At 31.6% G+C, this 72,089-nt stretch overlaps 3 protein-coding genes and 1 long non-coding RNA gene across 5 annotated transcripts; all 4 read right to left on the bottom strand.

Annotated features, from left to right (window-relative positions):
* Positions 1–15,262: 15,262 nt before the first annotated feature.
* On the bottom strand, positions 15,263–20,844 carry LOC120200335 (GDSL esterase/lipase At5g03610-like). Its single transcript, XM_039201207.1, has 5 exons — positions 20,679–20,844; positions 20,350–20,562; positions 17,970–18,241; positions 16,211–16,517; positions 15,263–15,588 (listed from the first exon to the last, which is right to left on the bottom strand). The coding sequence occupies exons 1-5, from the start codon at positions 20,746–20,748 to the stop codon at positions 15,371–15,373; spliced, it is 1,080 nt and encodes a 359-aa protein (XP_039057138.1). The 5' UTR covers positions 20,749–20,844; the 3' UTR covers positions 15,263–15,370.
* Positions 20,845–23,698: 2,854 nt separating this feature from the next.
* On the bottom strand, positions 23,699–24,703 carry LOC120200339. Its single transcript, XR_005523526.1, has 2 exons — positions 24,643–24,703; positions 23,699–23,805 (listed from the first exon to the last, which is right to left on the bottom strand). It is a non-coding gene; the product is annotated as an uncharacterized LOC120200339 (long non-coding RNA).
* A 2,632-nt stretch (positions 24,704–27,335) lies between these two features.
* On the bottom strand, positions 27,336–38,699 carry LOC120200380 (uncharacterized protein At5g03900, chloroplastic-like). Of its 2 annotated transcripts, XM_039201256.1 has the most exons (14): positions 38,679–38,699; positions 33,063–33,484; positions 32,296–32,403; positions 32,092–32,192; positions 31,911–31,994; positions 31,444–31,519; positions 31,281–31,346; positions 31,058–31,147; positions 30,082–30,147; positions 29,614–29,756; positions 29,426–29,512; positions 29,279–29,342; positions 28,341–28,484; positions 27,336–27,827 (listed from the first exon to the last, which is right to left on the bottom strand). In XM_039201256.1, exons 2-14 carry the CDS (start codon positions 33,447–33,449, stop codon positions 27,684–27,686), a joined length of 1,560 nt encoding a protein of 519 aa, XP_039057187.1. In that variant the 5' UTR covers positions 33,450–33,484; positions 38,679–38,699; the 3' UTR covers positions 27,336–27,683. The 2 variants fall into 2 exon arrangements, with proteins under 2 accessions (XP_039057187.1, XP_039057188.1); XM_039201257.1 differs by lacking the exon at positions 38,679–38,699 and having other exon boundaries at positions 33,063–33,523.
* Positions 38,700–54,237: 15,538 nt separating this feature from the next.
* Positions 54,238–55,001, bottom strand: LOC120200322. The gene is made up of 2 exons (XM_039201195.1): positions 54,525–55,001; positions 54,238–54,408 (listed from the first exon to the last, which is right to left on the bottom strand). The coding sequence occupies exons 1-2, from the start codon at positions 54,999–55,001 to the stop codon at positions 54,238–54,240; spliced, it is 648 nt and encodes a 215-aa protein (XP_039057126.1).
* Between the last annotated feature and the right edge of the window lie 17,088 nt (positions 55,002–72,089).

The raw sequence follows: 72,089 nt of genomic DNA, 5'->3' as shown, positions 1-72,089 counted from the left end.
ATGTTTTGAATAAGTTATATGTTATAAAGTTTTAAATTACTCACTATTTTATACAAGTAAATGTTTTGAAAAGTCAATGTGACACATCGGACTCGTATTCGGTTTTTAATACGGGTTGGGGGGTGTTACATTTAATGGTATCAGAGCTAAGGTTTAGTCGATTCTATGTTTAAACTGAAGTCAAATGAGGTTTAAAAATATGTACATGCCAACTAAAAGTGAAAATTTCTGATCTGATAGTGTAAGGAGTATGTTGTCTTGCTAATAGAATAAGATTTGTATGATATAGTAGGAATTGATTATAGAAATTGTCAAAGTAAAGTAAATCGATAGCTGACAAATCTGATGGTGATAGTAATTCACCTGCCCTGGCCAGGCAGGATGAAGAGCGGAAACCTCAGAAAGTGTCTTATAAGATTAAAGGTTGATTTCAGAAAGTTGAAATCATTTTAGAATAGTGATAGAAGATCTTTATTATTTTGAATCGGAAAAGCAATATGGATTAGTTTTGTTAGTATATGGATAAGATAGAATATGGTGAACAAGTATCACCATAAGAACGTTAAAAATATCAAATGATGTGGTGAGTACTTATAGAAGAGCTCAAGAAATAAGTGTATCAGTGGCAAGAGTATAAGATATAGAAAGCTAGAGTTTAAGAGTGAAAACAAAGAATAATGTTGTACATAAGAAAAAGTGTGAATATGATAAGAGATTGCATTTTAGAAGGAAAAAGTTAGCGTTGGCTAACAAGAATATGTGATGGGATGTAGGAAGTATAAGATTGTAAGATATTGTCAGGATATGATAACCAAATATGAAATGGATCTGGATACAGTTGTATATTTGAGTAAAGCTGAGGATTGATAAGAAGAGTTTGAGAATGTGTATATCGATAATTAGTTTATAAGACAAAGGAAGTCATAATGTTGAGTTTGAACAACGGAAATTTCAGGATGTATGAGAATAGAGGTAAAAATTGACAAGTTAAGTAAACGAATTTTGATGTAATTTCGATTGGAAAGGATATATATGATTGGTTGACTAGGGCTTGTGCCCTAGACTGAGCAGATGTTATTGACTAAATATCAAAGTAAAAGTGATAAAGTTATGAGATTGGAGGAAAATATAAAGTGGAGTTAATCAAGTATGATATGAATCTAGATGTGGTTATGCATTTTGATTATACAGATATGATGTAGGCAAGGAGATAAGTATTGGTATGTTTTAAAATGGGGGCTTTAAAGAAGGAAATACAAGTATAAGAAATGATAAAGAATGAAGTTCTGTATAAGAAATGGGTTATCAAAGTTATGAGGATGCATTGAAGATTGATACACAGAGATAAGTATAGGTGATAGGACAAGAGTATATGAATATGAAAGGAAATATATGATTTGTGTATAAGGAATAAATAAAGGAATAATGGAATAAAGAAATGAATGGATCGAATTAAAGGATCAGATACGATAAAGGTTATATGGAAGTGTAATGATAATTTGATATAGAAGTAAGAAAAGTGTGCAAGGTGATGTGAAAGATTCTTTAAAGTGTATGTTGAATCGTATTTAAAGAAGATTAAGGTCGTTTCTGGTTAAATGATTATGTAAAATGAATTTGGTTATTATAAGGTAGTTAAAGATGGATTTATGATGTGAGTGATGAAAATGAATGTTACTGCTATATATGAGTGACATTATGGATTTTAGAAATGTCAAAGGAAAATGCAGAATTGAAGGAGATAAAAGACATAAATGGATTGAGGTTATGGGTTACTGTGTATATGAAGTGACATTATATAAATGTATAAAGGAAATAGATAATTGAAGAAATAAAGGAAAGAAAGATTAAGTAAAGGAAGTAGCATGAGAACATTAGAAGATATGTTCTTATTGATATGTTCAATGAAAATTCGAGGACGAATTTTCTTTAAAGGGGGGAGATTTGTAACATCCTCAATACCGGGTTAGTGATCAAATTGTAAAGTTTTAGAATTTAGTGACTAGAGTAGAACCATGGATTAGTTCAATGATTTATTTGGAAATAAATCATAAAAGTTGTAAGTAATTATTAGATGAATTGAAGGGCAAAAGGGTAATTTGACAAAGAAGAATTTTTATTTTCCTTATAAGATAAGGAAACCACGTGGGAAGAGAGAAAGGTTCCAGAGTTCTCTTTCTCTTCTTCCTTCTAATACGTGAAGGCTTGACTCAATGTGAGTTTCTTTGTTGTTGATTAATTATTGATTTTAAGGTTGGGTTATGATCATTAGATGATAATTAAGCTTAAGGAAAGCTTAATTTGTTCTAAAACAACAAGATGAAAGATATAGAAGAGATTAAAGAAAATGAGTTTTTAGATGAATTTTTGGAAATTAGTTGATAAGTGAAATTTGAGAAGGAATTTGACTTGTCATCACTAAGAATAAGAGATATATGAAGTTAGAAAGGATTAATAACACAGTTGAAAGTTTAGCAAGATTCTTAAATTTTAAGAATCATGATGAGATATGGAAGATAAAGATGGTTTATATGGATATAAGTTGGTTTAAATAATGGTAATTGAGTTTAATGACATGATAGGGGCTTAAAATAGAAGAATTGAGTGAATTGTTGATGGTTTTCGGGCTTAAAATGCAAATTCTGGGCAAGGTGTATCGATGCACATTCAATGTGTATCGATGCACTCTTTAAAGAAGAAACATCGAATGTAATTAGTACATCGATGCATAAGGTGTGCATCTATGCACCCCCTTAAAATGAAAACATCGAAGGTGATTGGTGTATCTATGCAAAGGTAGTGCATCGATGCATATGTTAAAGAATGCATCGATGCACTGTAGAATGTATCGATGTACTTTAAGGGGAAATTGAAATATACATTTCTTTTGGTCTAAGAAATGATAAATTAGAATATATCAATGGGATACTGATATGTATCAATGTATGAGATGTGGTGACATTATTGTATATGTTACATGATTTTATGTGTTAACATGCTTTTTTATGTAATGATATAAGAAGTATGTGCTATGTGATGTATATATATGAACATATGTGAAACTGAACTATATGATTGCATGAGAAAGATATGAGTCATATGACATGATATAAGTGAACATGGGAAAACAAATTATAAGATATGAACTATGTGATAATATGAAAATAAGCTATGTGACTACATGTATATGTGAAAGAAGCTATGAGCTTATATGACATATGATATGAAAGTGTATATGTGGAATGATATAAATGAAAATGCCCATGTTATATGATACGAGAGCTATAGGTATAGTTGGCATGCCAAGAGTCAAGGGTTCTACGTGGTCGTTCGGGACATATATGTATCATTTGGAATATTTACAGGGTCTTTTGAGATAGATTTGATCCACTGGAATATGTATATAGTTCTTAAAAAGTGGTCATTCGGGACAAATACAGTACATAGGTCCTTCGGGACAAAATTTCATAGCCCCTAGTGGGACCCCTTACGAGCTGTGGTGACAACATAGTGCACAACCTCAATAGAGTCACATATCTACAGTTCTCACAGGTGTACATGGGCTAATAAGAGATAACATTGAATATAATAATATATGTGATATATATATATATATATATATATGTTTTGAGATATTAATTATATGATATGATTTATGTGTGTGTTAATGATTATTGTATATGTTATAAGATATATTATATGAACATAATAGATCATATAAACAAGAGAATAGAAATATGAATGGTAATAATATGATAATGATAGGAAAGAAGATAATTATATGCATGTGTGGATTTGATATATGAATGTATATATGTTTGAGTATGATGTGATAGCAGTAATTGTTCACGCATGATTACAAGTTATAGTTTACATTATATATTTATTGTCTCACTAAGTCATAGACTTAACGTGTAAGTGATTTACACGTAGGTTTCAAGAAGAGTGAAGAGCAATGTGGAACAAGACATATCAGTTCTCCTTACTGAAAGTCAGATCAGAAGAGATGTGAATAATATGTATTTTTATATATAAAGTTCTAGTTGGCATGTATTGAAAAGAATATATTGTATAAGCTCTGAATAGTTTTGTAAACGTTTTGAATAAGTTATATGTTATAAAGTTTTAAATTACTCACTATTTTATACAAGTAAATGTTTTGAAAAGTCAATGTGACACCTCGGACTCGTATTCGATTTTTAATACGGGTTGGGGGTGTTACATTTAATGGTATCAGAGCTAAGGTTTAGTCGATTCTAGGCTTAAATTGAAGTCAAATGAGGTTTAAAAATGTGTACTTGCCAACTAAAAGTGAAAATTTCTGATCTGATAGTCTAAGGAGTATGATGTCTTGCAAATAGAATACGATTTGTATGATATAGTAGGAATTGATTATAGAAATTGTCAAAGTAAAGTAAATCGATAGCTGACAAATCTGATGGTGATAGCAATTCACCTGCCCTGGCCAGGCAGGATGAAGAGCGGAAACCTCAGAAAGTGTCTTATAAGATTAAAGGTTGATTTCAGAAAGTTGAAATCATTTTAGAATAGTGATAGAAGATCTTTATTGTTTTGAATCGAAAAAGTGATATGGATTAGTTTTGTTAGTATATGGATAAGATAGAATATGGTGAACAAGTATCACCATAAGAACGTTAAAAATATCAAATGATGTGGTGAGTACTTATAGAAGAGCTCAAGAAATAAGTGCATCAGTGACAAGAGTATAAGATATAGAAAGCCAGAGTTTATGAGTTGAAACAAAGAATAATATTGTACACAAGCAAAAGTGTGGATATGATAAGAGATTGCATTTTAGAAGGAAAAAGTTAGCGTTGGCTAACAAGAATATGTGATGGGAATGTACTGGAAGTATAAGATTGTAAGATATTGTCAGGATATGATAACCAAATATGAAATGGATCTAGATACAGTTGTATATTTGAGTAAAACTGAGGATTGATAAGAAGAGTTTGAGAATGTGTATATTGATAATTAGTTTATAAGACAAAGGAAGTCATAATGTTGAGTTTGAACAATGGAAATTTCAGGATGTGTGAGAATAGAGGTGAAAATGACAAGTTAAGTAAACGAATTTTGATGTATTTCGATTGGAAAGGATTTATATGATTGGTTGACTAGGGCTTGTGCCCTAGATTGAACAGATGTCATTGACTAACTATCAAAGTAAAAGTGATAAAGTTATGAGATTGGAGGAAAAGATAAAGTGGAGTTAATCAAGTATGATATGGATCTAGATGTGGTAATGTATTTTGATTATACAGATATGATGTAGGCAAGGAGATAAGTATTGGTATGTTTTAAAAATGAGGCTTTAAAGAAGGAAATACAAGTATAAGAAATGATAAAGAATGAAGTTCTGTAGAAATAGGTTATCAAATTTATGAGGATGCATTGAAGATTGGTACACAGAGATAAGTATAGGTGATAGGACAAGAGTATATGAATATGAAAGGAAATATATGATTTGTGTATAAGGAATAAATAAAGGAATAATGGAATAAAGAAATGAAATGGATCGAATTAAAGGATCAGATACGATAAAGGTTATATGGAAGTGTAAATGATAATTTTGATATAGAAGTAAGAAAAGTGTGCAAGGTGATGTGAAAAGATTCTTTAAAGTGTATGTTGAATCGTATTTAAAGAAGATTTAAGGTCGTGTTCTTGGTTAAATGATTATGTAAAATGAATTTGGTTATTATAAGGTAGTTAAAGATGGATTTATGATGTTGAGTGATGAAAATGAATGTTACTGTCTATATAATGAGTGACATTATATGGATTTTAGAAATGTCAAAGGAAAATGCAGAATTGAAGGAGATAAAAGACATAAATGGATTGAGGTTATGGGTTACTGTGTATATGATAAGTGACATTATATAAATGTATAAAGGAAATAGATAATTGAAGAAATAAAGGAAAGAAAGATTAAGTAAAGGAAGTAGCATGAGAACATTAGAAGATATGTTCTTATTGATATGTTCAATGAAAATTCGAGGACGAATTTTCTTTAAAGGGGGGAGATTTGTAACATCCTCAATACCGGGTTAGTGATCAAATTGTAAAGTTTTAGAATTTAGTGACTAGAGTAGAACCATGGATTAGTTCAATGATTTATTTGGAAATAAATCATAAAAGTTGTAAGTAATTATTAGATGAATTGAAGGGCAAAAGGGTAATTTGACAAAGAAGAATTTTTATTTTCCTTATAAGATAAGGAAACCACGTGGGAAGAGAGAAAGGTTCCAGAGTTCTCTTCTCTTCTTCCTTCTTAATACGTGAAGGCTTGACTCAATGTGAGTTTCTTTGTTTGTTGATTAATTATTGATTTTAAGGTTGGGTTATGATCATTAGATGATAATTAAGCTTAAGGAAAGCTTAATTTGTTCTAAAACAACAAGATGAAAGATATAGAAGAGATTAAAGAAAATGAGTTTTTAGATGAATTTTTGGAAATTAGTTGATAAGTGAAATTTGAGAAGGAATTTGACTTGTCATCACTAAGAATAAGAGATATATGAAGTTAGAAAGGATTAATAACACAGTTGAAAGTTTAGCAAGATTCTTAAATTTTAAGAATCATGATGAGATATGGAAGATAAAGATGGTTTATATGGATATAAGTTGGTTTAAATAATGGTAATTGAGTTTAATGACATGATAGGGGCTTAAAATAGAAGAATTGAGTGAATAGTTGATGGTTTTCGGGCTTAAAATGCAAATTCTGGGCAAGGTGTATCGATGCACATTCAATGTGTATCGATGCACTCTTTAAAGAAGAAACATCGAATGTAATTAGTACATCGATGCATAAGGTGTGCATCTATGCACCCCCTTAAAATGAAAACATCGAAGGTGATTGGTGTATCTATGCAAAGGTAGTGCATCGATGCATATGTTAAAGAATGCATCGATGCACTGTAGAATGTATCGATGTACTTTAAGGGGAAATTGAAATATACATTTCTTTTGGTCTAAGAAATGATAAATTAGAATATATCAATGGGATACTGATATGTATCAATGTATGATTATATAGATATAGAGCACGAAAAAGTTCTGGAACGATTATCAAGTTAAGATTCGATCGAAAGAAAGGAAATCATAAAAGTGGATTGGAACTTAGTGAGGCCCAGGTGAGTGCATATTATTTAGTATATGATGTTTAATGGGAAATAAGACTTGCGACAAGTTTATTTCCAATAGTAAAATGCATAAATTCCTAGATAGAAGTATGTTTTTGTTATGGTTCATATGTGTGCATGAGTCGATGTGGTGACATATTATTGTATATGTTACATGATTTTATGTGTTAACATGCTTTTTTATGTAATGATATAAGAAGTATGTGCTATGTGATGTATATATATGAACATATGTGAAACTGAACTATATGATTGCATGAGAAAGATATGAGTCATATGACATGATATAAGTGAACATGGGAAAACAAATTATAAGATATGAACTATGTGATAATATGAAAATAAGCTATGTGACTACATGTATATGTGAAAGAAGCTATGAGCTTATATGACATATGATATGAAAGTGTATATGTGGAATGATATAAATGAAAATGCCCATGTTATATGATACGAGAGCTATAGGTATAGTTGGCATGCCAAGAGTCAAGGGTTCTACGTGGTCGTTCGGGACATATATGTATCATTTGGAATATTTACAGGGTCTTTTGAGATAGATTTGATCCACTGGAATATGTATATAGTTCTTAAAAAGTGGTCATTCGGGACAAATACAGTACATAGGTCCTTCGGGACAAAATTTCATAGCCCCTAGTGGGACCCCTTACGAGCTGTGGTGACAACATAGTGCACAACCTCAATAGAGTCACATATCTACAGTTCTCACAGGTGTACATGGGCTAATAAGAGATAACATTGAATATAATATATGTGATATATATATATATATATATATATGTTTTGAGATATTAATTATATGATATGATTTATGTGTGTGTTAATGATTATTGTATATGTTATAAGATATATTATATGAACATAATAGATCATATAAACAAGAGAATAGAAATATGAATGGTAATAATATGATAATGATAGGAAAGAAGATAATTATATGCATGTGTGGATTTGATATATGAATGTATATATGTTTGAGTATGATGTGATAGCAGTAATTGTTCACGCATGATTACAAGTTATAGTTTACATTATATATTTATTGTCTCACTAAGTCATAGACTTAACGTGTAAGTGATTTACACGTAGGTTTCAAGAAGAGTGAAGAGCAATGTGGAACAAGACATATCAGTTCTCCTTACTGAAAGTCAGATCAGAAGAGATGTGAATAATATGTATTTTTATATATAAAGTTCTAGTTGGCATGTATTGAAAAGAATATATTGTATAAGCTCTGAATAGTTTTGTAAACGTTTTGAATAAGTTATATGTTATAAAGTTTTAAATTACTCACTATTTTATACAAGTAAATGTTTTGAAAAGTCAATGTGACACCTCGGACTCGTATTCGATTTTTAATACGGGTTGGGGGTGTTACATTTAATGGTATCAGAGCTAAGGTTTAGTCGATTCTAGGCTTAAATTGAAGTCAAATGAGGTTTAAAAATGTGTACTTGCCAACTAAAAGTGAAAATTTCTGATCTGATAGTCTAAGGAGTATGATGTCTTGCAAATAGAATACGATTTGTATGATATAGTAGGAATTGATTATAGAAATTGTCAAAGTAAAGTAAATCGATAGCTGACAAATCTGATGGTGATAGCAATTCACCTGCCCTGGCCAGGCAGGATGAAGAGCGGAAACCTCAGAAAGTGTCTTATAAGATTAAAGGTTGATTTCAGAAAGTTGAAATCATTTTAGAATAGTGATAGAAGATCTTTATTGTTTTGAATCGAAAAAGTGATATGGATTAGTTTTGTTAGTATATGGATAAGATAGAATATGGTGAACAAGTATCACCATAAGAACGTTAAAAATATCAAATGATGTGGTGAGTACTTATAGAAGAGCTCAAGAAATAAGTGCATCAGTGACAAGAGTATAAGATATAGAAAGCCAGAGTTTATGAGTTGAAACAAAGAATAATATTGTACACAAGCAAAAGTGTGGATATGATAAGAGATTGCATTTTAGAAGGAAAAAGTTAGCGTTGGCTAACAAGAATATGTGATGGGAATGTACTGGAAGTATAAGATTGTAAGATATTGTCAGGATATGATAACCAAATATGAAATGGATCTAGATACAGTTGTATATTTGAGTAAAACTGAGGATTGATAAGAAGAGTTTGAGAATGTGTATATTGATAATTAGTTTATAAGACAAAGGAAGTCATAATGTTGAGTTTGAACAATGGAAATTTCAGGATGTGTGAGAATAGAGGTGAAAATGACAAGTTAAGTAAACGAATTTTGATGTATTTCGATTGGAAAGGATTTATATGATTGGTTGACTAGGGCTTGTGCCCTAGATTGAACAGATGTCATTGACTAACTATCAAAGTAAAAGTGATAAAGTTATGAGATTGGAGGAAAAGATAAAGTGGAGTTAATCAAGTATGATATGGATCTAGATGTGGTAATGTATTTTGATTATACAGATATGATGTAGGCAAGGAGATAAGTATTGGTATGTTTTAAAAATGAGGCTTTAAAGAAGGAAATACAAGTATAAGAAATGATAAAGAATGAAGTTCTGTAGAAATAGGTTATCAAATTTATGAGGATGCATTGAAGATTGGTACACAGAGATAAGTATAGGTGATAGGACAAGAGTATATGAATATGAAAGGAAATATATGATTTGTGTATAAGGAATAAATAAAGGAATAATGGAATAAAGAAATGAAATGGATTGAATTAAAGGATCAGATACGATAAAGGTTATATGGAAGTGTAAATGATAATTTTGATATAGAAGTAAGAAAAGTGTGCAAGGTGATGTGAAAAGATTCTTTAAAGTGTATGTTGAATCGTATTTAAAGAAGATTTAAGGTCGTGTTCTTGGTTAAATGATTATGTAAAACGAATTTGGTTATTATAAGGTAGTTAGAGATGGATTTATGATGTTGAGTGATGAAAATGAATGTTACTGTCTATATAATGAGTGACATTATATGGATTTTAGAAATGTCAAAGGAAAATGCAGAATTGAATGAGATAAAAGACATAAATGGATTGAGGTTATGGGTTACTGTGTATATGATAAGTGACAGTAGATAAATGTATAAAGGAAATAGACAATTGAAGAAATAAAGAAAGGAAAGATTAAGTAAAGGAAGTAGCATGAGAACATTAGAAGATATGTTCTTATTGATATGTTCAGTGAAAATTCGAGGACGAATTTTCTTTAAAGGAGGGGAGATTTGTAACATCCTCAATACCGGGTTAGTGATCAAATTGTAAAGTTTCAGAATTTAGTGACTAGAGTAGAACCATGGATTAGTTCAATGATTTATTTGGTAATATATCATAAAAGTTGTTAGTAATTATTAGATGAATTGAAGGGCAAAAGGGTAATTTGACAAGGAAGATTTTTTATTTTCCTTATAAGATAAGGAAACCACGTGGAAAGAGAGAAAGGTTCCGGAGTTCTCTTCTCTTCTTCCTTCTTAATACGTGAAGGCTTGACTCAATGTGAGTTTCTTTGTTTGTTGATTAATTATTGATTTTAAGGTTGAGTTATGATCATTAGATGATAATTAAGCTTAAGAAAAGCTTAATTTGTTCTAAAACAACAAGATGAAAGATATAGAATAGATTAAATAAAATGAGTTTTTAGATGAATTTCTGGAAAGGAGTTGATAAGTGAAATTTGAGAAGGAATTTGACTTGTCATCACTAAGAATAAGAGATATATGAAGTTAGAAAGGATTAATAACACAGTTGAAAGTTTAGCAAGATTCTTAAATTTTAAGAATCATGATGAGATGGTTTATATGGATATAAGTTGGTTTAAGTAATGGTAATTGAATTTAATGACATGATAGGGGCTTAAAATAGAAGAATTGAGTGAAAAGTTGATGATTTTCGGGCTTAAAATGCAAATTCTGGGCAAGGTGTATCGATGCACATTCAATATGTATCGATGCACTCTTTAAAGAAGAAACATCGAATGTAATTAGTGCATCGATGCATAAGGAGTGCATCTATGCACCCCCTTAAAATGAAAATATCGAAGGTGATTGGTGTATCGATGCAAGGGTAGTGCATCGATGCACATGTTAAAGAATGCATCGATGCACTGTAGAATGTATCGATGCACTCCAAGGGGAAATTGAAATAGACATTTCTTTTGGTCTAAGAAATGATAGATTAGAATATATCAATGGGATACTGATATGTATCAATGTATGATTATATAGATATCGAGCACAAAAAAGTTCCGGAACGATTATCAAGTTAAGATTCGATCGAAAGAAAGGACATCATAAAAGTGGATTGGAACTTAGTGAGGACCAGGTGAGTGCATATTATTTAGTATATGATGTTTAATGGGAAATAAGACTTGCGATAAGTCTATTTCCAATAGTAAAATGCATAAATTCCTAGATAGAAGTATGTTTTTTCTATGGTTCAAATGTGTGCATGAGTCGATGTGGTGACATATTATTGTATATGTTGCATGATTATATGTGTTAACATGCTTTTGTATGTAATGATATAAGAAGTATGTGCTATGTGATGTATATATATGAACATATGTGAAACTGAACTATATGATTGCATGAGAAAGATATGAGCCATATAACATGATATATGTGAACATTGGAAAACAAATTATAAGATATGAACTATGTGATAATATGAAAAGAAGCTATGTGACTACATGTATATGTGAAAGAAGCTATGAGCTTATATGACATATGATATGAAAGTGTATATGTGGAATGATATAAGTGAAAATGCCCATGTTATATGATACGAGAGCTATAGGTATAGTTGGCATGCCAAGAGTCTAGGGTTTTACGTGGTCTTTCGGGACATATATGTATCCTTTGGAACATTTACAGGGTCTTTTGAGACAGATTTGATCAACTGGAATATGTATATGGTTCTTAAGGAGTGGTCTTTTGGGACAAATACAGTACTTAGGTCCTTCGAGACAAAATTTCATAGCCCCTAGTGGGACCCCTTACGAGCTGTGGTGACAGCATAGTGCACAACCTCAATAGACTCACATATCTACAGTTCTCACAGGTGTACATGGGCTAATAAGAGATAACATTGAATACAATATATGTGATATATATATATATATATGTTTTGTGATATTAATTATATGATATGATATATGTGTGTGTTAATGATTATTGTATATGTTATAAGATATATGATATGAACATAATAAATCATATAAACAAGAGAATATAAATATGAATGGTAATAATATGATAATGATAGGAAAGAAGATAATTATATGCATGTGTGGATTTGATATATGAATGGATATATGTTTGGGTATGATGTGATAGCAATAATTGTTCATGCATGATTACAAGTTATAGTTTACATTATATATTTATTGTCTCACTAAGTCATAGACTTAGCGTGTAAGTGATTTACACGTAGGTTTCAAGAAGAGTGAAGAGCAATGTGGAACAAGACATGTCAGTTCTCCTTACTGAAAGTCAGATCAGAAGAGATGTGAATAATATGTATTTTTATATATAAAGTTCTAGTTGACATGTATTCAAGAGAATATATTGTATAAGTTCTGAATAGTTTTGTAAGCGTTTTGAATAAGTTATATGTTATAAAGTTTTAAATTACTCACTATTTTATACAAGTAAATGTTTTGAAAAGTCAATATGACACCTCGGACTCGTATTCGGTTTTTAATACGGGGTGGGGGTGTTACACTTCCAGCGTTACGCCTTCACATCCTGTTCAATCACAATATGGGCACCAACATGCCGTTTTTGTTCCATCTAGCATTTCATCGCCAACTAATGGTAGGTTTGATTCATCTTTTAATCAAGAGAATCCCGTAGATGTGAATGGCCTCAAGACCGCCTTATATGTAGTGCCTTACCCTTGGTTCTTCCCCCTTCCTGATAACCGGAGTGGACTGCATCCTCTGCCTTCTTGTGGCCTAAAAGATATTGAAGATGAAATTCTGTGAGTAACTGTTGTAATACTGGGTGTTCTTCGAAACCTGTCGTAAAAGAGGAGAAATATAATTCCTCTTTAGCTGTAGAAGTTGGAAAGAGGGTCCTAATAAGCTGGATTGTACTCCAGCCGGGCTTCGTGTTGATGGAGGTGGTCGGTGTATGTTCCGCATTAAAGAAGAGGTCTTTGTTCCTAAACCTCTGTGTTCTGCAGGGACTTCATTTATTTCTCAACTGGGGAATAAAGGAGATCATGATGTCAAAATATGATAATTTGAAATTTAGTGTACTGATTGCAGTTGAATCTACTTTCTTCTTTTATTCATTATGTAGACAATGTTCGTTTTATGTTCTGGTATCCAATCTCGACATTTCTCCTTTGTACTCATCTTTTATTAATAAGTTAATTCGAATTAAATATTATAAAAGTACAATATGAAAATAATCTTTTTAATTTAGTTTATTTCATTCGTAACGTTAGAATTTAAACTCATAAATTTAACTGAGAGAACTAATTTCTCATCCTATTAAACCAAATAATTATTGATAACTTAAATATTTTGTGGGGAAGAATTATGCAAGAACTTGGTGCGGATGATGAAAAAATAAATAAAAGAAAAAGTTCAGAAAACATTTATAATTGTAAATAATAACTTGGTTTTAATAAACTATCTTTGAGTTCCACAAATTATGAAAGTTTAAATAATGATCAATCCTTAAATATAAAAAAAAAACAAAACAAAATATATGAATTCACAAATATTTCGGTCCAATATTTTATAATATTAATAAAAATTAACAATTGTTGATAATAGACCTAGTGGTAAGAATTACGTCAGATCAAATGTGAATAAAATTTTGAAGAAAAGAACAATACTAATTATATTTCCACCCTTATTAATTATATTTGAGTGTTATAGAGAGTCTACAACTTGATTTTATTTTCTTATATATAGAAGGAGTAGAGTTTATTTGATGATGTTCTAATTAAATTTGATTATAAACTTAAATAAATGTATCTCAAAATTCCAAAACCATTCTTTTTTTCAATGAAACCATGGCAATATTGTAAAATGAGTAATATGTGAGCAAAAGGCAAAAAGAAAACCACTTTTGATTTCCAACTCACATCAGTATTAATCATTTCAGGACTTAAACAGTACTCCATTGTTTTAAGGATTATATAATAAATAATTACATAAAATATATCATCTTTTTCATTTAATTATCTAAAATATTTTTCGATCAAAATAAGTATTTAAATTTTTTTTTTGTCAAAATATGTACCTTTATCAAAATAAGTACGTAAAGTATTCAGTTTTTTCATCTAACTACCTAAAATATTATTTAACTAATGTCACATGTTAACTTTTTTTTATCTACTTTTTTTAGAACTTAGATAAAAAAAAGTTTAAATAGTTTAGTTATAAGAAATAAAATATACTTTAGATACATATTTGTGATATAAACCTTATTAAAATAATTGAGGTTTTATAGCGATGATAATATTATTTAAAATTAGTATGGCAAAAAGATATCAGATGTTCTTGTACTTTTAAAAGAAAATTAATATGACTAACTTAGAAAATAAACATAATGTGACACTTTGACCAACGTTTTTCGTCGTTGACTGTTACGGTGCTGATGTAATAAACCAGAATGACAGATTAACGTAGTGGATGATTTAGTAAATGAGCTAAATTGGTAACTCAAACATGACAGAAGGACTGTCATGTCAACACCGTAAACCACCACATCAGCACCGTGAATTGGCATGCCAATACTGTAACAGTCAACGATAAAAAACGTTAGTCAAAATACCACGTTGAGTTTATTTTCTAAGTTGAAAGATCACATGAAGAGAAAAAATAATATGAGAACCACATTGATACTTTTTAAAAGTATAAATACCTCTTAAATATTTTTACTAATTATTATTGTATGTGATATTTGTAACGACTTTGATAATATTCATTACGTTGACAATTATAATAAACATAATACAACTAAAAACGGGATTCTAACTTTAATTTAAATACTTTATCTACAAGATGCATAAATGTAGTTCCATGGGAGACATCCCATGAAAAAAAAAGGCTAGTTGCGGGGAAGAAGAAGTATTATTCCATTCATTTCATACAACTTTTTTTCCCAGCACAAAAGGGATTCGACAGATAACCAACAAACAAAACGCAAACACATTACAGAGCCATAAACAGAAAACATTAATTTCTACCAAAGCTGCTTGAGACTGTTTTGAAGAACCCGAGTTGAATACACAGCTCGCCATCCTTCTTGTGTAGGGTGAACCGTATCCCAAAAGAACTTCGATTTCGGATCCCAGCAAACCGTGTACTTCTTCACCCCATTTTCATCTACACTCCCGCATGAAAATGCAGCACTCACTCCAACACAGCATGGCTCGAACGGATTCTCAAATCTCGGACTCACTGCAAAACAAAATCATATTTCAAGTCCCGCAAGTAAAAAAAAACAGGAAAAACAAGCATGAACCAAGTCATCTAAATGGTAAAGGACCGAGTTTGAACACTAGAATGTTAGGGGTGTGAGATTTAAAGTCAAATGGTTAAGATTTATCTAACATATAAAGAAGACAAACAAACATAAGAGTTCTCATTACTTTGAAAAAAAAAATATGGTTATCATATTATTTTTTTTATCAATGTGGCTCTCAAACTCAATAAACAAATCTAATGTGACCATTTGACCAATGTTTTTCATCGTTCACTGTTACGGTGCTGACGTGACGGTTCACAGTGCTGACATAGCAGTCCATTGTCATGTTTGATTTACTAATTTTGACAATTTGTCATGTCATTCACCAAATTATTCAATCACCCTCAATTGTCATGTCAGTAACGTGAACTATCACATCACTATCGTACAGTAAACGATGAAAAAACGTTGGTCAAAGGGTCACATTGAATTTATTTTCTGAGTTGAAAGGCCATGTTGAGAGAAAAATAATATGCGGGCCATATTGGTTATTTTTCAAAAGTGTAGGACCTCTACTGCCTTTTTATCAACAAAAAAAAGATCAAAGGGAGTCACCTTGGCGAGCTTGTTTGTGAACGAAAACGTCCCAAAAGGCATCGTAAATGTCGAGGACAAAGAAAGAGGAGCTGTTGGTTTGTTGGTTGAGATCGTTCACTGCTTGAACCAAGAGCTGGTTATGGAGTTGGACGAGCGTGTTTTCGGTTCCATTGCACTGCTCGAAGGCCAAAAGAGCAGTGCTTCGAGGGAGGCACCCCAATGGCTGCAATGCGCTCACCGCTATTTTCCTCACCCCCGTGTTATGGATCCATTTCAAGTTCACCTTCAGTTGATTCACTACGCTTCCGATGAAGGTCGGAAACCCCTAATAATCCACAACAGTTTTATGTACGTATACATGTTAGGGATTTAGAACTAAAGTGATATCAATAACATACAGGTTAAATTATGTGTTTAGTGTCTAAACTATTAGTTTTGATCCATTTGAGTATCTAAACTTTCAATTTTTTCATAATCATACCTAACATTTAGATTTTGTTTCATTTTAGTACCCCACCATTAAAAACTTTAGTCTTTGTTTCATTTAGTACCACCATTCAAAATTTAACATTAAGTTTCGAAAAAATGAAGTTTAGGTGTTAAAATGGACAAAAATTAATAATTTAGGTACTAAACGTGTTAGGTTTTTAATGGTGGGGTACTAAAACTAAATGTTGGTATGATTTTGAAAAAAATTGAAAGTTTAGGTAATAAAAGGGACCAAAACTGATAGTTTATATACTAAATGTATAGTTTACCCTAAAATATGATAAGTACAATAGATAAGATTTAACTTGGTTCGGCCTTATTTATCTCCACGAATAAGAAAGAACAACAATTCACTATAAACATAAACATCACAGATAATAAAATACATGATATCTCATAATAATTCAGTCTAGTCGAGCTTGAGTATTGTTGAGTTCAACTCGATTTGAAAACTTTAAAGTTGAGTTCGACTCAAGAACTCGAGAGTTTAAAATTATCAAGCTTAATTCAAACTCGAAAATTCATGAGCTTAAAATTGTTAAGCTAAACTCAAACTCGAAAAAACTTTAACTTGAAACATTCTCAGGCTTAGCTTGATTGAATCCCAATCTCGATTCAAGCTCGAACTTGAACCTTAATTACAAGAAAATCTTATATTGTATTTAAAAAATACATAAATATTAATAATATAATTTTAAAAAATTAAAAAATCATAATATATTATTTTTAGGTAAACTATGCATTTAGTACCTAAGATATCAGTTATTACCTAAACTTTTAATTTTTTCAAAATCATACCTAACATTTAGTTTTTATTTTATTTTAGTACTCTAATGTTAAAAATTTAATGCATTTAGCACTTAAACTATCAATTTTGGTCCGTTTTAGTACCTCAACTTTCAATCTTTTCAAAACAGAACGTTAAATTTTGAACGGGTACTAAAACAAAACAAAAACTAAAGTTTTTAACGGCGGGGTACAAAAATAAAATCAAAACTAAACTTTAGGTATGGTTTTGAATTTTTTTTTAAAGTTTAGATACTAAAACGGATCGAAACTTATAGTATTTTTTCAGATGCTCTCTAGCTTTTCAAGTTGAGTATAAAACAACACTTTTCAACTCGTTAAAAACTCGAGTCAGTTTCAAACTCAAATTGAATTCATTCTAATTGAGTATTAACCAAACTCTAACCGATTCAAACCTAAATAGCTTACTATCTCTCTCGTGTCGTTTATATAGCTCTATACGTATCCATGCATGCATGTAGATATATTCGGGTTTTATTACCGCAGCAGAGCCGTTGGTAGCAAGGTAATTAGAGTAGTCATTGCCGGCGAGGCTGACAAGTGCGACAGAAGTTTTGAGCGACCTCTTGGAGTAGACCGAGTCATCGAGAAGCTGCTGCAAGAAATCGATCTGTGTAGTCATGTTCGGCTCCGGAACTAAGGTGTCGAACACACCAGTTCCTCCATAGGCAAAGTTCATCCCATACTTCACCCGTCCGCCCAGTTGTTTCCTCCATCTGTAGGGTATTGGTGTCTTTATTCTCAGGTACCCGGCTGCTTGCCAGAAGAAAAAAACAAGGAATGAATTAATTGGCAATAATTAAAAAAAAAAAGACAAGTGTAAATTACGCGTTTGATACCTAAATTATGATTTTTAGTCTGTTTTAATATTTTATTTTTTATTTTTTAAAACCATACCTAACATTTAATTTTTGTTTCGTTTTAGTACCTCGCCTTTAACAGATGATCTGCACGCGACACCTTTTTCTAGGTAAATTGCATCATTCATCACTAAATTATCTTCTCAATCCTGTTCTGTCACTAAAGTTTAATTTTTTTAATTTAATTACTTAACTTCAAATTACTCTTAATTTAATCATTCTAACTTTGAAATTTAATTTTTTATTTTTAATTATATATGACTAAAATAATAGTAAAAAATGTCATATCACAAAAATTATTAATGAAATAAATTAGAGTGATTAAAATAAGAACAATTTGAAAGTTTAGTAGTTAAATTAAAAAATTTAAACTTTTGTATCAAAATAGGAGTATAAAGATAATTGAGTGATGAATGATGTAATTTACCTATAAAAATGCAATTACGTTAAGTTTTTTTTGGACAAGGTACTAAAATAACCAAAAATAAATATTACGTATGATTTTAAAAAAAGTTAAAAATTTAAATACTAAAACGGACTAGAAATCACAATTTAAATACTAGACGCATAACTAACCCTGGAAATTTGATATAGAAAAAATATTGAAGTTTCTTTTAGATTTGATGAACTTAGCAAAGAAATTGTTAATTATACTTTATTTGTGTGGGTTGGGGGGGGGGGGGGGGATGCCAAGACAGCCCCTTGTTGCCATGAGTTGTAATAAAATGAGAAAAGGTAAAGGCTAAAGTTAAAGGTATAAAATATAAATCATTGCATCCATTGATAAGGATCCAAAGCTAAAGCAAACCCGCCACCCAAGAAGTAAAGTAAACCCATTATTTGTACTAAAAAGAAAGTTGGACAAACTATGTATTTATTCATCTATCTATTCTATAAATTTTATTTTAATTATCTAATTATTTTAGTTTTTAAAATAAATTTTTTATTAAATTAAAATGATTAAATAGTATATACTCTCAACCATTTTATAATAAAAGCTCATTCACTCATACTATAATTGTTGGTACTCAAACCATGACCTCTAATATTAACAACAATCTATTTAACTATTGAAGTAATTTGATTCATACTTTTTAAAATTATACTTAATATTATATTTTAGTTCCATTTTAATCATTCACCGTTAGTGACCGATGTACATATATATTAGGGTGAGTAAATTACTCAATTTCTTCCGATTAGTAACCTATTTACTAGTTGTACCCAACTAAAAATTTTATTTTTGCCTATCCATATAAAATTTTATTTAGTAAATATGTATGTGCCTACCTTAAAATATATTTCTGGATTCGTTACTATTTATCTTTAAAAAGATAAACAGAACTATTGTTGTGATAATTTTTTTTATTATTTTTTCAGTGATAACGTGTCATTATCTTAGGGTGATATATAAACATCACCATTAATTTTTTAATGATGGATGATTAAAATAGATTAAAACATAATATAACGTATGATTTTAAGAAAAAAAAATAAGGGTAAATTACATGTTTAGTACGTAAACTATCAGTTTAAGTATGTTTTAGTATCTAAATTTTTATTTTTTTCAAATCATACCTAACGTTTACTTTTTGTTTACTTTTAGTACCTCAACATTAAAAAATTTAGTTTTTGTTTCATTTTAGTAACTCGTTAAGTCTTGGAAAAAATTGAATGTTTAGGTACTAAAACGGATCAAAACTGATGATTTAGATACTAAACGCGTTAAGTTTTTAAAGACATGTACTAAAACGAAATAAAAACTAAACCCTAAGTATAATTTTAAAAAAATTAAAAGTTTAAGTACTAAAATAGATCAAAATTGATAGTTTAGATAGTAAATGTGTAATTTACCTAAAGCTTTAAATTACCAAAAATAAGAAATAAATGAGTAATTAAAATAAGTAGTTTACGAAAATAAAGAGTCAAAACTAAAGCTAAAGCATGAAAAGGAAAAACGCCATCATCATCGATAGTAAAAAAGGAGAGACTGATACCGACCGACGTAATCGGTGAGAACTCGACCATCGGAGAAACGGCCGGCAGGTTTCCCAGGAAATGTGATTCCGTAAGGAAGTTTCCAGGAACTCGACAAAGTTTTCCGGTTGTTGCCGGTGTCGGCGTAGGAATCCCCGAAAACAAACATCATCTTCGGTCCGAACTCCGAAACCGGCGACGCACTTGAACCTCCGACTAAGACATGTTTCCGATGACCTGTGCAGTTCATTCATTTACAACATGGAAAGGAAAAACATTAGAAAATTCTTACAGTTCCAACCATTTAAGCCATGTGATGAAGCAGAAAGAGATAATTAGTTGTTTGGTTTTACCTAAGAGAAGAAAGAAGAGGAAGAAGCAAAACAGGGAGGAGTAGGAGGAGAGCAAGTTTGGAGTGTCCATGGAAACGGAATTTAGCAGAAGACAAAACGAGAGGGAAAGGGAAGAAGATGGTCGTCGTCGTTCGAAATGCTTAAGCTTTTGTAGTGTAAAAGAGAATCTCTACACGTTATATGCAGTGGGAGGGAAAGGCTTTGTATTCAAGAGGTGGGTCAAATTTTAAGAAGGTAGTCGTCTATTATATTTTGACATAAATTTATTAGGGTAAAGTAAACAAATGGTTTATGATTATAGGATACTGATTTACTAAATTTATTAATATTAAAAGTTATAAAATAGTCTTGACTCTAAAGAGTTACTTTGGTGAGATCATCAACAATTAAAACTTACAAAATGATCACTTGACTATTCATTATATTTAAAACTCGTATTTTTCTTTAAAAATTAACAATTATCCGAGTTAAACGATACCATGCTGCTGAGATATGATAATTGTTTAAGATTTCGATACCAAATTTTATTATATCAAATTTTTAACGGAAAAGAACGAGTTTAGAACATAACGAATAGTTGGGTGACCATTTTGTAACTTTTAATAGTTAAGGGACTCAACAAAGCAACTCCTATAGTATAAGAACCATTATGCAACTTTTAATAATCAATGAACTTAATAAAGCAGTATCATATAGTTAGGGGACTATTTATGCACTTTACCCAATTTACTAACATTTTGCTCTCCTTATATAATATATTCTTTTATATAAAATAAGATAGATTACAAAAATAGTCAATAATATTTGAATAAATTTTTATTTTCTTTGTTGAAATTTTAAGAATAATAAATTCGTCATTAACATTATCAATTCATAATAAATTGATAATTTGATCGTTAATAACCATAAGTGGAATAACATAATATTGATGTGACATGTTAGTATTACTTTTTTAACATTATTTAATCACCCGAGTCTATTTTGATAGTCCCTCGCCTCCTCCTCCTCTTCACCATTGCACTTGTTTCTTTTTAAGTTCATCCTTCTCAAATTCTAAAACTTCCCCGTTTATCTCCTCTAATTAGAAGCTTAACTGCACAAATTGTTTCATTTTTTCTTCTTTCTCCAAGCTCATCATTCTGAATGTTCATAGTTAAAGTATGGCTTTAACCTTTTGAAATGCATTTTCTTCTTCTGTACAATCATATATTATGCAGAATTTGATAACAAATATAGACGAGTAGAGCAAAATGGAAAAAGAGACAACATAAGCCCTAGGGGCCTTGCAACTGAAGTAGGCAATATACAACAAAATCTTGGCATTCAAATGAGCTTAGGGCAATACCGAAATTTGCTTTTAAATATACCATGCAAGCAATGTTCATCACTGAATTGATACTTATCAATGACAGTGCCAGCACCAGACAAAATAGACAACAAAGAAAGTTAATGCTGCCTTCCTACTCGAGTATTGAGAAGGATGAGCTCCGAGAAAGAAGAGAAATGATGAGTTGAAGAAGAAGAGAATAAGGAGGTGAGGGGTGGTCAAAATGGTCTCACGTGACTAAATGATGCTAAAAAAGTTAGACTAACATGCCACATCAAAATTTTGTTACTCTGGTAACGATTATTAACAATCAAGTGATTAACTTGTTATAAATCAATAATATTAATGGTCAATTTATTATTTTTAAAACTTTAATGGGAAAAATAAAAATTTATTCAAATATTAATGACAATTTGTATAGTTCACCATGTAATATACTATAGTAAATAGGGTGAACATGGTAAAAAGGATTCTAAAAGTTATACCGAGATGATTTAATTACTAAAATAAACATGGTAAAAAGGCATCATAGGACCATGTACTTTGAAAAAATTAACATGGCTCTCATATTATTTTTTCAATTTGGTCCTGCAATTCAGAAAACAAACTCAATGTGGTCCTTTCACAAATATTTTTCGTCGTTGACCGTTACGGTACTGATGTGGCAGTTTACGGTGCTGACGTGACGGTCCATCTGCCATGTTTGAGTTACTAATTTAGCTCATCTGCCATGTTATCCGTCATGTTATCAACCATTGTGAATTGTCATGTCAACACCGTGGATCGCTACATCAGCACCGTGAACTACCACATCAGCACTGTAACAGTCAATGATAAAAAAAATTGGTCAAAGAGCCACATTGGATTTATTTTCTAAGTTGAAATGTCACATTAATTTTTTTTAAAAGTACAGGGCCTCTAATACCTTTTTGCCAATAGACAGTTTATATTGTAATGGTAATTATATTAAAATGATTTGTTAATAACCAAAATAAAAGGATTCTAAAAGTTAAGTGACCATCAAGTAGTTTACTCTTTCCTTAAAAGGATCATATACTAAACTAAAGTGTTGCAATGTATCGAGAATTAATAGAAAGATCCCACAATTACATTAAATATAAAAGCATCATATACACTGTTTCTGACTTTTTGAAAATGAATTCCCCCACCCCTTTTTTACAAATAAAAAAAAGGGTAAATTATGCATTTAGTATCTAAACTATTAGTTTTGATCCGTTTTAGTACCTAAATTTTCAATTTTTCAAAATCATACCTAATGATTAGTTTTCATTTCATTTTAGTACCTTTCATTAAAATCTTATCACATTTAGTACATAAACTATCAATTTTGATCCATTTAGTACATGAACTTTCAATTTTTTCAAAACTTAACGTTAAATTTTAAATAGAGTACTAAAATGAAACAAAAACTAAAGTTTATAACGACGGGTACTAAAATGAAACAGAAACTAAATTTTAGATATGATTTTGAAAAAATTAAAAGTTTATGTATTAAAACGAATCAAAATTGATAGTAGGTACTAAACATGTAATTTACCCATAACAAAAAGATCCACTAATATGAGAACAATTATTAGCTTTTTAAACCCAAAAAAGGGAATAATCTACAAGTGACCTAATTAGCAGAAATCAAATTAAAATGTGACCTCAAGTGGTAATTCCAGCATTTTTCATGGTTTCATCAACTCTTGTTTAATGTAATTAAGGACTTCATCCACATTGACTGTCCATGCAACGGATATTGGGGAATATCCCGTCCACGGATTGCTTCCGTTCGATCTGTTCAAACAAATCATGGCATCAACATTAGTAACAACGCCACCAAATATAATTGCATTCAATAATAACAAGGGTAAAATACGCATTTAGTATATAAACTATCAGTTATGGTCCGTTTTAATACCTAAACTTTTAATATTTTCAAAATCATACCTAAAGTTTAGTTTTCGTTTCGTTTTAGTATCACGCAGTTAAAAACTTAACACGTTTAATATCTAAGCTATCAATTTTAGTCCATTTTAGTACCTAAACTTTCAATTTTTTCAGAATCATACCTAAAGTTTAGTTTTCGTTTCGTTTTAGTACATGTAGTTAAAAACTTAACGTGTTTAGTATCTAAGCTATCAGCTTTGTTCCGTTTTAGTACCTAAACTTTTAATTTTTTTAGAACCATACCTAAAGTTTAGTTTTCATTTTGTTTTAGTACCCGCAGTTAAAAACTTAACACGTTTAGTATCTAAGATATCAGCTTTGATCTGTTTTAGTACCTAAACTGTCAATGTTTTCAAATCCATACCTAAAGTTTAGTTTTCGTTTCTTTTTAGTACTCGTAGTTAAAAACTTAACGTGTTTAGTACCTAAACTATCAATTTTGGCCCTTTTAGTACCTAAACTTTCTATCTTTTCAAAACTTAATGTTAAATTTTGAATGGGGTACTAAAATAAAACAAAACTAATGTTTTAAGGGTTGGGTACAAAAATGAAACAGAAGCTAAAGTTTAGGTATAGTTTTTAAAAAAATTAAAAGTTTAGGTACTAAAACGAACGAAAACTGATAATTTAGGTACTAAATGTTTAATTTACTCTAATAATAAGTATATTGCTTGTTTTTAGTACTTTTTCAATCCTTGATCCAAAAATATATGTCCCCTACATATGCCCTCCGTCTCTACCCTCAGGACGCCGTTCTTGTACGTGAAGAGATCCGACCGAACCAGCTCCACGAAACTAACAGGGTCGTGGAGGAATATCCCTGGTAAGAAAAATTTTCTCAAGGCCTAGAAAGTGAAGAGAAAAAAAAAAGGTAAAATTTAGTATACAATAGCATAAGATTGTTAACCAGAGTAATAATCTGAGACAAAATGAAACTTGAGAAAAAGTAAAAGAAAAAAAATCAAATTCTTTAAAATAAAGAGAATTGATATGGAAATAAAAATACTTTTTTATATTTGATCTTGTAATCAGAATCAGTTGAGGTCTATCGCTATACAATTTTCTTAAGATAGATTTTCAGCCACTCCTTAGTACTCGAGATCTTTTAGTCGTCTGTCTCCTAAGATACAATAACTTAATGATCAACTACAATAGCACAACAGTAGAGATCACAAACGTTCCTTGCCTTCTACTATCACCGAAAAAACTAAGGGAGAAAAAAAGAACATTTTATAAGAACGAGAGAAAATATTTTTTCAAGTGAATAATACTTCTTGAATTCTTAGACTTGAAGAATAAAGAAAAAAAATCAGTTAACTTGTACTTGTTGTATTAATGAGTCCTTAAGTCCTTCAGGCTTTTGTGAACCAATAAATGAAGAAACACACTTTAACTTTTAAAAGCATTAATTCACCACTAGGGTTGCAAATGAGTCTAGTATCGAGTATTACCGAGTTTGATTCAACTTGAAAACTCTAAAATAGAGTTCGATTCGGTTTGAAAACTTGTGAGCCTAAAAATATTAAGCTCGACTCGAAATCAAAATCATAAATTAAATCTTGTAAAAGCTAGAAAAAGCTCAAAATGAAAAAAAATGTTAAAATTAACTCAATTGAAATTCAAATTCAAACTCAAACCTGAACTTTAAATATATGAAAATCTTATGTTGCATTTTTCAAAAAAAAAATCAAACATAGATGTTAATATTATTAATAATTTACTTTTTAAATAATAAAATATTAAAATATTATATTTTCGAGTTGCTCGCGAGTTTTTCGAGTCGAGTATCAAGTAATTCATTTCGACTCATTAAGAACTCGTGTCGAGTCCATTCGAATCGAGTATTTATCGAAGCTTTGATTTAATTGATCTCGAGTAGTTTACAATATGTCTCGTCTCATTTACAACTCTATTGACCACTATTTTTTTAACAATATTTAATAATATAAATAATTTATTTATACCATGACTATAATTAAAGCAATTTGAGGTATATTGGTCAAACATGAAATTTGTTACTACAATTTAAGAGATGGAAAATCAAGATCGATTAAAAACACATGTATATATGTTGTTTCAAGTTCACTAGTAAAAGTTACATTAAGTATTGGGTTAGATATTCCTCCAAACCACATTTTGTTTCTTCATGACAATAACAATAGTGGTACTCTTATTCTGTAAAAATGAAATAACTTTTAAAATAATATTAGTTTTTTATATTAAAAAAAAGAATTCAAAGGTAAAATCTCATTAGACCTTTCAAATGAAGGCACATTTAATTAAAAAAAATTAGTTGCCCTCCAGTTCTAAGACTTCATCCTGATTAATCTGTATTAATCCATGTCGTATACTTAGTTTTGGTGGATTAGTCTCCCAATGGAGATTTTTTATATACAAAAGGACGGACTCGAACTTGAGATCTTACATAAGTGATACCAAACTGTTTACTACTTGAACCAATATGAATGATACATTTTGATTCAACATTTTAAATAGAAGTTTACTTGATTTTTCCTTTCTTTTTGGAGAGCCAATATTGTATTCAAGCCTTTATTAAGCAAAATAAAATTTGAGTCGAGTTTTTTTTCATCAAGATTTAAGAAATGGGTAAACTACATCATTCATAACCTAATTTTACTTTCCTATTTTCTAATTTACTCATGGAACTCTCGAATTATTCATGTTTTGGTTATTACAAATTATTTTATTATTATTATTCTATAACATGACATTTTCATTCATTATTCAATATAAAAATAATTTAAAATAAATAATAAAATAATATTTTATTATTATTAAATTTAAAATGATTTAAAATAATCACCGTCCCTTCTCATCACCTTGACCATCTTCTAAGCTTAATTTTATATTTTAAATTATTTTTATATTAAATAATAATAATAAAAATTCATGTCATGTCAAAATAATAATAAAATAATTTAAAGTGACCAAAACAGGAGCAATTTAAAAGTTCAATGAGTAAATTGAAAAAATTAAAAATACAATTAGTGAAATAAAAGAGTAAAATTTAATGATGAATGGTGTAGTTTACCCTTAAGAAATTTAGCCCTAATTCAACATTAAGGTGCTCATGAATGTACTTTTAGACGATATATGAATGCGTACAATTTGCGACCCAAACATTTTTCTAATAATCTAAGATGATTATAAGATAATATATGTTTAAAGTTTTTCTTAACCATTGACAACAAACCTATGGCTTCTAGAGAAAATAATACTATTTTATTACTAAGTTCACTCAAGACGTTCTTTAGTACCTAATAAAGTAGTATTCATTGATCTATCAGAGTCTCAGCAATGTAAAAACATCGTAGTGGTTTACACGATGGATTATTAACAGTTTTACAGTACTCAACATGCCTTTTTTTTCTATTTTCAAATGGAAACAGAAGATGGTGAAAACAAATAAAGAGGATTTGAATTCACCTTCCGTAAATCTAAAATGATATGTAAATGATTGAAAAGGAAGTGCCGAGGCACTTTAGTGAAAAATACATGTATTATTTCCCCCTCCAGCTGTACCACCAGACAGCATTGAAGACAGATTTACTGGTTTTCTTTTGTAGAATTGCCTCCTCCATCAATGGTAATATCAGCAGCTCCAATGCGATAGGTTTCGTTTACCGTCCAATCGCTTCGTAAAAGGATGCTCCCATAAGATAAGGCAACAACTTGTGCAGCCTGTAGTCCATACGAGCACCTTCTTATTCCGACTTCTCAATTTCTCGGAATCTTCTATCCCACTCTAGTGCCCCGTAGTCTTGCTCAACTAAGTCTCTATTGGTACTATACACAATGCGATCTGATCCTATGACTGTTTTCTGTGCCATATCTCGAGCACTCAGTAGCTGGAATATATACAGGAAGTAAATAAAGATTCTTCCACAAGAATAGATTTACCAATGCAGATCCTATACAAGGAAACCAGGAAATTCGACTTTAAAATAAAATGAAATTGTCGTAAAAGGGCAAAACTGTAATAGGCGATATTCCTGCATTACATCATTGGTGTCTCGGGGAACCTGATCCCGTTTATTTTCTAATGACCAAGGCAAGATCACATAGAGATGCAATCATGCAGAAATTGCATACTAGTGATCCAATGGGATTTTTTAATATAGGAAGATAAAAGTTGCAGATAAATTATTAATCACTGCATTGATGAACATTCATCCCTTAACAAAAGATGTAAATTGACTTCAAATTCTCACACCAATGTTAAAACGTTTAAAAATGTGCAATTGTATATTAAGAAATAGAAGAGAACACGGTGTAAAGCTGCTGCTTATTCAGTGGGAAATCATAAACACCACCTAAAACATGATTAAAAAAATTCCAAATGCAGGTGATAAGATGATTACCTTCCGCCTTAGTGAAAGATCAGGCGATTCAAGTGCTTGAACAAACTGTTTTCTTATCTGGTTTCTCTTCTCTATATTAGTATTCCTTTTACGAATGAAGAACCACCGAACCAAAGGAATTGCAAAGAAAGAACCAGCATAGATCTGCAACAAAATTGTTTTATATATATATATATATATATATATCTTGAAAGAGTAGCAGAAGTAAATTTCATTCTAGACAAGGGGAAAAAAGTTGAGTTTTCAATCGTCTAAACTTTTAACGAGTAATACTTTATCCAAGTTCACAATACTTCATTTGCTCAAGCATGGGAGAAGACATTAAATTTTTATCCACATTTTCACAAACCAAAAAGAAAATAGCAATACTATACTTTTATTTACTTCTACATGCTGTATCTAGTACCAAGTAGCAATATTCAAGTCTTGCAACTTCGCTGGTCTGAAATAATAATACAGGTATTCTTTTATATTGGACAAATATCAGGACTTAGAACATGAAAACTTATTTTAAGACAAAACCAAAGTGCATACATCTGTAACATTATACAGATTCCGGCATCCTGTCGTCATGTTGTCAGAACATGTAAGATGTTGTGTCGGAACTCGGAAGTTATAGAGAATCAAATCCAGATGCTAAGAGAATACCGAAGAATTTTGAGGCACTCTTTTCCTCCTTCCGCTGATTAAGGAACACCTATTGGTGTTCCTTTAATCATGAAGGGGGTTTTAACGAGGCCTCCACTTCTTATCAAAAAAAAAAAGATGCTAAGAGAATACCACATGGGTACAAAGAAGGAAGAACCTTGTTATGCATCATGGTGTGCACATTTCATTCAAGAAGAAAATGTAAAATGCATAATAACCTCCTGCTCTTCCCTATAGTTAAAACTATCTGTTCAATCGGCCTATCTATATAAGAGAAAAACAAATCATACCTGAAGTAGAGGAATTATGTCCATGACAAAGTTGATAAATCCACTTGGTCTAACCGCAGTATCTCTTCAAACGATAATAAAAGCACCACCATTAGAGAGAGAAAATAAGAAACATAGACTGAAAATAATACTGAGAGAAGACTTTACTTTAACATGGCTCCAAGAATAATAACTCCAAAGAGGTTAATAGCACCTAAACCAATGACCATTGTTCTCTCTGATGTGCTTGTTTTACTGCAAAACAAATGCTTATCAATACAAATAAACTCCATAACAGAACAATTCTCACCAAATAAATGCACTATATAAAACACACATATAGAGAAAGAAAGGACCTAAATTGCCACTTTTTCTCCTTAAAAAATTTCTCAGTTCCCCCAACCCAATCGCTCCATCTTCTTCCTACATATTCCTTACTTCCACTCCGCTTAGAAGAAGCAGTCCGCTGCAGAGACTGAAATCTGTACAGAATATTTCCCTACACAAATAATTTTATACTTCAAGAGGGCAGGAACTCTTTTCCAGAAAGGAAACATGTGATGACACAATTCTTGGTCTCAGTGACACAGATCAAGCATTGGTACCTTATGTCAAAACCATAAATTTCAAATATTTACATTTTAGCGTGACAATAAATGGAATGTCGTGGTATATAAACACATATGCCTTGGTCTCGGGGATACAGATCAAACATTGGTATCTTAGAAATCATTAATTTCAAATAATTACGAAGTGACAATAAATGGAATTTATCATAGTACACAGAAACATTATATGTAATGAATATAATTGTATCTACATACCTCTTCATCTATTTCTGGCTGGCCATCAAACCGCAAAAGAACAGGTAAGACATATGATTCATCACTCTGCAATTGAGCAGGAAAGAAAAGGTTCAAATAACTAAAAATGGAAAAAAAAATATAAACACCTTGGAGCCTTGATGCAGGCAAGAAGTAATTAGTAAAAATAATTCAGTGACAAATAATTTGAAATGAGAAAAACAACAACTTCAAACAGTTTTCAACAAACAGAATTTTGGAATATTCTCCAATGAGTTTTAAGCATATTTGTTAAAAAAAGAAACCAGAATAATACTGATTGTGAAGCTTTGTAAACAGAACTTGCATGAAGCACTTATTAGGCACTATTATACATTTAGCTATTAATTTTTTTATCATTTTTAACGCTAATGTGATAAACAATTCAAATAATTTATAAAAGAGTTGTTAATTATGATTAATTACTTATGGTAAAGTTGTGTAAGATAGAGAAATTTCACAATTATGATTACCATAATCAATGCTATTACATAAGTAACATCTACAACTGCGATAAACATCAGATATCCCTACCACATTTTAATCCCTGCTTATCACTTCTAAACTACTTGACTGAAAAACGTATGACAGCAAAATATGCAAGCAACCATAAATATATGTTTACATATAAAACATTATTTGATTATATGATCATTGTCAAACAAATGCAGAAATAAATTGACAGTGTGCTGGGACAACAATGCAAATAAATAAATATCTGAGATCTAATGAGTCAATTTAATAATTTCTTTGCTTAGGTGCTGCAATGGCAGACCAAGCATAGTTGTACTTGTATCCTTGCAATGCAAAGAATGAATGAAAACAACTGTGATTGTGAGAGGAAATATTTCAAATTCAAGGCAAAAGAACAATATGCGAGCTTTCAAAGCAATGTGTAAAAATAATTTGCAAGCTAATTACAAGCTAGATTAAGATTAAATTTAATTTTTAATCATACCAATGCTCCATTTGTGGTCGGTAAATCAAGATATGGAGCCAGTTCTTCAGCTGTGACAACACCTCCATTATTAGCTATGTACTGTCCAATCTGCAAATTTTGGTTGGAAAACTGTTAAACATTGTAGCAAGAATAGAACACTTATAACCAGAATAACTACTTTCAAAAAGATGAAATTAACTGTTCCATGCATTGACCAGAAAAGTTAGTGTTGAAGCATTACCAACTTCCACCTTTCTTCTTCAATTCCTTGATTTGGATCACCATCCCCGAATACAAAAGAGAAAACCTAAAAAAGTCGCAAATGGATTAAACTCTTTGAAGTGCAACACAACCAGGCAAAACCACACATGATCCATATGTTTATTCCATATCTTATATCTTACAGATTCAATAAAGTTCATCTTCTCATCATCATCAGTTCGTAATCGTCGCCTCCTATAATAATATGGATCCCAGTACCTTAATAAAATTAAATCAGAGAATGAGGTTATGTAAGCATTTGAACATATGAAAGGAATACAAATTACAACGGCAATATATTTTAACATTAGATTATAGCATAAAATATGGTGATTCGATGGTCTAATCTCATTTACCCATTGAAATAAAAATAAAATAAAAAACTATTGGATGTACCCAAACATGGATAACAGAAATTCTATCACGATACAAACTGTTTATTGATTCTAAAGCAATTTAGCAAACAAAGTTATTTATAACCAAAGTTTATCTACTTAATCTTCTCTATCAGCACCCCTAGTTGGCTCGATCAGTGACAATTCCAAACTGTAATTAACAGCCTGTTACAGTAAAGCACTGCTAGAGTTCTTCATAATCTAAAAAGTATTACCAAAACAGGTCAGTTGGACTTAAGTAGAAAGTGAACCCTGTGTCATATGATCTGCCTCCTCGTCTACCCCGATTGTCTTCATCGCTGTCACCAGATCACATTGTCAGCTTCTTGATTCAACAATCACAGGTGTAGAATTATGTTGTTATAATAATTCCAAAGGGTCAAGGTTAGTAGGTACCTTCTACTTGATATTAGGGCAATGATTGTTGTATAAACAAGAACAATTGAAGCTATAAGTGCTGTCCCAAAAGAAACTCTAACTAAATATTCAAGAGCAGCCTGCCAAGCAAGAGAAAGACTAGATTATTGATCATATCGTTTAACATCACGGATTTTTCTCCTTAGCCTAAAAAAATGGGAAAAAAAGGTCATGAAAAATCACCTTAGCTTTATCAACCCAAGGTTCAAATTTTATCCTAAATGACTTGGCGGCAAGTTTTGCACGATAATCTTTTGGAAAGACATAAAGGACATCACCTTCATCTGAAACCTGTTAAACGCATCTTGAAAACAATGGTACTCACAAATCAAGAACTTCAAAGATACCAGAAATAGATATGACAGTACTAAAACAAGTCCCAAGAAACAATATAATAGTGTCCATACAGAGATCAGCAAAGGCTCGCAATAGGTCAGTAACACAGGCTGGCTCCATATTACTTCAGCAAAGAGAAAAAGACAGACATTCAGCATGATTATAGACAGCATATAGTTATCCACAAAATAAAACTAAAAAGGATAGCAGCAAGAGCTCTTGGTATTAACATTTTTAAGGCTAACCAAACCATGTATTTTCAATATGGCATATGTTAACTACTAAACAAAAATGCAATTGTCATATGTATGTTCAAACCGTTACCTCTATCGAAACTCTCTCAACTCCAACGACACAACAACTAGCAGCATGTTAGTATAAGTATTGGAGATCACTTCCAGACCACATCTACATCTATTTTAACCTCAATCCAAAACACAAATCAACTTGTGTGTGTGTGTGTGTCAACGAGCAAAGTAAAACTTATATGAAGTTAACCAATCCACAATCTACTTAGGCATTTCGATTCAAAAAGAAATTCCACTAATCATGAACCCTAAAATGGATCAAATTTATGGAAGCTATATGAAATCGAAAATTCAAAAACAAAATACCTCCAAGAAACCATTAGTATCGGAAGCCAGCGCTTGAAGAGCCTTTTGAGCTTGATTCAAGTTAAGCCCAGCTTTACTCGAAACATCTCCAACTGTAACCCTGCCCCCAAACGCGTCAACGGCCTCCATTGCTCGTTTCCTCACATCGGACTGTAACTTATCAGTCTCGACCGCACCTCCGGGTCTAATCGCGTTGCTTCCGACATCAAGAGTTGCCTTAATGACCGGAAACGAAACCTTAGATCTCCAAAAATTCCCGGATTTTGGCGAGAACGTCGAGGGAGAAGTTGGTGGTTGGATTCCAGGGAAATCGAGGGAAAGTGAGGGTTTTGAAGTTAGTAGACGAAACTTAGGTGACAGAGTAAGGCAAGAAGAGATTGAGGCCATTGTTGCATGAAACTCCAGATTTTATTTTATTTTTCAAAAAAAATAGCTTCTTTTAGCTTCGGCCATGCAAGAGAGCTGTTTTAGAAGGGGGAAAAGCTTTGCGGATAGAAAGCGGGAGGATTATGTTGGCGGATTTACCTTTTTATCCTTCAGATATTTTAGATGAACAATTGTTATCTCCATATTTCTTCGAGTAAAGTAAAAAAAAAATGTTCCCCATGTATTACTTTATTAAGTACTTTAATTATTAAAAATTATAAAATGATCTTTTGATTATAGAGTGTTATTTTGTTAAGTCCTTCGATTATTAAAAGTTACAAAATGGTCAATCGATTATTCATTATATTCCAAACTCATCTTTTTCCGTTAAAAATTAGAGGTTGTCTAAGCTAAACATTAACATAATAACTGAGATATGATAGTCGTTTGAGATTATAGGATTAAAATTCTATCATATCACATTTAATAGGTTAACATTCAGCTTAGAATATAATTATTTTTTAACAAAAAGGGATGAGTTAGGAACATAATGAATAGTCAGGTGATCATTTTGTAACTTTTAATAGTAGAAGGACTCGACAAAATAATACTTTATAGTTGGAGGATAATTTTATAACTTTTAATAGTTGTGAGACTTAATAAAGTAATATTTTATAGTGAGGAGACCATTTGTGTACTTTATCCTATTTCTTTTAGTTTTTTTTTTTAATTTTACTTGGAATTTAAAAAAAAAATAAACTACACATTATCTAAACTATCATTTTGTTTGTCACCCAACTATTATTATTTTTCAAAATCATATTTAGTGGTATGTTTTAATTTCATTTTGGTCACCCGTCATTAAAAACTTAACAAATCTACTGACGTGTCATTTTTAAAAATCAATTATGATGTGGCATTATCTTATAATGACACATTAGTATCATTGTTAATTTTTTAATGGTGGTGACTAAAATGAAATCAAAATGTAACATTAGATATGATTTTGAAACAAAAAAGAGTTAGGTGACAAAAACAGAATAAAAGTGATTGTTAGAATACTAAAATTATATTTCACCCAAGAAAATCTCCTTAATCCCACTACTTTTATTTGGTTTAGGCTTAATTCAGAAATTAATATCGTACAGTCGTACTTGCTTTTTATTTTGCACTCATAAAAAATTTGAGAGTAAACTATTTATTTAGTACTTAAATTATAAATCTTAGTTAATTTTAGTATCTAAACTTTCAAATTTTTTGAAACCATATCTAACATTTAGTTTTCATTTCATTTTAGTACACTACCGTTAAAAACTTAACGCATTTAGTACATAAACTATTAGTTTTGGTCCGTTTTAGTACCTAAACTATTAATTTTTTTCAAAACTTAAAGTTAAATTTTGAACGGTGTACTAAAATGAAACAAAAACTAAAGTTTTTAATCACGGGTACTAAAATGAAACAAAAATAAACTTTAGGTATGATTTTTAAAAATTAAAAGTTTAAATACTAAAATGAGCTAAAACTAGTAGTTTAGCTAAAACTTATAGTTTATATATTAAACTAGTAGTTTACCCAAAATTTGAACCAATCAACTCATCACATGCCGCCTAATTATGTTTCTGCTCTTATGGCACGCCACATGGCTTGTTTTTATTGGTTCATATTGTTTCAAGTGTAAAATCAGAAAACAATATACTTTAATGGCCAAATTAAAAGAAAGAATAGGAGTTTAAAATACAAAATGAGAAACAGTATAATTAGAGGGACAAATTTTGAATTAAACCTCTTGTTTTCTATTATTCTTTTACCGTTAATAAACGCAAAATACCAGGATTTTAAATTACCAAAAAAAATATACAGTGGAAATTTAATGTGCAAGCGTTTAAGTCTTGGCCAAAACTATAAAAGAAACAACAACAAAACCTAATTCCCATATGCAATGGGGTAAGGGGAGGTAGGGTAGTAGGCTGCCCCCAACGCTAGGTTGAGAGTAGCTTCCGTAGAAGACCTCCGGCAGTCAGAAAATTAAAAATATAGATAAAATGCAATGCATGTATAAATAAATACAAAAATACATAGTTGAACAGTAATCATATGCAGTTATTAATATCATTAATATCATATGCGCGTCTGTAATGGGCAGTAATCCCTGGAAAAAAAAATCCCTGCGAAAAAATCTCTGTATATAGACAGAAACGTAAGACCCGACTAAAATTAAAAGTGGAGATAATGATACACAGAAGTCAAACGATAGCAAGCCCAGTTCTAAGCCTTCATAAATACCAATAACAGAAACGAATAAAAAGTAGGAGTCATGGAAATTACTACAAAGGCATTAAAATAAGACAGAGATGATACACCCTAGAGATGTGACCCACACTACTCGACTATCCTAGTCTTAAGTCTCCATACTTTCCTATCAGAGGTCATGTCCTCGGTAAGGGCTAAATCCATCAAATCAGATCTCAAGCAGTCTTCCCACTTCCGCCTTGGTCGTCCTCTCCTTCTGGCACCGTCGACTGTAATCGACTCTACCCTCCTGACCGCATCTGATGGTAGTCGCCTAAGGACATGCCCAAACCACCGTAGTCTTCCTTCCCTCAATTTTTCGGAAACAGGCACCATCCCCAAGGACATCCTAATAGCAGAGTTTATTGTCATATCCCACAGAGTCCTACCGCATGTCCATCGAAGCATTCTCATTTCTGCGGCCTCTATCCTCCTTACATGATCCTTCTTGGTTGCCCAACATTCTGATCCATACAACATCACTGGTCTTATTGCCATTCTATAAAATTTTCCCTTAAGTTTTAGAGGCACATTCTTGTCACACAAAACTCCAGTAGCGGCCCTCCACTTTAGCCATCCCGCCTTTATACGGTGTGTAACGTCATCATCTACACTCCCATCTTTATGTATCATAGACCCTAGGTACTTGAAACAAATCTTTGAAAGGTAAAATAGCCGAATAATACTGACGTAATAATTATTTAGTTTTTTTGGGTCACTTAAAAGTTAACTAATAATCTACTATATTTATTGTAGTGGTTTGAACTCCTCATGTGAGTATAACAAGTTTTATTAAAAATAAATTGGAACTTGTTATCCTAATGTGACAAATTCTAATAAAAAAATATTTTTTAAAACTCATTATTTCCACGTGACAATACATCTTTCACTGTAATAAATACCTTAGATCCTAAAATAAACTTTGAGCTATCCTTTTTGACTAAATAATTTAGCTAATTTTCCCCAAAAATGAAGCTCTATGAATAATTGAAAGGGGAAAAAAACAAACACCATTCGTTTGGGAATGTTTCTCGTAATGAACTTTTTCAACACAAAATCATTGTTTTTTCTAACTTCTTCGTTCGAATGAATAATCACTTTTCAAACGTGAATTTTTTATTGAAAATGAATTGTTTTAGAATGCTTTGCTTTCTCAACGAAATTTTGGGCCAAAAACGCTTTCATAAGTATTCTCAAACCACCCGTAGATCAATTTAGAATGTACTTGATCAATTTTAGTTTGGTAACTGTTTGTAGAAAACTTTGATTTTGATTAACTTTATTATTTGTATGGATATCATTTTACGTTTATTTTTTAAGTGAAATTATATGACTGAGTTTGATTTTTTTTTATAAATATATATAATTAAATTTAAATTATATGTTTATACTTACATTAATGAATATTCTCATATTAGATTACATATTAAATCAAAATTTATATATGTTTTCTAAACAAACAAACTATTAAATCTGAAATGAAATGGACTTAGGAACTAAAGTAATAATTAATATTTTTTAAAAATAGTAATGATTAAAGAGATAATTATTATTTTTATAGTTCTTAAATTATATTTTTTCATCAATCCAAACACATTTTTCCTCTATTAGGTCTCCTCAAACCTTCAATCACAGTGGTACAAGCAATCAAACTTTGGAGCATTTTCTTATCCACCTCTAATTTTATTTGGTTAATTGATCGGTTAATTAGATGTTAAATTGATTCACAATTAAGATTTTTTTCAAAGTTGAATTATCGGTTAATTTAATTTAAAATCGATTAATTAATCGAATTAGTCAAAAATATTCAATATATATATATATATATATATATATATATATATATATATATTAAGTTCGAACTCGTTATAAATTAATATTCAACTATTTTTTGATCATACTAGACTCATTAAACTTTCGAGACTCGATCAAAATTTTAACACAAATGAAAAGATACATATATTTAACTCAAGTTGATCTAACTAAAAATATTTCAAAAATATTTCAATACGGTTAATAATTTTCATAAAAGATTTTAGTTCAATTAATGTGTGTTGAACACGGGTAATTACACGAATACAAGAATGAGCAATAGTCTAACTAGGTAATGATGATACGTTTATTAATATTATGTTTAATCATTCGATAAATAAATACTTAAATATTTATATTTAAATATTTGAAAAGTCACGTATTTAAATCATATGAGTTAATGCACGTGCATCGTTGTCACCTCTTGATTCAATTTGTGCTCGTATAATTGCGTGTATTTGATTTGCACAGTATACTTTATTCCCTTTCGTTTTCTTTCATTTCAATCTAACATTTTATGCCGCGCAGGTGGAAGGCATTTCCTGTAAAGAGGCAAGTAATTTCCTCTTGCGTGACATAAAATGGTGCTAGATCGAAAGATAATATAGAATAAATGTTGTTTTAGTAATTATTTTTTAGATATATTTGAGTAAAATTGCCTACTAAAATTTGAAGTATAATTTTGACAAATGAAAGACATGAATGTTCTCTTGTGGATGCTACAATTTAACATGAAATGATGATGAGGTAGTCATTTTTTAAGCTAATAAATAAAAAAGACTAAAAGACATCAAAACACTCAATATTCCAAAATTCTAAACTTACCTAATTCCATCCGGGTAAAGCACACAAACAATCCCCGACTATGAGATATTGATTTCTTGAGTCCCTCGACTATTAAAAGTTATAAAATGATCCCCCAATTATAGAATGTTGCTTTGTTGAATCATCTGATTATTAAAAGTAACAAAAATGATTATCTAACTATTTAATATGTTCCAAACTCGTCCTTTTCCGTTGAGAAATTGACGACAGTCTGAGCTGAATATTAACTTGCTAACCGAGACATGATAAAATTTGATCTTATAATCTAAAAATTATCATTTCTCAATTAACAGATTAACATCTAACTCATATTGTTGTCAGTTTTTAATAAAAAAAAATGATGAGTTTGGAATATACTAAATACTAGGGTGACCATTTCGTAACTTTTAATAGTCGGAGACTCAACAAAGCGACATCCTATAATCAAAAGATCAATTTGTAACTTTTAATAGTCGAGAGACTCAACAAAGTATAACCCCTATAGTCAAAGGACTATTTGTGTACTTTACCCATACCATCCTCATTGGTAATCAAATTTTCAAACAATTTCCAAACCCCCTAGTTGAATTTCAATTTTAAAGGCTCGTCAACATTTTAAAATTAAGGGTAAATTATATGGGAGACCACTAAACAATGGTCAAAAATCAATTTAACCACCGAAGTTTCAATTAAATCAATCAGATCACCCAACTATTTAAACGTTTCAATCAAACACGACCGTTAATTTTTAACGGAGGTGATGACGTTTCTGTTAATAAAATTGGCATAATTCTATATTTGATCCTTAATATTTACATACTCTATCATTTTAGTCACTATTTTAATTCAATTAAATAAATTTAACTATCCAATTAGAATGTGACACTTGTCAATACATGATTGAAGGTTTTATTTATGAATTTTAAATTATTTAATTAAATGATTTTTTCTATCTATTCAGGTGGTGACACGTGTCACCACCCAATTGAAATGAAAATAAAGGGACAAACCTATGCTCAAGGAGATTCAAACCAGTATCTGTGGGGGATAAAGCAACTAGACGCCTAAACCATTGGGTCAAAGGTTCCCAATGATTTAAACTTACAACGATTTGTATTTGGCTTTTAAAAGGTTGTTAATGATAAAAAATTAAACAAATTATTTGTTTAAATAAATTATTTTTCTTACAACAAATTATTAAAAAATTAAATAAATTACTCATGATTAATTATTATTTAAATTAATTGTAAACTATTTTTTAAATTAAAAAATATTCAATTGTTATATAATTAGAAAATTTTAAAAAAATTTGGTTAATTCAAAAATGGACCGAATTTTGTTCGGTTCGTTTAATAATTTTCAAATAAATTTTTGTTCGAATAATGGTTAAAGAAAAAATTCAGTTAATTCAGTTATAATTAATTCGGTTCGGTCGGTGACCGAATTAACTGTTTGAACAACCCTAGTTGTAAACTTTAAAAGACAAATAATTTGTTTAATTTTTTATCATTAACAAACCTTTAAAAGACAAATACAAATTGTTGTAACTTTAAACAATTGGGGCCTCGACCCAATGGTTTGGGCGCCTGGTTGCTTTATCCCCCAGACACTGTTTTGATTCTTTTTAAGCAGAGGTTTGTCCCTTTATTTTTATTTCAATTGGGTGGTGACACATGTCACCACCTGATTGGATAAAAATCATTTAATTAAATAATTAAAAAATCATAAATAAAACCTTCTGTTAGGATTTTAGGAAGCTCAAATCAACAACAGGAACGGTTTGCAAAGAGGGGTCGGAACGGTTTTGTGTTTAGGGAGTAAGGAGATTGAAAGATAGAGAATTGCACAGCGATTTATAGTGGTTCGAATTTCTCAACCAAAGTCTACGTCCACTACCTTAGCTCCTCACCAAGGATTTTCCAACAAATTCACTAATTTGTTCTTTCTTTTGAGGATAAAGTGTAACCTTACAAACTCTCTAGTTTTTCCAGGCTAAACTAGAACCTTTCCCTAGCTTTTACACGGGATAAGCTAGAACATTTCCCCTTTACAAAAGGATAAGAAATGTAAACAAGAAAACCTCTCTAAGGTAGGTGTTTACAAGATTGAGCTCATAAGAACAAAATATTTACAAGAGAAAGATGAAATAAGATTGAAAAACTCTTCTCTTGTGTTTGATTGCTTGGATAGTTGTTCTCTTGCATCTTCAAGTGTCCTTAGGTTGTATTTATAGCTTGGAATGTGTTTGAAGTCGTATATAGCCGTTGGGGATATTTTGGAGCCGTTTGGAGATGAGAAACAATTAATAAAACAGCTTGGAGCGTGGGGGGGAATTGGTACCCCCTCATGGGGAATCGGTTCCCCAAGTGCAATCTGTTTTTGACCGTTAGACAGGGGGGAATCGATACCCCCTGGGGGGGAATTGGTACCCCCTGGGGGGAATCTGTACCTCCTGGGCAATCTGATTTTTCTTGAAACCCTTTTAAAAGAAAATATTTTTGGCTCGATTAAGGCTCGAAATACTTTGTAAAATTGTTTTAAAAATAGTTTAAGTATAAAACACAATTTTACACTTTAGTAAGGATTAAAATGAACTTTGAAAGACTTGGAGTAATATTTTGATATTCGAATAATTGCATCGAATATAGTTAGAAAATCTTTTGTAAAATCTTAAAATTCATTTAACTTAATTTGTTATATCGAAACATCAAAATGTTTTCAACAATCTCCCCCTTTTTGATATAACAAAACATTTGAGTAATTTTAAGATTTTGAAATAAAGTTTGAAATTACTCCCCCTTACTTTAACACTTCTCCCCCTTTTTGTTAAATCAAAAAGACTCTAATCTTTGAAGTTCAAAATAACTTTGGAGAGTAAGTAGTAAATTTGACATTTTAAAAATTATTTGAAAAATCAAAGCTCCCCCTCAATAAATGCATTCCAAATAAAATTATGCTTTTAGGATCTTGACACTTAAACAAAATTGAATTTCAACAAAGAATAACAAACATGTTAGTAGCACATGAAATTCAATACATCCAAGTCTAAAATACTTTATGTAATATCAATTATTGAAATTAAGTGCATATGCATAAAGTTTTCCAAAAATGTTATGCATTTGAAAATTTTGATATCAATTGTTAGAGATATATCATTTTCATTTAAACCACATGCATAAACATTTAAATTTAGGTCAAAAATTTTAAAATTTATAAAATCAAAACATTTGAAAAGTTGATATCAATTGTTAGAGAGATATCATTTGCATTAAAACCAATTTTGACCAAAATTCCTTATGATGAACTAAAAATTCTAAAAATTATTAAAACTTTAAAATGTTCATCATAAAACCTTTTTAACATACATGAGATTAAAACAATAATGTATAATTATTTAAAAACAAAACTCATGCATGCTTAAAATCAAATGAGCAACCAAATAACTAAAATAAAAAGCATTAAGCTTAGAGGTTACCCATTCCTTTTTCATGTGTGGCTAGAGCATCTTTAATATCATCATTTTCATCAACATTGCTTCCACACACCTACAAGAGACATTTAAGTAGATTTTGATATCCAAATTACTTTGGATCCTTGAACGTTAGTTTCAATGCCTCTTGTTTCTTTCGGAACCCATACTTATCTAATTTTAAAACGTTTTCCTTTCTTCAAAGGACAAGTATGTTCCTTATGACCATTATAATGACAATGTGAGCATATTGTCATTATTGAACTAAATGAATTATTTAAAATGATTTGTTTTTCTTTTGTTAAGCATTCAAGCTTAACTTTTAAATCAAGATTTTCTTTTTCAAAACTTTCAATTTTTATTTTTGAAAGCTCTAAATCCTTTTTCAAAATTTCATTTTGGCTTTCAAAATCTATTTTTGTTTTCAAAAGAAAATCGTTTTCGATTTTAAAATTTGAAATTATTTTCTTATATTTGGAGTTCATGGTCTCAAACTCTAAATATAACCTATTAAAAGCATCTTGTAACTCATCAAACGTATATGAATTAAATTCATTTGAGTTATAAGATACCACGGGCTCTTCACGAGCCATTAGAGACACCACATTTGTTGGTTATTCTTTCTTGTTTCCATGAATTTCCTCAAGCTTATTCCAAAGCTCTTTGGCACTTGAACATAAAGAAAACCCTTCATAGATTTCATGACCAAATGCACAAAACAGCATGTGCATGGCCTTGGCATTAAGTTGAGCTTTCTTCCGTTCTTTATCACTCCTCCTCTTCTTCTCCTTCTTCTTTGGAGAAGAGTATCCGTTCTTGATTATCCCCCATGCATCACGATCATTGGATTGGATGAATACCTTCATTAATTTCTTCCAATGATGATAGTTGACTCCATTGAAGTATGGAGGTTTGTCGGTTGGTAGGGAGTCTTCCATGTGGAACGAGCCGGAGGTGGAAGCCATCTTCTCGGTTGTGTCGGGAATTGGTAGAGCTTCTTCTAGGATCATCTCAAGGTGGTTAAACCTTCTTAATGAGTTAGGCTCTGATGCCAATTGTTAGGATTTTAGGAAGCTCGAATCAACAACCGGAACGGTTTATAAAGAGGGGTCGGAATGGTTTTGTGTTTAGGGAGTAAGGAGATTGAAAGATAGAGAATTGCACAGCGATTTATAGTGGTTCAAATTTCTCAACCAAAGTCTATGTCCACTACCTTAGCTCCCCACTAAGGATTTTCCAACAAATTCACTAATTTGTTCTTTCTTTTGAGGATAAAGAGTAACCTTACAAACTCCCTAGTTTTTCCGGGCTAAACTAGAACATTTCCCTAGCTTTTACACGGGATAAGCTAGAACATTTCCCCTTTACAAAAGGATAAGAAATGTAAACAAGAAAACCTCTCTAAGGTAGGTGTTTACAAGATTAAGCTCATAAGAACAAAATATTTACAAGAGAAAGATGAAATAAGATTGAAAAACTCTTCTCTTGTGTTTGATTGCTTGGATAGTTGTTCTCTTGCATCTTCAAGTGTCCTTAGGTTGTATTTATAACTTGGAATGTGTTTGAAGTTGTATATAGCCGTTGGGGATGTTTTGGAGCCGTTTGGAGATGAGAAACAATTAATAAAACAGTTTGGAGCGTGGGGGGAATCGGTACCCCCTCATGGGGAATTAGTTCCCTAAGTGCAATCTGTTTTTGACCGTTAGATAGGGGGGAATCGGTACCCCTTGGGGGGAATCTGTACCCCTTTGGCAATCTGATTTTTCTTGAAACCCTTTTAAAAGAAAATATTTTTGGCTCGATTAAGGCTCGAAATACTTTGTAAAATTGTTTTAAAATAGTTTAAGTATAAAACACAATTTTACACTTTAGTAAGGATTAAAATGAACTTTGAAAGACTTGGAGTAATATTTTGATATTCGAATAATTACATCTAATATAGTTAGAAAATCTTTTGTAAAATCTTAAAATTCATTTAACTTAATTTGTTATATCGAAACATCAAAATGTTTTCAACACCTTCCAATTATGTATTGGCACGTGTCATGTTTTAATTGGATAATTAAATTTATTTAATTGAATTAAAATAGTGAATAAATTGATAGGATATGTAAATATTAAGGACCAAATATAGAATTATGCCAATTTTATTAACGGACATGTCATCACCTTCGTTAAAAATTAATGGCCGGTGGCTTGATTGAAACATTTAAATAGTTGGGTGGTCTGATTGATTCAATTGAAACATCGGCAGTCAAATTGATTTTTGACCATAGTTTAATGATCTCCCGTGTAGTTTACCCTTAATTTTACACTATACATCTGGGTTCATTAGAATAAAATAAAAAGAGAATATACTTAAACAAGTTATATGTGTATTTAGAAGTGAGTATTCCAATAAAAAATAAATTGAGTTAGTTAAGTTGATTAATCATGTTTTACCATTTAAATTTTATTTTAAAAAGATTGAGTAAAGTCGAATTAAATATATCTATTTAAATTAAATTAAAACTTCATTGACAATCTGAATAAATTTCAAGTTGAAACACATAAGTTAGATAATATACATATATAATTATTTAAAAAAAACTTAATATGATAAATTAAGTTTAATAATTTACTTTGTTAATATGTAAACCAAAGAGTTATGTTGACTAAAAAATTGATCATTATAAAATTCAGGGCTAAAGGATCACTTTTGCCCCTATAGTAGATCTAATTTATCATTTTCATTCTTATCATATTTTCGCATCAATTTAACCCCCAAAGTTACTCAATTTCATCATTTTATACTCTACCCCTAATTTAAAACCCTAAATTATAAACCTAATTTAGGATTTAGGATTTAAAGTTTGTGGTTTAAAGGTTATAATACTAGGGTTTAGGGTTTATAATTAAGGTATGATATAAAATGATGCAATCGAACAAATTTGAAAGTTAAATTAATGCGAAAATAATAAATTAGACTATTACGAGAAGAAAATTACCCTTTTACCTAAAATTCAGTTATATGTAACTTATATGTATATCTTTATAAGTTTATATTTTTTATATAAATTTATGGATTATAATTTTTCCAAATGTTTAAAGATTTTTTAAATTGATTTTGTTTAGAAAGACCCATTTATTATTTTGTAAATTGACGGTAACCAAATGAATATATACACCAATTTATTAAGATGCTTTCATTTCTTAAATAATCTTGTAACTTTTTCATATGAAAAAACACCATATTTTTTCATAGGAAATCATTCAAATAAGTTATAGGAATATTAAAAAAAGTTATAGGACAATTCAAAGAAAGCGAATTGAAATTTTATTAAGATAAGGACTAATTATAAAATAGAGAAAATAACTTCAGTGACCGAAAATGCCTTATAATATACGATTTTAATCAACTTTTTTTGGATTTGTGAAAATGGCCAACAAATTCGCAACGCGAACTCCAATTTCGCAACTCAGTTTTGAAATTCGCAACGCAGAAGTCAAATTCGCAAAGAACGTTTATTTTCGCAACGCGAATTTTATTTTCGAATGCGAAACACAATATTAATTTCGCAACACAAATGTAAACAGTATAATCGCAACTCATAACCTAAAACCCTAAATCACAACTCAGTTTCATCTCCATCTCTCACTCTCTACGGCAACATCTGTCCCCATATCCGGCGACCCCCCTCTATCTCCATCTCTCAGAGCCACCCTTATAACCATTCACGACCACAAATGAAAAATCAACCACCGAGGGTTAGTTTTTTAATTATTTTTATTTTGAAATTTTTGTATTATTATTAGATTTTTCATATTTAAATTGATGATAAATTTACTGGTAATTTCAATATATAGATTAACCATTTAACTTAGATTACTTAGTAAATTCATTCGGTTGCTACCAATACTGCTAAATTGTTTAGTCTTTAACCCTGTGAAGTTAGTATTTGTCTTTTGGTTGAAGTAATGCAATTCATTCAAGTTTCAATTTGCAGAAGAATAGTTTTTAAAACTTAAATTCGCAACACGAAAATGAAATTCGCAACACGAAAATCGCAACGCGAAAATGAAAATCGCAACGCGATTTTAGTTTCGCGTTGCAATTTTCATTTTCGTGTTGCGGATTTAAGTTTCAAAAACTACTCTTCTTCTGCAAATTGAAACTTGAATGAATTGCATTACTTCAACCAAAAAACAAAGACATACTAACTTCACAGTGTTGCCAATTTAACTTTCAAGAATAAACTACTACTCTTTATGTTGTCCTTGAACCTGCATTAAACTTATATGTTGTCCATTTAAATGTTTATATAAGTGCTTACTTCTGGAATGTTATCTGATGCATTTTGTGAACTATGATAGAATAATGACTTGGGTGAATACAGTGCTAGTTTGAAATATATTTGGTTGTATTTTCCCTGTTTAATATCATGTCTATTTATAGTGTATAATTTATAGTTTTTGGTATATCTAACTTGGTATGTGTATTGTTTTTGTTAGGAATTTTTTTGCGGCTTCATTGACTTTAAGGAATAAATTAAGCCTAGCCAGTACAATTGCGTCGATACTTACACATGTAAAAAGAAATTTGTTTGAGAAAACTTGTTTCGGGCCATGGCTGAAAGTACAACATCCAAGTAGAGATGCTATGTTGACCCATTTGTTTCTTCAGACCATGACTAACGATCTACCCGAGAGGATACAACGTGGTGATGAAGAGATATGGTTTCATTTTCCACCAGCGTATACTTGTTTTGGGCGGGATGAGTTTTGCTTAATCACTGGTCTACGTTTCAGACGACACGATGAAGTAAGTAAGTAAACTAGTCATATCGCCCTCCCATCATGGTTATTTCGGGTTTTTCTTGAGCTAGCAAAGGCGAAACCCAGTTTACACGTCGATGATTTGAAAAGATTACTTCTTAAAGATGATTTTACTCGGATGGATAACCTTGATGTTATCCGAGTATGCCTTTTATTACTTTTGAATGTCGGCTTTTTAGGCTAAGAGGGTAGATAACCTATTTATGAAGATTTAATATTATTGGTAGAGGACCTAGATGCATGGAATGTGTTTCCGTGGGGTTCATATCTATGGAAAGCTACCTGGAAAAAGTTGTCGTCTGCCTTTGAGGACCGTCGTAGTTTGCGTGGCCATGGTTCCAAATACACTTTGGTAGGCTTTATTTGGGCCTTTAAGGTAAGAATTTCTATATAATGTTTCCAAAATTATAATTAATTATTTAACAATTACTAAAATTAATGTTTGTGTATTATATTGTTTGTAAATTTGGATATTTGAGGCTTTTTCTAGCATGCGGACATATGCCATCTAAAAGTCAAATGATATTCCTAGGGCTATTACCTGGAGGAGGATCCGGCTGTTTGATTGGGAATATTTACTATCATATACGATGATGAATGATGTAAGTTAACACAAATACTACGATATATAAACAAATTATTACTAGTAGATGTTTGACTTTGTTTGAGCTTTTATATTGTTTAGAGGCAAACTATCCATTACAGAGGCTGACACCCACAGAGGTTGTGCTTGCCACTGATTGGTGGAAAGCTAGTAAGAGTTTTTTATGGGACGGATGATGAGTACCCCCCACTTCGAGATCCATCACCTGATCGAACTGATTCTACAGCTCGACACCGAGAGCCATCACCTGATCGGGCCGATTATACACCTCCACACCGAGAGCCATCACCTATTCCATCACATCATCGAGCCTCTTCTCCACCATCACCTAATGATTGGCGACCGACAAAGATGCCACGATATTTATCTCCCCGTTCTCCACCTCCACGGGATGAGTTAGGGTAGTTACGTGATGAGGTCAGTGCTTTGCGTGAGGTTGATACTTTATGTGACGACAATGATGAATGGCGTGATGAGGTACGATCTTTACGTGGTGAGGTAGATGTTTTACGTGATGACAATGGTGCTCTACGTGGTGAGGTATCTACTTTACATGATGAGGTAGCCGCTCTACCTGAGATTATTTCATCGTTACAGAATGAGATTCATACTCTACGCAATGAGGTAAGTTTGTTTAATACTATACTAAAAATGCAAAAAACCTTTTTTTGGCATTATTTATTTATTTATTTATTTACTGATTTATGTATTAATTTATTTTTAGCGGCCTGATAAGGTAGATGTTTTACGTTGGGTTTTTCTTGCACGACGGGGTTCACGCATCAGACGTCATACACGTTCCATTACGTCTCCTTTCACCCCAATAGTTTTAAGAATGCTTAAGAAGAAGCCCAATTCACCTGTCATCGTTCAAGAGGCCCCTCCCATCGTTCAAGAGGCCTCTCTCATCGTTCAAGAGGCCTCTCCCACCGTTCAAGAGCCCGATTCACATGGCATACTATGTCGACATATTGATAAACCCCCTCTCGTGCCCGGTATGATGGATCAGAGTTGACTTTCATATCAGTTACCGGCCAGTACCATTCTTCAGCAGGAGAGGAGAACACTACCGGACATAATTATGAATAATACCCTTTGGGCTAAGATCGCAGTTGATTTTTATCTACATGAGCGGAGCCAGGGGTGCTACGCTGACTTATGCAAAATCGACGAAAATATGCATTTGTTGCTTGAGTGGTCTTGGTGGGGTGTTTTATTAGGGGTTGAAGAGAATGACTATTTCGAATAGGGGTAAGTCTTATATTCTTCTTATATTACATTTTGATTAATTTTTTAAAATTTATTAAATTCACTAATATATGTATTTTTTTATAAATCAACATATTGATGCATGGGTGCCACGTCTTCTGATTATAAGGAAATTGAAGAAAATAAAAAAGACGTGATGGACTATTATGCCTTCGTCTTTTCACGCAGCTCACTTGAAGGATCAGAGAGACTCTTCATATGCGTTGGGTAATGGAAAAGCTATCCTTTATCCTGCGTGGTGGGAGGTCGATAAGGTTAGTATTTATTTTTGCATATTTAAAGGTGTTCATAAATTTTATTTGATGTGCTCAATTGAATTATTATTTATGATTGCATGTCTTTATCCCTGTTATGGAACGTCATCATTGGCTTCTCGTCGAGCTTCAGTTCCCATCCTTGAAGATGATAATATATGACAACATGTTGAATTACATACCATTGTCTGATTTGATAGATATTATTTGTAGGGGATGGAGCGCTCATTTGGCTAAATACTTGGATGCGATTGATTATTGGACTAATTTAGGAAACAAGAAGCCAAATAAGTTAAAAGTTACAATGATGAGAGACGAGACAGTGCAACAACAAACGGCGGGAGCCAGAGGGGATTGTGATCCTCTTGTATACATGGGCTTGGAACGAATGACGACATGAGGTAAACAGTGTCTACCTCCCACAGATAGAGATAGAGGTGCAGTAGGGTTGTGGTTTCGGCATTTTATGGCTAGTGAGATATATGCTAGACATTGCATACCTGCATCCGCGTGCTGAAAGTGTGCATAAACAATCATTTGTTATTGGTAAGTTTGAGCAAGTGTTGTTAACATATATACTTTTTGTTTGTTTGAAAATGTTTGGTTAAGTACCTATAATTCAATAATTTGTTGTTTGTTGGTTTTAGATGTGTAGAAAATCTTATGACCATAACGTTTCTGTATGTTAATCCTGAAGTGAGCTGCGTGAAATTGAAGTATTTGGATGTAAACTCCCTATTGTTAGGAGCATTTGGATGTACTGTCTGGACTAATTGTATCAATGTGTTGTCAGGTGTAAATAAGATTTTTTTTGTTTAATTGATTTGTTGTTTAATTTCAATCCGCATTATGTTGATGGTAAAAAAGACATGTTGATTGTACACTTTCACGTTGCGAATTCAAGGAAAACACCTTCAAATAGATAACAGACAACAATCCGATAAGTGATAACAACTGAACAGATCATAACAATGTTCAAACTCAAGTTACTAATGCATGTCTAACTGAAAATGTATGCATTCACACATAAATTACACATAATACAACGTTTGCATTTAAAAATCACCTAAATTAATAAGTCCCAAAAGGTGAAGCCGGTTGTGATTGAGATTTTGATTTTGATTGCGATTTTGATTTCCTTTTGCTTGGCACCATATGAGCTTTGGATTTTGATGAGGATCCATATTTTGGTAGAGGAAAAGATAATTGTGATGGCACTGGTGATCCACATGTCAACCTTGTATGACCATTTTCCTTGCACTGACTACATGTCGATATCCTCTTCTCTTCACCCTTAGACGGTATATGATCATGATTTTTTAGTCGGTCAGGTAGCCTACTGTCCATGACTGATGACAAAACTGTTTGTAAGTCATCTAGTATGTCCCACTTAGAAGGATATGGAATAGGGTAGACAATCTCGACATAAGTCTGTCGATATACTTCTGTAGTGTAGCAATCCATAGCGTATATGCTTGAAAGATCTTGATTTAGATGAAGAGCAACTTTTATAACATGGCCACACAGATAACCAGATGTTTGCCATTTCATACAACTACACGTCTTTGCATTTAGATCGACAAGCCCATTTAAGTTATTATCCAAGACTTCAAACAAAGTGTTTGAACATGGTTTAACTCTCTATGACGTTGACTTCACAACACGTTTCATTATCTTTTTTTCAGTCCATGGTGTAACACGACGTTCCAATGTTCCTGTAATTTTAAATAAATAATACTTAGTAAAATATATTAAATTTGATAAGTTACGAATTTAAAGAAATAATACATGCATGGTTTCTTTTCTCGTAGTACCACTGTTGAATAGAGGCTCGAAAAAACTCTATTAACATAGTAATGGGTAATTTTCGTGAATGACGACTTAGAGCTTTGATTGATTCTGCATTATTAGATGTCATGAAACCATATCTTTCTCCAAGTTGATGTACTCTTGACCATATTTCAAACCCGACATCTTCTAGTGTTTGAGCACATTGAGGCAAAACACGTCTTAAACAATTTATATGCTTATTAAAATCCACTTCCCGATAAGCTTTTACAGCCTTCCAGTATGTTCATTTGTGATTTTTTATACCAGTAGACCTTGATTTTAGATTTCTGTACAAATGAACACCACAAAGTCCATGAAAAGCATCTGGGAAACACCTTCTAACAACGTTGTCAATTATGTTTGCCTTATCGGATATGATTGTCAGATTGCTAATAGTACCTATACAATCCCTAAGATGCCCCATAAACTATGTCCATGAATCAGAGGTTTCAGATTTGCCAACCCCGTAAGCTATTGGTAGTATCCCATTGTTAGCATCCATGGCTACCGCTAATAAGTTTACTCCAAGGTATCGACCTTTCAAATGTGCTCCATCAACTATAATAACTGGGCGCATGCAAGTAATAAACGAACGAATCTACAAAATAATAAACATAAGAAATACAATCATTTAAATGTGAAATGCATGTAACTAACAAAAATGAGTCAACAAATTTATATTGATTTACTAACCGCAGCACAAATGGCGATAAACAACAACTTAAAGTGTCCATCTCTATCTGTTTTGATATGAGTTACCGACCCAAGATTTTTCATCTTTAAATTATGACAATAAGCCGACAGTTAGGAAAACGATGCTTCTGGCGACCCCCTCAACAATTCCAAGGCATAACATTTGGCTCTCCAAGCTTGAGAATATGAGATACTAATCTTGAACCGAGCATCATGTCAGTCACAATTTCATGTCCCCGATATACCCTGCCATTCAAAAACATTAACTCAGCCAGAAAACCACCCAACACCTTTTTGTTTGCCTGTCTATGGTGAGGAAAAACTTAGGTTCTTGAACATGTATGTTTATCAATAAAAGTCCTAACTTGAAACATTTTGCAATCTTTTATCCTCTTTGCAATCATACGCCACGTATAGTTTTTGTCAATCATACACTTTGTTTCAAAACGATATTTGCTTGATTTGTTAACTTTTAGTTGATAGCCATCTTCCACACATTTCGTAGACAAAGCTATCTTCAAGTCTTCCTTTGAATCAAAACAATCATCTTTCTTGATATAAATAACTTTTTCTGTAACAATCAACTGCTATCTTTACCAACTCTTCTTCCGGTATCTGAAGTAATTCTGTCATATTCCAGTTATACTCCCATGGCATTTTCTTCTTCTTTTTTCTTCAGGGACTTCTTCTTCTTCTTTTTCTTCAGGGTTATATGAATTACAGAATGAATGTTCAACATGTTCATTCACAGTCGTAACTTCCTCCTCATTATCATCAACAACATCTTCCTCGGCAGCGGTTGTTTCATCATCAAAATTTGAGTATTGACCAATATCAAAATCATTACACGCAGGGTCTGTTTCTTCTTCTGAAACATCATCAAAATCCGAGTATTGACCAAAATCAAAGTCTGGGTATTGACCAAGATCAAATTTCGAATACTGACTAGTACTCACAATTTTTTATGTTGGCTCATCATCGTCTAACTGGTCAATACGAAAATCGGAATTTGGTGCTGAAAGTTGATTGGTATTTGGATTAGGGAAAGGTTGTGGGTTTTGAGATTGTGTTTGATATTGTGTTTGGTATTGGAAATGTGGTGAAACAAAATTTTCTTGGTGATGAAATTGTGGTGGAACCATTAAATTTTGAGGTTGATAACAACGTTGTACATTGTGAGCACCATAAACTGGTGTTGAAGAACTTATTTGATTACTACCCGCTACTGACCCAACTTCACTACTTCTAGGTTCAACAACATACAATGTAACATCATCTTCTTGCGAAACACTAATGTAAGCAATGAATCGTTCAACATCTTCATTGTCTGTTAACAAATAAACTTTACATTTTCTCTGATAAGATAGCCTAAATCCACTTAGAGGCTCTAAATTCAATTTCTTTGCAACACGTAACATTAGAGTTTCATAAGTTAACTTTTTTAATGAAAGTTTTAGTTGAAGATTCATGGGTAAAGGCATATATTGTAAAACACCATGAACATTCTCCCATGACCCTCCAAAACACAAATTTATCCAAACATGATCAACATTAGATGATTTCATTCTACAAATTGTAAATTAATTTACTAAACAAACGAGCTATAAACTAGATATCATCATTAACTTAGAGAAAAACATACCTTTATTAAGTTGATAGTTGATAATTTGGGAGAGAAATCATTGAAAATTATATAGAAATAAAATTATGTAAAAATAATTAGAGATGGGGAAGGATGTCGTTGGATATAGGAACGAATGTCTCCGGAGAGAGTAATAGATGGAGATGGAATGAGTTGCGATTTAGGGATTTAGGTTATGAGTTGCTGCTGCTGCGTAGTTTATATACCAAAAACATTTATGTTTCGAAAATAAAAGATGTTGCGAAATTAAAATTCGTGTTGCGAAAACAAAATTCGTGTTGCAATTTAGAAAATCTTGTTGCGAAAAAGAAATTCGTGTTGCGAGAAAGAAATTCGCTTTGCGATTGTAGAAACTAAGTTGCGAATTTGGAATCTGTGTTGCGAAATTGGAGTTCGCGTTGCAAATTTATTAGTCATTTTCGCAAATCTAAAAAAAGTTGGTTAAAATCGTATATTATAAGGCATTTTCGGTCACTGAAGTTATTTTCTCTATAAAATAAGTTTCAAATTATACCGTTTATTATGAATATGTATCTAAATTATTTTTTAAATGATCACTGTCTAGCATTACAAACTTACCACTAGGTGCCAAGACCATAAATAGTGTTAATTTCTTCTATTAAGCGATAAGTGCCACATTCTAGTAATTTTGAAATTTATTTTTTAAAATTATTAAAATTATTACTATATTTATAAAAAACCTAATTTCTCTTAAATTATAAAAATTCTAAAATCCCTAAAATCCTCAATTCTTAACCTGCTGCCACCTTGACCACGACCGTCAGCGTAGTCCTCGTCATTATTCTAGTCATATGTCGTCGTAATTATTATCGATTGGTCTTTAAATTTGATTGAGATCGTGATTTTCATAATAGAGTTTTCGAGGTATAAAATGTCGATCAGACATCAATCGATCGCGATTTCATAGGGTTTTGATCGGGTGAGGTCGGGTGGAGTTTCATCGATGAAAAAGGGAGATGGTCGATGTGAGTTTGAGGATTTAAATGAAGGTTTTCAAAGTTTTGAGACTATTTTGAGTTTTTTAAAATATAATTTTAATTTTTAAATTTAAATGAAAATTTTAAAATTATCAGAATATGACATGTGTCACTTAACGAAGAAAATTAGCAGCGTTTACGATCTGAACACCCAAAATACTAACGTTTGTAACGTTATACACCAAAATTATTCAAAAAAATAAATTAAACATTTATTTGTGAAAAGTGTTATAATTTGAGTTATTATTTTATAATTAAGTCTTAAGATAACAAAAATTTACATAACAACTCATATATACATAAATTAAAAACCATTTCCTCAAGCGCTTAGATTAACGGCTCTGATCGCCTACGGGACGCGAACCGTTTCATTCCACCTAGACTCACCGGCTCAGCAACCACTTCACTCTCCATAATTTTAGGCGGCAAACGAGACCCAATCTCCTCTTCCCCGCTGCAACTGCATGTGCTTCGCTCGTTTTCCGATTGGGTTTGGACCTAAAAATAGATCGGAAGCTTGATAATAAGCTGCTTCTTTTTCTTGTAGCTTCGACTCCGGCCGGTTTTTGGTCCTTCATTTTTAACCGGCGATTCCGGTCACACTTCGATCTCACTCTCCCCATACATGAAACCTTAGAAGAAGAAGGCTCAACAACCGGTCGGTTCGATTTAACAGAGCCGGACCGTTTGGGAAACAATCTAGTATTTTTAGTGTACTTCGTTTCAACGAAACAAGTTTTCTGCGGTTTAGGCAAGCCGACGATCGAGGTTTTGGAATTCCTCAAAGAAAAACGCTGAGAATCGGAGTTTGAGTTCGGATTAGGGTTGAGGTTCGTTGAGTTGGGGACCGATTTGCCTTTGTGCGACTCGTTCCGATCGTAAAAGGCGTTGCGATCAACCAGTCGAACTCGGCATCTTTGGAAAGCCAAAACGATTCCGCCGGGATTTCTTCTTCTGCTGGTTTCTCGGTGGACATTGCCGTTGCCGGTGGTGTCACTTTCGCCGGTTGCTAAAGTTTCACAGACGATTTTGCTGTCGTGAGAACCGTCGGCACAGGCGGAAACAAGGGTTTCTAAATTGCCCTGTATCATCGTATCGACGAAGTTAAAGAGAACACAAGGCGTTCGAATTAGGGATGGCAATTGGTCGGGTCGGGTCGGTTTTTTGGGCCACCCGACCCGACCCGAGAAGAAAGGGTTCTCCACCCGTGACCCGACCCGACCCGACAAAATTAATGTTTCACCCGACCCGACCCGAATATATGACTTAGAAACCCGACTCGAAATAATAAAAAAAAAATTAATTCAATGAAAACAGTGACTTAATTGAAAAAAATTATATATGGAGGGATATTATTGTAATTATCCCTAAATATATAAGATAAAATTATATATATTTTTCGGGTCGGGTCGGGTCGGATTTTTTTTACCCTAAACCCGACCCGACCCGACCCGAACAGTGCATTTAAAAAAAACCCGACTCGAACCCGAATTTTTTTAAAAAAAATCCGACCCGATCGGGTCGGGTCGGGTCGGAACCCGTCGGATTCGGGTTGAGTTGCCATCCCTAGTTCGAATTGAGGAGCTTAACGCTGTTTGGTTCGGGGAATGATTCTGATGAGAATGAAATCTACATTCTTCGTTTGGATGGTCGGGTATCTTATTCTTGGTAATGTTTTATTATTAATAATGAATATTTTAAGTATATTATAGGGAATGTTATTACGGCTTCTCTTAGATATTATTAGATTACCGACGTTTTAGACTAAAATGTCTTTATTTTTTTTTTCAAAAGTATTATTTTTCTGTAATTGAATAATAAAAATTTTACGAATGTTAAATTACAAATTTATTTTAAACTATTTTAGATTTACAAGAAAAATTTATAATTAAAATTTTATATGAAGTTCATGGTTAAAATAAAATTGTATCATTTCATTAAATATTTTTATATTTTTAATTTTGTAAAAAAATTATATAAATTTTATGAATTTAATTTTTTTAAAGAAAATATATAAATATTTTTCAACTTGTTAAAAAAACAAATATATAATAAAGACAATTTGGTCAAATATACATTCTAATATTTTTTTTATTCCTTTAACTAAACACAGTAATTTTACATTCCTACTAAACCAACCAAACACAAAATAAAACATTTTCACTAATTTTATTTCCTGATAGCATTTTATTCTCTTATATGTATAGAAAGAGAAAAATCTTACGATTATGTAAAAGTGGTGGGGGAAGAGAGAGTTCAAATTTTAAGATTGTTGACTAGTGCTTGTTTTGCTTTGCTATTTTAGGTGGTGGATTTTTTAAGTTTCGATAAGAATTATTTGACTTGCTACAATTATTATAACCAACAAATTATACAACATATAACTTTAGAAGGATGTTTACTATTAAATTTTAAATGATTCAATTTTAATATTGTAACACTAAACTTAATTCGACCTGAAATTCGGAGATTTGAATATTACACATAATCACTAGAGTGACTAACCATTTCCTTTTTTAAAAAAAATCATTACTCGTAACTTATAAGAAACACCCATAAAACTCATAGTTGAAACATAAACATTCAAGGTTTACTAAATGAGGAGCTCTCAAATATCACATCTCAAAATATACGATTTTAAACAAAAAGTGTTATGAGTCAATTACACATAGAGTCTATGAAGCTCGATGGAATTTGAAATCCATGATCTGGCAATAAGCTCCTCGACTGACACCTAAAAACCTAAGAACGGAGACAATTTTGAACGCTGAACTACGAGTTTAATGCCACACAAATAACTCTACTATATTACATGCATCCACCAAAAAAGTATGTTAGCAAGTATAACCATGGAGTAACGAAATGCATCAATCATAAATCACAATAAACCATCGTGAGCAATTCGGAGTTACAGAGTATAGTAGTAATGATGTCATATAACTATACTATACTAAAGTACCTTAGCACTGATGGGGATATATTTTGATATTTCACATATATATACATTAAACGATTGCCATACATTCAAGTAGCTCGAGTGTTCTCATCGTTTCTCGAATGCCAAGCAAAGAAAAAGTCTTATGGAATATTATATTTTAACGTTCTTATGCTTAGCATATAAATATTCAGGGTTTCTACTTATAAGCTTTTATTATTAGGGTATCCACCCTTAGATTCCTCACTCGACCTTCTAAGTGAAACGAACCTCTAATCCTTCTTTATTTATGATGGTATTAATACTCAACCTTGTAGTATTAATACTACTCTCTTATGGTATCGATACTACCCCAATTATTGATACCCAAATTGCATTATGAAATTTGAAAAAAGGGCTTCTAGTATTGATAGAGAAGCGGTGGCGTATTAATGAACGTTGCTCTTGTTGAAGAATCAAACCTAGAAAGCTCTAGACCTGATGATGAACAAAGGAGGATGAATAGTATAAGGTGGCTCCCTTATGAAGGTGAACGGTAAAGATGATGATGGTGAGGATGGATTTTTGGAAAATATATGGATAAGTGTCCTATCGAACCCTCCTAGTCACAATGAAAAGACAAACTTGATAATATGGCTCTAAGTGTCCTATCGAACCTCCTAGTCGCAATGAAAAGGAACAATTGATAATATGACTCTAACCAATCCTCTAGTAGTGATGAAAAGACAAATTGGAGTGTGAAGATTAATCTCCCTCACAAGAACTTGAAAAAACTCCAGGAAAAGAAGCTTTGATGGCACAAGGCAATCAACACTTGCAAAAACGAACTCTAGTTGTATTATTAATTAAAGAAATATGTCTTACAAAGTTGAATGAAGCCTCCTTTATATAGGGGATGAGTTCTAAAGGTCCTAAATAACTAATGAATAAAATAATAACAAACTAAACGTGTCTTAACTCTAATTCTTAATAAAATAATAATAAACTAAAAATAATATTTTTTACTTAACCTTAATTCCTAATAAAATAGGAAATCTAATTCTAAAAGATAATGCATCATCCTATGTTAAATTATATTACAAATAATAAAATAAAAATTGTAACATCCCAAAACTAGAGCAAGTGACTAAAATGAAAGTTTTGAAAATTTGAAGTCTAATTTCGAAAGATCTAAAAGTTCAGAGACTTAATTAGGAATATTTTGAGGATTATTTGGTAAATATGTAAGGAAGTAAGGGTAAATTGGTCTTTGCAAAGAAAGATTGTTATTATCTCTTTATAAAAGAGATAACCACGTGTAAATGAGAAAGAAAATTCTGGTGAGATGGGGTTCAGTTTTTTCTTCTTCCTCCTGTGTCTTCATGTATAAGGTGAGTTGGATTTAATTTGCTTGTTTCTTCAATCTTATGGTTTCTTTTGATTCTTGAGTGATAAGAAAGAGTAAGGGAAGATTTATGGTGACCTAAAACTCCAAAATGAACAAGTTATAAGATATTTAGTAAAAGGAGTTTTTAAGTGAATTATTGAAATAGAAAGAGTTAACAGAATTTAAAGTTAAATTTGACTTGTCAAAGGGTTAATTAAGAAGTTAGAGGTGATAGAATTGAATTAAGAACAAATGGAAAATTTGATAAAATTCTTTTATTCAAGAATTATGGTGAATTATGAAGGATAGTTAAGTGTTATAGTGTTATAAGAAGGTTTACATATGTATAGATGAGTTTTAAGGCATAAGGAGGGGTTAATAAGTAGAATTTGAGGACAAAGTAAGAATTTTCGGGCTCAATGGAATTTCTGGGTTGTATGCATCGATGCATCTTCAATGTGTATCGATGCACTCTCAAATAAATGAACATCGAATGCAATTAGTGAATCGATGCATAAGGTGTGCATCGATGCACCCCCCCTAAGATTAAAACATCGAAAGTGATTTGTGTACCGATGCATGGGTAGTGCATCGATGCACATGTTAAGGGATGCATTGATACACTATAGAATGTACCGATGCACTTCAATAGGAAATGGAATAAATCTTTCTTTCAGCCTAAGAAGTGATAGATTATAGTATATCGATTGGATACTGATAATATAAATATATGATTATGTAGATATCGATCGAGAGCAAGTTCCGGAATGATTAAAAGATTAGAATTGATCTAGAAGAGAAAGTAAGTCATATGAGTAATTGATAGCAAGTGAGGCCAAGGTGAGTGCATATTAGATCGTATATGATATAAAATGGAAATAAGACTTGCGACAAGTCTATTTCCTATAGTGTCATGCATAAATTCATGAACATGAACATGTGTTTGTTATGAATTATATGTTGTTGTAGGTATGTTATGAATTATATGTTGTTGTAGGTATGATATGACTTGTATGAATATATGTTAGTGTGATAAGATATAGAAATCGATATAAGTGATATATATAGATTTACATAAGCTATATGAATATATGTTTATATAATGAATAATATGCATATGTGATATATGAATATAAGAGATTAAGTGAATGAACATAGATGATATGCAAGATTATATAAGAATTAGATATGAATTATATAATATAGGTTATATGAAAATATATGTGAATAAGATATGATATATATGTTTATGAGAAACCATGCAAGTGACATGAACTATGTGATATGAATATGTGGAATTTGATACAAAGTGATGTGATTATATGGTCACAAGAGATAAGAGACAGGTGAAAGTGAACTATGTGATTATATGAATATGTGACATGATATATTGCTAATGCCCATGTTATGTGTAAAGAGAGCTAGAGGTATAGTTGACATGCCAAGAGTCGAGGGATTTACAGTGGTCCTTCAGGATATAGTGGTCCATCGGGACATTACATAGTGGTCATTCGGGATAAATTTCATAGCCCCTAGTAGGACCCCATACAAGCTGTGGTGACAGCATAGTACACAACCTCAATAGACTCACATGTCTATAGTTCTCAAAAGTGTACATGGGCTAAACAAAGAGATAACAATGAAAATAGTACTTGTGAAGTATATGCTTTTGCGATATGAACTATATTATATGATTAATATGATGATGTGTGTATGGTTTGAATGAGTCATATGTTGATAAAAATATATGATTAAAGGATATAAATGATAATAATATTGATAATAGAATAAGATTAATGATGGAAATAATGTGTGATGTGTATATGTGTACATTATATTATATATAATGATTGTGTAACATCATGAAGTGATATGTTCTTACATGTTTAAGCATTTAGAGTTTCCTTTATAAGTTTAATGTCTCACTAAGTCATAGACTTAGCGTGTGATTGTTTCACACGTAGGTTACAAAAGCGAGAAGAGAAGCGAAGAAGAGCAAGACAGGTCAGCATCTCCCTTACAAAATTTCAGATCAGAAAATTGATGATTTAAATGTGTTTGGTTATTTTGAATATAGTTGGAATATACTAATTTATTGATTTGAATGTGTTATGATCGATTTTGGTTATTTTGGTCAATTTATATAAATAAACCGCTTTTATTTTAATGAAAGTTTTAAATTTTCTTTGAATTTTGTCAAGAGACAAAGTTTGAAAAGTCAATGTGACAACTCAAACTCGTATTCGGGTCGGGTACGAGTTAGGGGTGTTACATTTAATGATATCAGAGCTAAGGTTTAGTCGATTCTAGGCTTAAACCGAAGTCAAATGAGGTTTAAAATGTGTACATGCCAACTCAAATTGAAAATTTCTGATCTGATAGTGTAAGGAGTATGTTGTCTTGCTAATAGAATATGATTTGTATGATATAGTAAAAATTGATTATAGAAATTATTAAAGTGAATCGATAACTGACAAATCTGATGGTGATAGCAATTCACTTGCCCTGTCCATGCAGGATGAAGAGCGGAAACCTCAGAAAGTGTTTTATAAGATTAAAGGTTGATTTCAAAAAGTTGAAATCATTTCTGAATAATGATAGAAAGTTTTCACTATTTTGAATCGGAAAGGTGATATGGATTCGTTTTGTTATTTAGTGGATAAGATAGAATATGGTGGTGTCACCATAGAGCGTTAAAAGATCAAATGATGCAGTGAGAATTAGTAAAAGAGTTCAAGAATAAAGTGTATTAGTGAAAAGCGTATAAGATGTATAAAGTCAAAGCTTATGAGTTTGAAACGAAGGGATAGTATTGAGCATAAACAAGAGTGTGTATATGATAAGAATGTTGAGTTTGAACAATCGAAATTACATGATGTATGAGAATAAAGGTGAATTTGATAAGTTAAGTAAACTAATTTTGAGATAATTTTGATTGAAATTGCTGTATATGATTGGTTGACTAAGGCTTGTGCCCTAGATTGGACAGATGTTATTGACTAGCTGTCAGAGTAAGGATGATAGAGTTATAAGATTGGAAGAAATGATAAAGTTGAATTAATTAATTATGATGTCGATATGAATATAGTTGTGTATTCTGATCGGATAACTATGATGTAGATAAGGAGAAAAGTAATTGTATGGTGCTTTAAGGAATGAAAATACAAGTATAAGAGATGTAAAGAATGAAGTTTTGTATATGTAAATTGGGTTATCAAAGTTACAAGGATGCAATGAAGATTGGTACACAGAGATGAGTATAGGTGATAGGACAAGAGTATATGAATGTGAAAGGAAATATATGATTTATGTATAAGGAGATTTCAATTTTAAATGAATAAAGGAATAATGGAATAAAGAAATGAAAAGGATTGAGTTTAAGGGATCAGATATGATGAAGGTTATATGGAAGTGTAGATGATAAGTTTGATATAGAAATAAGAAAATTTTGCAAGGTGATGTGAAAAGATTGTTTGATTCCGTAAAGTATATGTTTAACCGTATTTGAAGAAGATTTAAGGTGGTGTTCTTGGTCAAATGGTGATGGAATAAGAGTTTGGTCATTGTGGTAAGGTAATTAGAGATAGAATTGTGATGTGAAGTGATGAGAATAGATGTTACTGTTTACATGATGAGTGACATTATATGGAATTTTAGAAAGGTCAAAGAAAGATGTAGAATCAAATGAGAGAAGAGACAAAAATTAATTGGGTTCTTTAGAAGTTGAAGGCAAATCAATGATTATAAATTTCGAAAGGATAAAGTAAAGAAAGCAATATGAGAACATTAGAAGATATGCTCTTATCAATGTGTGCAATGAAAATTTCGAGGACGAATTTTCTTAAAAGCATGGGAGATTTGTAACATCCCAAAACTAGATCAAGTGACTAAAATGGAAGTTTTGAAAATTTCAAGTCTAATTTCGAAAGATCTGAAAGTTCAGAGACTTAATTAGGAATATTTTGAGGATTATTTGGTAAATATATAAGGAAGTAAAGGTAAATTGGCCTTTGCAAAGAAATATTTTTATTATCTCTTTATAAAAGAGATAACCACGTGTAAATGAGAAAGAAAATTCTAGAGAGATGGGGTTCAGTTTCTTCTTCCCGTTTCTTCATGTATAAGGTGAGTTGGATTTAATTTGCTTGTTTCTTCAATCTTATGGTTTCTTTTGATTCTTTAGTGATAAGAAAGAGTAAGGGAAGATTTATGGTGACCTAAACTCCAAAATGAACAAGTTATAAGAGATTTAGTAAAATGAGTTTTTAAGTGAATTATTGAAATAGAAGGAGTTAACAGAATTTGAAGTTAAATTTGACTTGTCAAAGGGTTAATTAAGAAGTTAGAGGTGATAGAATTGAATTAAGAACACATGAAAAATTTGATGAAATTCTTTGATTCAAGAATTATGGTGAATTATGAGGGATAATTAAGTGTTATAGTGTTATAAGAAGGTTTACATATGTATAGATGAGTTTTAAGGCATAAGGAGAGGTTAATAAGTAGAATTTGAGGACAAAGTAAGAATTTTCAGGCTCAAATGAAATTTCTGGGTTGTGTCCATCGATGCATCTTCAATGTGTATTGATGCACTCTCAAATAAATGAACATCGAATGCAATTAGTGCATCGATGCATAAGGAGTGCATCGATGCACCCCCTTAAGATTAAAACATCGAAGGCGATTTTTGTACCGATGCATGGGTAGTGCATCGATGCACATGTTAAGGGAGGCATCGATACACTGTAGAATGTACATATGCACTTCAATGGGAAATGGAATAAATCTTTCTTTCAGTCTAAGAAGTGATAGATTATAGTATATCGATTGGATACTGATAGTATAAATATATGATTGTGTAGATATCGATCGAGAGCAAGTTCCGGAATGATTGAAAGATTAGAATTGATCTAGAAGAGAAAGTAAGCCATAGGAGTAATTGATAGCAAGTGAGGCCAAGGTGAGTGCATATTAGATCGTATATGATATAAAATGGAAATAATACTTGCGACAAGTCTATTTCCTATAGTGTCATGCATAAATTCATGAACATGAACATGTGTTTGTTATGAATTATATGTTGTTGTAGGTATGTTATGACTTGTATGAATATATGTTAGTGTGATAATATGTAGAAACTGATATAAGTGATATATATAGATTTACATAAGCTATATGAATATATGTTTATATAATGAATAATATGCATATGTGATATATGAATATAAGAGATTAAGTTAATGAACATAGATGATATGCATGATTATATAAGAATAAGATATGAAATCATATAATATAGGTTATATGAAAAATATATGTGAATAAGATATGATATATATGTTTATGAGAAACCATGCAAGTGACATGAACTATGTGATATGAATATGTGGAATTTGATACAAAGTGATGTGATTATATGGTCACAAGAGATAAGAGACAGGTGAAAGTGAACTATGTGATTATATGAATATGTGACATGATATATTGTTAATGCCCATGTTATGTGTAAAGAGAGCTAGAGATATAGTTGACATGCCAAGAGTCGAGGGATTTACAGCGGTCCTTCGGGACATAGTGGTCCATCGGGACATTACATAGTGGTCATTCGGGACAAATTTCATAGCCCCTAGTGGGACCCCATAGAAGCTGTGGTGACAACATAGTACACAACCTCAATAGACTTACATGTCTATAGTTCTCAAAAGTATACATGGGCTAAACAAATATATAACAATAAAGATAGTAGTTGTGAAGTATATGCTTTTGTGATATGAACTGTATTATATGATTGATATGATGATGTGTGTATGGTTTGAATGAGTCATATGTTGATAAAAATGTATGATTAAAGGATATAAATGATAATAATATGGATAATAGAATAAGATTAATGATGGAAATAATGTGTGATGTGTATATGTGTACATTATATTATATATAATGATTGTGTAACATCATGAAGTGATATCTTCTTACATGTTTAAGCATTTAGAGTTTCCTTTATAAGTTTAATGTCTCACTAAGTCATAGACTTAGCGTGTGATTGTTTCACACGTAGGTTACAGAAGCGAGAAGAGAAGCGAAGAAGAGCAAGACAGGTCAGCATCTTCCTTACAAAATTTCAGATCAGAAAATAGATGATTTAAATGTGTTTCGTTATTTTGAATATAGTTGGCATGTACTAATTGATTGAGTTGAATATGCTATGATCGATTTTGGTTATTTTGGTCAATTTATGTAAATAAATCACTTTTTGTAACACCCTCAACCCGTATTCGACCCGAATACGAGTTTGGGTGTCACATTGACTTTTCAAACTTTGACTCTTGACAAAATTCAAAGAAAATTTAAAACTTTCATTAAAATAAAAACTTTGTATTTACATAAATTGACCAAAATCGATCAGAGCATCTTCAGTTCACTCAATTAGTACATGCCAACTATATTCAGATTAACCATACACATTTAAATCATCTATTTTCTGATCTGAAACTTTGTAAGGAAAATGTTGACCTGTTTTGCTCCTCTTAGCTCTTTACTCTTCTCACTTCTGTAACCTACATGTGAAACAATCACACACTAAGTCGTTGACTTAGTGAGGCATAAAACACATAATAGAACTCTAACTCGTAATCATGCTTTAATAATTTCTACTAACATATCACATACAAGCATCATACCCACATATACATATAATAATTCCTACTATGCACCTTTCATATATTCATCTATATATATGTATATATATATCCACACATACATATAATTATCTTCTTTCCTATCATTATTATATTATCACCTTTCATATTTCTATTCTCTTGTTTATATGATCAATTAAGCTCATATCATATATCTTATAGCATATACAATAATCACTAACACATATATATCATATACATTACATTCCATGTTATCTCTTATTAGCCCATGTGCACCTGTGAGAACTGTAGATATGTGAGTCTATTGAGGTTATGCACCACTATGCTGTCACCAAAGCTCATATAAATGTCCCGAAGGACCTATCCAGAGGTCACAAAGACCCCGATAACTATCCAGAGGTCATAAAGATTCTCGGTAACTATCCAGAGGTCATAAAGATCCTCGGTAACTGTCCATAGGTCCCGAAGAACCTAGGTAAACTGTCCATATGTCTCGAAAGACATAGGTAAACCCTCGACTCTTGGCATGCCAACTATACCCCTAGCTCTCATGACACATAACATGGGCATTGTCATTTATTTCATTTCAAATATTCACATAAACATGTAATTCACTTTCACATATCACGTATCACATAACTTTTCACCTTTACTTGTATTCTTTTTCACATAACTCATAGTCATATCACTTAGATTTCATATACATCTAGTCACATAGATCACTTTTGCATAGCTTATATCATCATATATACACAGGAATCAAATGGCATATACCAAATCATATATATATATATATATAGTTTATGCCATCACATTACTTATACTCACATGGATCCCTATCATAGAGCTTAGTTCCCTTGTACATGTTATCACACCGGCATATAATCTTATATCAATCCTATAGGTACAAGCTATTTATCTTTATCTCATTTTCCCTTTGTATCAGCTTACATGATTTATTATACTAACATGTACAATACATATAACCCTTATCACTTATTTCACGTTATTTAATTATGAATTATTCTATCCATTTAATTTAGTTCTATATAGCTCCTATAACCTTCTCATAAGGTTTTATAGTTCTTCATTTTATAACTTCTATATCAACCATACTTTGTTTATCTCACTTTTCATATCATTCATTCAAAAGCATGTTAACACATATAATCATGCATACATACAATTTATGTCATGCATATATATATAATCATATATTCATGCATTCAACATAGGAAATAGACTTGTCACAAGTCTTGTTTCCATTTAACAAGTCTTGTTTCCATTTAGCACCATAAACGAATTAATATGCACTCACCTGAGCCTCACTAAGTTCCAATTCACTTTTATGATTTTTCCTTTCTTTCGATCGAATCTTAACTTGATGATCGTTCCGAAACTTGTTCGTGTTCGATATCTACATAATCACATATTGATACATATCAGTATCCAATTGATATACTCTAATCTATCATTTCTTAGACCAAAAGAAATGTCTATTTCAATTTCCCCTTGAAGTGCATCGATGCATTCTACAGTGCATCGATACATTCTTTAACATGTGCATCGATGCACTACCCATGCATCGATACACAAATTATCTTCGATGTTTTCATTTTAAGGGGATGCATCGATGCACTCCTTATTCATCGATGCATCAATTGCATTCGATGTTTCTTCTTTAAAGAGTGCATCGATGCACATTGAATATGCATCGATACACCTTGCCCAGAATTTGCATTTTAGCACGAAAATTATCAACTCTTCCCTTAATTCTTCTATTTTAAGCCTCTAATATATCATAAAACTCAACTACCATTACTTAAACCAACTTATATCCATATAAATCATCTTTAACCTCAAAATCCTATCTTCCTTATGAAATTCAAGAATCATAGTCAATTTCTAACATGTTTCAAATTCCATTCAATTGCTTCTAACTTCTTAATTAGACCCTTGACAAGTCAAATCCAACTTTAGAACTTCAAAAACCTTTCTATAAAAAAAGTTCATTTATAAACCCTTAATAGAAATTCCTTTCTAATTCTCTCTCTTTGGTGTTTTAAACTTATATAAGCTTTCCTTAAGCTTATATAACCCCCAAAGACTCAAATCCAACTTAAAACTTTCAGGAAATCAAAAGCTAAATCAAACTTACCTTTGCTCTTGGCTTCCACGTAAAGAAGAAGAAGAAAGGAGAAGAGAACTCTGGAGAATTCTCTCCCTTTCCACGTGTATTTATCCTTACCAATCCCATTTTTAATTCATTTCTTGGTCAATTAACCTTTTTGCCCTTTATTTCCTTTAATAATTACTAAATAACCTTCATCATATATATCCAATAATCATTTAACTATTTCATTCTTCTACTTTAGTCATCAAATTCTGAAATTTTACAATTTGGTCACTAACCGGGTATTGCGGATGTTACACTTTTATTTTAATGAAAGTTTTAAATTTTCTTTGAATTTTGTCAAGAGTCAAAGTTTGAAAAGTCAATGTGACAGCTCATACTCGTATTCGGGTCGGGTACGGGTTGGGGGTGTTACAAAAATATTGAAAATTCATAATATTTACAAAATCTCATATTAATTTCGTATAGGATTTTCTGCATGCACTATCTTCACTAAAATAACCATATCTTTAGTTCCCAACATAATATTGATGCAATTCAAGAACCGTTAGAAAGATACAAGACAGACGGTTGTATCTTCAGAAGACATATTAACCAAATAAGATCAGGATCCCATTCAAAAAGTCATCGCAAGTATGATGTTGTTCTTGTCTTCTTTTCCAAGGCTTAGACGAGTGGAACATTTGGAAGAGTTATTACTTCTTCCTTTGATGTGAGCCTTGTGATACATGTATAATCATCCCTTTCTTCAGAAAGAATCGACCTCGAATCTGAAACATTAAAGGGAGAAACATTAGAATCGTTTAATGATTCAATCACATTATGCTTACCGAATAAATATCCTTTGAATCCTCGAGACTTTGTTCTTCTAATAGGTTCGAGTAGAAACATTAGTCCAAAGAAGCATGTATTATCATTATTTACTCTGGTGCATATATCAAGTATCGGTACCCCTATGTGGAGTATCGGTACTTCTCCCTCTCTTAAGGGGTATTGGTACCCCCATGAGTATCAGTACCATATTTAGATTCAATGTTTAAAAAATTCCACCCAGTATCGATACCTCTACCTTGAGTACCAATACTTCCCTTTTGAGGTATCAGTACTGTTCGATTATCGGTATCAATTTTGGCTATTGAAATTTGAAAATTAGCGATGGTATCGATACCACACCCTCGAGATCGATACCCCAAGAACAATATCGATACCCTAAGAAAAAAATATCGATACTATAAGACCATATCCCTTAACTTTGGCCTTTTATACGAATAGTATCACTAATGTTCATTTAGTATCGATATCTCAAACTCAGAAAACTTTGTTTTCTCAGGAGTAAGCTATTTCACTCCAATACTAAGTCCTCCTAAGGCCCTCAAATGTTATTTAAAGCTTATAAGATTTTAAGGGGACCATAATATGTCATTTTATGCTCGAGAAACAGCAAAACATTTCATTTTCCTCGTGAACACAAAGATATCCATTATGCACACATGCACTCATACAAGAAATCAAGCTACACATAGTGATCTACAAGCATTATAAACTAGTTAGGAGTATGTTACCTTAACCCTACTTGCTGGAAAACACCTCAAGGTCACCCAAGCATAAGCTTCTTTCACTAATAAAAATCAAGAATATGAGTTACTAATTTACCTAAGGACTTAAAAGGATTAGAAACCAGATTCCCAGCCTCTAAAAATGGATTAAAATCATCCTAGAGTCTTAAAACCCAAAACCCCTCTAAAACTCTCACTATGGTCAAGCTTAGAGATAATAAGTTTGAAATGAAGCACTAAGGGAGAAGATTATCATTCTTATATTCAAAAATTCGGTTTAACAAAGTGGAATAAAAAAGTTGTTTCCTTTAGCAACTTACAAGAGGGACAAGAAGAGAGAAAATAAAAGAGAAAGAAGATAAAAGGGATGACCCATTCCCAACATGTGACATAGCCTCATAAAGGGAGATCAACCTTTTTTTTCCAACAATAGGTTAATTACTTCATTTTTCCTTCTTCCTTTGGTCCTAATTCAAAAATGTCATTTTTTATATGGACCCAAAACCTTGTTCAACCAAGCCCAACTTGGCCCAACTCTTCAAGAAAGCCTACTATATTCACTCTAAGTCTGAACGGGTTACCCGAAACTACTAACTCAATATTCGGAGTGTTACAAATATTAAATCTTAATTTAGGTTTCAATTATAGTATTAAGATGTTAACTCAAAAGCAATATAATGATATGAATGATAATATCATCAATATGATGACATGACTAAAATGATGTTGTGTTCATGTGATTATTTTGATACTCAAAATAACGTAATTTATTTTAGAGGATTATATAATCTTTTCTTCTATCATTTTTTTCTTTCTTTTTATATCTCATATTTCAGCATTGAAAAATAACTTAACTCTTTGTTTAATATGACTAGTTTGACCCCTCTTATCCTCATATCATTCCCTCTGTAACAACCCAAAAATTTGAAAATAATAATAATAATAATTAATTGAATTTGGAGGAGTTAATTAAGTAAATTGGTGAAATTTGGGGACTAAATTGGAAGTTTTTAAAACTTGTAGCTTGTTTTAGAGTTTAAGGAAATTTAGGGACCAAGCCCTGAATTTACCCTAGAATGGTAGGTAAGTGGTATTATATACGTGAATTGGTTTCAGAATATCAGAAACCAATTCCTCCCAAAATTGCCTCCCCCAACACCATCTTCCAACAACGATCCCGACACCGTCCGAATTCTGATAGTCGTTTTGAAACCACCATCGTGTTCATCATCGAGCGAGGAACAAACCCCTTAAATTAATTAAAGTGAAACGCTGCCAAACGCCATGAATTTCAAGTTAAAGTCTAGATGTTTTTTTAGCTCTATCACCGAGAAAATCTTAAATTCATCACAGATCATTGCTCCGTTTACGAAACCTCCAGCACCATCGTGTTCCTTGTGCCGTTACGAGTCCGCTGGTGTCATCCTTGGTCTCCGTCGACGGTGGCGCGTGGGGAGGTGAAGCGGTCAAAGTTTCCGATTTGTTGAAATCGAGCTCTCCACCGTTCAAAAATTTGGACCGAGCTTTGTATGTATCTCGAAATCGCTCAAAATAATTTTTAGAAATTTTTCTGTGAATTTTACGCTGCCGAAAGTGGTCTCACGCGCTGCCACTACGCGTGGGGAAGATTAAAATAACCAGTTTGACCGGTTTTGAACCAGTTTGACCGGTTTTCGACCCGACCCGTTGACCGTTGACCGTTGATCGGGTGACATTTTGGTAATTATTTGGGAAATGGTGTTATTCTGGTAATTATTTTGAAAAAGGTGTTATTTTTGTAATTTTTTTAAAAAGGTAACAATTTTGTAAAATTTTTAAAAGAGTGATATTTGAGTAATTATTTTGAAAATGATTCTATTTTGGTAATTAATTTCAAAATGGTGTTATTTTTGTAATTATAAAAAAATGTTAATTTCTTAAAATGGTTGACCACCTTTGACCGGTCATTAAACAACCTTTAATCTTTTCCGAGTAAACTTATACTGATTTTTTTGACGTCCCGAATCCATTTTCGGGGTTTGTTTCACCAAATTCGAAACCGAAAGTCTTCAAATCGTCAGTCAAACCCGTTGACTTTGATTTTGACCAAGAATTCAAATTTTCAGAAAGTCATATTTTATGTATTTTGACGTCCTGAATATGATTCCGAAGTCCGTTTTACCAAATTCTGACCCGAAATTCCCGAATCGAGCATGTGAACCCAAAAATGCTTAGTATTTTAGTATTTTGATTATTTATTTGAGATTTGGTTAAGGAATTGATCCAGTAAAAATATTTGATGAAGGTACTCGTGTTTCACCTGAGCAAGGATCAGTTAGGTCCAGTGTTATCTGTTCTTTAAATCAGCCCAAACTGCGTACTACGAGAATCACCCGTAGGTTTCCGTATATTATTTAAATAAAGATTAAGATTATTTATATTAGGATTCCAATATGGATTTTTCCGATTCGTAGGATCTAGTGCTGTAGCAGAGCGTGATCGACAGACCCAGTAGTAGTCTTCCTTTTTTGATTTCTCAGACTGTTACAGGTGTGTTTACTGACGGTGTTATCTTACTGTTTTAAACTATCATATGAATTGTTTCAAATTTATGATGATGTTGAATATTATTACAACATGATACATGTTTTATGAATACTGGTTACCCGACACCTGATTTATCGGATATTACTGATCTGATGTATGGTTTCTGTAATTTCTGCATATGATTTTCAAGCATGAACTATTTTCATATTTTATTGGATTAATATATATTTTCACCTAAATACATACATGTTTATTTTTGTCACTAGATATTATTAAGGGAAGTATTTCAGGCTCCTTTGTTGTGTGCTCAGGGTAAGTCCTTACTGGTGTGCAGGTGGGTGTATGGTTCTGGGGAACCTACACATTGTAGTGATTGGAGTGACTGGATAGGGAAGTTATTACCGCAAGCTCCTTTGTTGTGTGCTCAGGGTAAGTCCTTATTGGTGTGCAGGTGGGTGTATGGTTCTGGGGAACCTACACATTGTAGTGATTGGAGTGACTGGATGGGGAAGTTATTACTGCAGGCTCCTCGGCTTTGTGTTAGGGTAAGTCCTTACTGGTATGCAGGTGGGTGTATATTTCGGGAAAATATACAAAAGATAGAAATCAGAGTGATTGAATGGAAATAGTGTTCATATTTTAAAATATGTTTGATAACTGATTTTATTGGAATATTTTATTCGTATGTTTTTATACACTGTTTGGAGCACACTGGGCTTTTTAGCTCATTATATAGTTTTACCCTTTTTCAGATAACAGCAGACCGTAAGCTAGCAGATTTGGCATCAGGGGAGATGAACTACTTATTTTGTACGAACGTATATCTCTATATGTTTTTCAGTTGTGTTTGGTGACATGTATTTGCTATCGTTTTGGATATATTTGTATTATTTATATTTTGTTTTGTATTATATCTAATGTATTGAAAGTTGTTTAAAAAAATCTCTGAATGGGATATGTGACCACTTAGATTTGGGTCTAACTTATAGACTGGGTCTGGGGG

This window comes from Hibiscus syriacus, unplaced genomic scaffold (assembly GCF_006381635.1).
Source record: "Hibiscus syriacus cultivar Baekdansim isolate YM2019G1 unplaced genomic scaffold, ASM638163v2 tig00005939_pilon, whole genome shotgun sequence".
Classification (NCBI taxonomy): Eukaryota; Viridiplantae; Streptophyta; class Magnoliopsida; order Malvales; family Malvaceae; genus Hibiscus; species Hibiscus syriacus.
This window is presented reverse-complemented; position numbering and strand designations above follow the sequence as displayed.

Coding starts and splice junctions, on each gene's coding strand:
- LOC120200335 (XM_039201207.1), bottom strand. CDS start 20,748: ATGGACACTCCAAACTTGCTCTCCTCCTACTCCTCCCTGTTTTGCTTC. Junction 18,242..20,349: donor AGTTCTCACCGATTACGTCG/GTCGGTATCAGT, acceptor TCTGGCAAGCAG/CCGGGTACCTGAGAATAAAG. Junction 15,589..16,210: donor TCACAAACAAGCTCGCCAAG/GTGACTCCCTTT, acceptor TTTGTTTTGCAG/TGAGTCCGAGATTTGAGAAT.
- LOC120200380 (XM_039201256.1), bottom strand. CDS start 33,449: ATGGCCTCAATCTCTTCTTGCCTTACTCTGTCACCTAAGTTTCGTCTA. Junction 31,520..31,910: donor AGTCCAACTGACCTGTTTTG/GTAATACTTTTT, acceptor AATTTTATTAAG/GTACTGGGATCCATATTATT. Junction 29,757..30,081: donor AGCCAGAAATAGATGAAGAG/GTATGTAGATAC, acceptor TTATTTGTGTAG/GGAAATATTCTGTACAGATT.
- LOC120200322 (XM_039201195.1), bottom strand. CDS start 55,001: ATGATACAGGGCAATTTAGAAACCCTTGTTTCCGCCTGTGCCGACGGT. Junction 54,409..54,524: donor AGGTTTCATGTATGGGGAGA/GTGAGATCGAAG, acceptor ATCTATTTTTAG/GTCCAAACCCAATCGGAAAA.